This window comes from Pseudophryne corroboree, chromosome 2 (genome assembly GCF_028390025.1).
Source record: "Pseudophryne corroboree isolate aPseCor3 chromosome 2, aPseCor3.hap2, whole genome shotgun sequence".
In the NCBI taxonomy this organism is placed as follows: domain Eukaryota; kingdom Metazoa; phylum Chordata; class Amphibia; order Anura; family Myobatrachidae; genus Pseudophryne; species Pseudophryne corroboree.
The window spans coordinates 219,624,576-219,696,664 of NC_086445.1; positions in this window are offsets into that span (position 1 = coordinate 219,624,576).

Consider the following 72,089-nt stretch of genomic DNA (forward strand, 5'->3'; position numbering starts at 1 on the left):
ACTCTATACCCTCACAAATTAGTAAAGCTCCGTCTACTGTGCTCATCCCAACCTTAACGAAAATCTGTAATCTCTCCCTGTCTACTGGTATCTTTCCTTCTCTATACGAGCATGCAGTGATTACTCCCATTCTGAAAAAAACAAAACTCTGACCCAAACTCTCTCTCTAACTACCGTCCCATCTCTCAGCTCCCATGCCCCTCCAAGCTACTGGAGAGACTTGCCTACACTCGCCTCACACACTTTCTTAACTCACACAGCCTACTGGACCCACTTCAGTCAGGATTTTGTGCCCAACACTCCACAGAGACAGCACTGACTAAGGTAGTGAATGATTTGGTCACTGCTAAATCTAAAGGACATTACTCTCTACTTATTCTCCTTGATCTCTCTGCTGCTTTTGACACTGTTGACCACTCTCTTCTCATACAAACACTACAATCCCTAGGTATTCAGGACACAGCCCTTTCTTGGTTCTCATCCTACCTATCTAATCGCTCCTTCAGTGTTCGTTTCTCTGATTCCACCTCTCCTTCGCTACCTCTCTCAGTTGGAGTACCGCAAGGCTCATTCCTAGGTCCTCTGCTTTTCTCTATCTATACCACATCTCTTGGCAAACTAATCAACTCTTTCGGATTTCAGTACCATCTGTATGCGGATGATACTCAAATCTACCTATCCTCCCCTGATTTGTCACCATCTGTATTGGGCCGTATCACTGAATGCCTTTCTGCCATTTCATCTTGGATGACATCTCGCCACCTCAAACTTAATATTTCCAAAACAGAATTAATTATATTTCCACCGGCCAATAGTAGTTTCCAACCTGATATCTCTATCACTGTTGAGAACTCTGCAACCACCCCTACCCCACAAGCTCGCTGCCTAGGTGTCATTCTTGACTCTGAACTGTCCTTTGTTACCCACATTCAATCTGTCTCAAGATCATGTTACATACATCTAAGAAACATATCCAAAATACGCCCTTATCTTACACAAGACACAGCAAAAACTCTAATCCATGCTCTCATTATCTCCCGCATTGATTATTGTAATAGTCTCCTGACCGGTCTTCCCAAACATAGGCTCTCATCACTACAATCCATTTTGAATGCAGCTGCGAGGCTAATCTTCCTTGCCAGACGTTCATCGTCTGCAGATCCGCTCTGTCAGTCCCTCCATTGGTTACCGGTATTCTACCGTATTAAATATAAAATACTTTTACTCACATACAAGGCTATTAACCAAACTGCACCAACATACATCTCTTCACTCATCTCAAAATATCTCCCTACCCGACCTCTCCGCTCTGCACAAGATCTACGTCTCTCATCCACACGCATTACTTGTTCACACTCAAAATTACAGGACTTTATCCGGGCTTCACCCACTCTGTGGAATGCCCTCCCACGCACAGTAAGACTCGCCTCTAGTCTCCAAACCTTTAAATGTTCCCTGAAAACTCACCTCTTCAGACAAGCCTATCAAATTCCAGACCCACCCACATAACCTTCAGTGCTTCCCTATCTAATTACATCCTCTGTAGAATATTCATAACATCACATATCTTGTCTTTCTTTAGTCTCACACCCTCCTGACACTTGGATAACTTTGTGGGGTATCATCATACAACCCATTAAGAACCTAGCAATCTGGTGGACCATTATGCAATAGGTAGCATCTATCCTTGTGTATCTATGCCTATTTCCCTATAGATTCTAAGCTTGCGAGCAGGGCCTTCCTACCTCTGTCTGTCTGTTTTTACCCAGTTTTGTTCTATTACTGTTGTTCTAATTGTAAAGCGCAACGGAATATGCTGCGCTATATAAGAAACTGTTAATAAATAAATAAAATAAATAACATGGTAAAAAATAACATGTAAAAAACGAGACATTAAAGAGACATAAAAGTTCATGTGGTGGATGCTTATTTTTCAGAGAGAGGTAAGCCAACTCAGAGAGTGACCAACACGTTTCGGCCTGTGGAATATATATATATATATAGAGAGAGAGAGAGAGAGAGAGAGAGAGAGAGAGAGAGAGAGAGAGAGAGAGAGAGAGAGATAATGAACAAAGAACAAGAGCGCCTTCTAGTGCGTTTCGGCCTGTGGACTATGGCCCTCATTCTGAGTTGATCGCAGCAGCAAGAAAGTTAGCAATTGGGCAAAACCATGTGCACTGCAGGAGGGGTAGATATAACATGTGTAGAGAGAGTTAGATTTGGGTGGGGTGTGTTCAATCTGCAATCTAATTTGCAGTGTAAAAATAAAGCAGCCAGTATTTACCCTGCACAGAAACAAAATAACCCACCCAAATCTAACTCTCTCTGCACATGATATATCTGCTTCCCCTGCAGTGCACATGGTTTTGCCCAATTGCTAACTTTCTTGCTGCTGCGATCAACTCAGAATGAGGGCCTATATACATATATATAAACTAACAATGAACAAGGGCACCTCCTAGTGCAGCAATATAGGAAGTCAAATAGGGCTATAGGTGAACCCGTGCCATGTATAAAAGATTTATCATCTTATCTCGTGTCTTTGTGGGGATCCTTACAGGTCTCTGTCAGACAGTGTTTTTTCACAGGTTTTTAATGGTATCCAAAGTACAGTATATAGTGTAAAACAATTTACAGACTTAGGGCCTAGTTCAGACCTGATCGCAAAAGCAAAATCTTTCTTTAATGGGTAAAACCATGGTGGTCATTCCGAGTTGTTCGCTCGTTGCCGATTTTCGCTATATTGCGATTAGTCGCTTACTGCGCATGCGCAAGGTTCGCAGAGCGCATGCGTTTAGTTATTTTACACAAAAGTTAGGTATTTTACTCACGGCATAACGAGGAATTTTCATTGTTCTGGTGATCGTACTGTGATTGACAGGAAGTGGGTGTTTCTGGGTGGAAATTGGCCGTTTTCTGAGTGTGTGAAAAAACGCTGGCGTTTCTGGGAAAAACGCTGGAGTGTCTGAAGAAACGGGGGACTGTCTGGGCGAACGCTGGGTGTGTTTGTGACGTCAAACCAGGAACGAAACTGACTGAACTGATCGCAATGGCTGAGTAAGTCTGGAGCTACTCAGAAACTGCTAAGAAATTTCTATTTGCAATTGTGCTAATCTTTCGTTCGCAATTCTGCTAAGCTAAGATACACTCCCAGAGGGCGGCGCCTTAGCGTGTGCAATGCTGCTAAAAGCAGCTAGCGAGCGAACAACTCGGAATGAGGGCCCATGTGCACTGCAGGTGGGGCAAATATAACATATGCATGAGTTAGATTTGGGTGGGTTGTTTTGTTTCTGTGCAGGGTAAATACTGGCTGCTTTATTTTTACACTGCAATTTAGATTTCAGTTTAAACACACCCCACCCAAATCTAACTCTCTCTGCACGTGTTATATCTGCCCCACCTGCACTGCACATGGTTTTGCCCATTAGAAAAAGATTTTGCTTTTGTGATCAACCCTGAATTAGGCCCTTAGAGCTTCATAAAACAAGTGAATGCTCGTACATTAGAGAAGGAAATATACAGCTTATCTGAAAGTCAGCATGCCATGTGCACCCAATGCGTTTCGTCCAGGTGGAGCTATGTCATCTCCTTAGGACTTCCTCAGGGCACTCCCAACATAATACAGGTATAAATACTCCATTGCCCCCCTCAGTCGGGATGTAGTAGAGGTAGCCCTACAGAAGAGATAGGCGGCACTCGGGGACTTGTTAAAAGCACTTCATTGTTTCTACGTTTTAGGGGTCTCCGACCCTTTTGTCAGGAAATGACACATCAACATACACCTTATATGTCCTGCTTCCTCTATTGCTTAAGGATGTCTTGAAAAAGATCATTGTATTTTGTTCGAAACGTCAACTTGGTTGTAAGCTATGATATTGGTTCTTTATTGAATTAAATGACCCTCTGATGCTTTTTAAACCAAATTGGTGAGTGCCCTCTTTACCAAATCACTGTATTTTGGAATCTCTTCCTTGGAGTTCAGCACCACCTGGATGGATTTTGATGTGGTTTAGAGCAGATTTATATATATATATATATATATATATATATATATATATATGTACACACATATATATACTAGGTGATTCATTGCACCCTATGGGTGCTCTTCACACTGTCGTAAGGGGCTACACCCCCTTAACCCTCGCACACCCTTGTGGCGTGCAATATTTTTATTATATGGAGTATTACCTCCAATCATAATTGTGTGAGTGGTTAAATATTGTACGGACAAAGGGCGTGCGATGGTTAAGGGGTCGAAGCCCCTTCCAACAGTGTGAACAGCGCATGCAGGGCCTGATGAATCACCTAGTAGGTGATGTGGTTGGGGGAGTGGCAGGTGCGGGGGAGACATGGATGGGGTCCGGGGGTGCCGTGAGTGGAGGAGGGGCGGTTGCGGGGGTGCTGCGGGTGGGGGAGAGGGTGGTGCCGCGGGCGGGGGAGGGTGCATGGATGTCGCAGGTGGGGGTCCGGATCCACTGCGGGTGGGGGAGGAGCGGTTGCGGGGGGTGCCGCGGGTGGGGTGGGTGCGGGGATGCTGTGGGTGGGGTGGGGAAGGGGTCCGGAGCCACCGCGGGTGCTGGAGTGGGGATGCCGCAGATGGGGCCTGGAGGTACTGCAAGTGGGGGAGGGGCGGGTAATGCTTCTCCTCCTGGAAGCAGCTAAGCTGCTGTCCTCACTTTGGCAGTGGCTCTCCCGGAGACTCGCACAGCAGCCAAGCAGCCAGTCACTATTGTTAGCGCCGATGTCCCAATGCGCCGCATTACAGGGAAGAAGATGCACTAAATAAACTACAGCTCCCAACAGCCCTTAGGGCTGGAATGCTTCGGCACTAACGGCTGCTGGGAGCTGTAGTTTATTTAGTGCATCTACTTCCCTGTAATGCAATGCATTGGGACACCGGCGCTAACATTAGTGACTGGCTGGCAGAACTGACTGACTGGCTGAATCAGTGTAAAAGGTGAAAAGATTCAGCGTCCAGACATTACCCTCCGCGATATCAGCCACTCTATCCGTTACATTAGCCATCTCGGGGCTTTCAGGCCGGCAGCCCAGGTGCTGTGTTGTGGAGTCAGGGCCTATGGGGATCTGGGCGCGGCTGTGGCGGGGAGGCACTCCTGTGACATCACGTGCAGAGGAGTCTCCGGGGCTCAGGGAGTATGCGGCGCAGGGAGGGCTATGAAAGCCTTCCGCTGCGCCGCTATCATACACATCTATGCCGGTCACCGCAGCAGCTTTTGTTCCACCTGCGCCGCGGCTAGGGAGTGGGTATTGTTGATGCCGGATGGGGCAGGTGGACTGGCAGCAGGACATAGGATGCTGCAGTAAAAGGTATTTTTTTTCCTATCTACAGCACAGAGACTTGCTGCAGATGCAGTGGCATACCCTCCAACTGTACCTTTTTGGCAGGTACAGTACCTTTTGAAAGAATAGGCAAATGGGTTTGGCCACACCACTTTCCCCGTGGCCACGCCCTCTTTTTGGATTTGTAGCAATTTTTATGTGTAAAGTGTTGGATGGTATGTTGCTGCAGATGCAGTGGGCCTATTTTGGGGTGTGGACCTGGAGCTGCAGCTTCATGAGCCCCATTGTTAATCCTGCTCTGGGAACACAATCAGCAGTCAAAGGGCAGAGCCTCCCATTGGATGTAGGGAAAAATAAGAATTTACTCACCGGTAATTCTATTTCTCGTAGTCCGTAGTGGATGCTGGGAACTCCGTAAGGACCATGGGGAATAGACGGGCTCCGCAGGAGACTGGGCACTCTAAAGAAAGATTCAGTACTATCTGGTGTGCACTGGCTCCTCCCTCTATGCCCCTCCTCCAGACCTCAGTTAAGGAAACTGTGCCCGGAAGAGCTGACATTACAAGGAAAGGATTTTGGAATCCAGGGTAGGACTCATACCAGCCACACCAATCACACTGAACAACTTGTGATAAACTTACCCAGTTAACAGTATGAACAACAACTGAGCATCACTCAACCGATGCTACATAACCATAACCCTTTGTTAAGCAATAACTATATACACGTATTGCAGAAAGTCCGCACTTGGGACGGGCGCCCAGCATCCACTACGGACTACGAGAAATAGAATTACCGGTGAGTAAATTCTTATTTTCTCTAACGTCCTAGTGGATGCTGGGAACTCCGTAAGGACCATGGGGATTATACCAAAGCTCCCAAACGGGCGGGAGAGTGCGGATGACTCTGCAGCACCGAATGGGCAAACACCAGGTCCTCCTCAGCCAGGGTATCAAACTTGTAGAATTTTGCAAATGTGTTTGAACCCGACCAAGTAGCAGCTCGGCAAAGCTGTAATGCCGAGACCCCTCGGGCAGCCGCCCAAGAATAGCCCACCTTCCTTGTGGAATGGGCTTTCACTGATTTTGGATGCGGCAATCCAGCCGCAGAATGAGCCTGCTGAATCGTATTACAGATCCAGCGAGCAATGGTTTGCTTTGAAGCAGGAGCACACAGCTTGTTGGATGCATACAGGATAAACAGCGAGTCAGTTTTCCTGACTCCAGACGTCCTGGCAACATAGATCTTCAAAGCCCTGACTACATCAAGCAACTTGGAATCCTACAAGTCACGAGTAGCCGCAGGCACCACAATGGGTTGGTTCAAATGAATAGATGACACCACCTGTGGCAGAAACTGCGGACGAGTCCGCAATTCTGCCCTATCCATATGGAAAACCAGATAGGGGCTTTTACATGACAAAGCCGCCAATTCTGACACAAGCCTAGCTGAGGCTAAGGCCAACAGCATGACCACTTTCCACGTGAGATACTTTAGCTCCACTGTCTTAAGTGGCTCAAACCAGTGGGATTTCAGGAAACCCAAGACCACGTTAAGATCCCAAGGTGCCACTGGTGGCACAAAAGGATGCTGAATATGCAGCACTCCCTTAACAAACGTCTGAACCTCAGGCAGTGAAGCCAGTTGTTATTTTTGAAAGAAATGGATAGGGCCGTAATCTGGACCTTTATGGACCCTAATTTTAGGCCCATAGTCACACCTGACTGTAGGAAGTGCAGGAATCGACCCAGCTGGAATTCCTCTGTAGGGGCCTTCGTGGCCTCACACCAAGCAACATATTTTCGCCATATACGGTGATAATGTTTTGCTGTCACGTCCTTCCTAACCTTTATCAGCGTAGGAATAACTGCATCCGGAATGCCCTTTTCTGCTAGGATCCGGCGTTCAACCGCCATGCCATCAAACGCAGCCGCGGTAAGTCTTGGAACAGAGAGGGCCCCTGTTGCAACAGGTCCTGTCTGAGAGGCAGAGGCCATGGGTCCTCTGCGAGCATTTCTTGCAGTTCCGGGTACCAAGTCCTTCTTGGCCAATCCGGAACAATGAGTATTGTTCTCACTCCTCTTTTTCTTACGATTCTCAGTACCCTGGGTATGAGAGGAAGAGGAGGAAACACATAGACCGACTGGAATACCCACGGTGTCACCAGTGCGTCCACAGCTATCGCCTGAGGGTCCCTTAACCTGGCGCAATACCTCTTTAATTTTTTGTTGAGGCGGGACGCCATCATGTCCACCTGTGGCAGTTCCCATCAATTTATAATCTGCGTGAAGACTTCTTGATGAAGTCCCCACTCCCCCGGGTGGAGGTCGTGTCTGCTGAGGAAGTCTGCTTCCCAGTTGTCCACTCCTGGAATGAACACTGCTGACAGTGCTTGCACGTGATTCTCCGCCCAACGAAGAATCCTGGTGGCTTCCGCCATTGCCACCCTGCTTCTTGTGCCGCCCTGGCGGTTTACATGAGCGACTGCCGTGATGTTGTCTGACTGAATCAGCACTGGTTGGTCTCGAAGCAGAGGCTCCGCTTGACTCAGGGCGTTGTATATGGCCCGTAGCTCCAGGATATTTATGTGCAGACAAGTCCCCTGACTTGACCACAGCCCTTGGAAGTTTCTTCCTTGAGTGACTGCCCCCCACCCTCGGAGGCTTGCATCCGTGGTCACCAGGACCCAGTCCTGTATGCCGAATCTGCGGCCCTCGAGGAGGTGAGCACCTTGTAGCCACCACAGAAGAGACACCCTGGCCCTGGGGGACACGGTGATCATCCGATGCATCTGAAGATGCGATCCGGACCACTTGTCCAGCAGATCCCACTGAAAGATCCTCGCATGGAACCTGCCGAAGGGAATGGCTTCGTATGACGCCACCATCTTTCCCAGGACTCGTGTGCAGTGATGCACCGACACCTGTTTTGGCTTTAGGAGGTCTCTGACCAGAGTCACAAGCTCCTGAGCCTTCTCCTCCGGGAGAAACACCTTCTTCTGGTCTGTGTCCAGAATCATGCCCAGGAAGGGCAGACGCGTCACAGGAATCAGCTGCGACTTTGGAATGTTCAGAATCCAGCCGTGCTGACGCAACACTTCCTGAGAGTGTGCTACGCTGATCAGCAACTGCTCCCTGGACCTCGCCTTTATGAGGAGATCGTCCAAGTATGGGATAATTGTAACCCCTTGCTTCCGAAGGAGCACCATCATGTCCGCCATCACCTTGGTAAAAACTCTCGGTGCCGTAGACAGGCCAAACGGCAACGTCTGGAATTGGTAATGACAGTCCCGTACCACAAACCTGAGGTACTCCTGATGAGGCGGATAAATGGGGACATGCAAGTAAGCATCCTTGATGTCCAGAGACACCATAAAATCCCCCTCTTCCAGGCTTGCAATGACCGCTCTGAGCGATTCCATTTTGAACTTGAATTTCTTCAGATAAATGTTCAGGGATTTTAAATTTAAAATGGGTCTGACCGAACCGTCCGGTTTCGGTACCACAAACATAGTGGAATAGTAGCCCCTTCCCCGTTGAAGGGGGGGAACCTCTACCACCACCTGCTGGAGAAAAAGTTTGTGAATTGCCGCCAACACTATCTCCCTTTCCATGGGGGAAGTTGGTAAGGCCGATTTTAGGTAACGGTGAGGGGGCGTCACCTCGAATTCCAGCTTGTGTCCCTGAGACACAATTTGTATAGCCCAAGGATCCACCTGTGAGCGAACCCACTGGTGGCTGAAATGTCGGAGATGCGCCCCTACGGCTCCTGGCTCCGCCTGTGGAGCCCCAGCGTCATGCGGTGGATTTAGTGGAAGCCGGGGAAGACTTTTGTTCCTGGGAACTAGCTGCATGGTGCAGCTTTTTTCCTCAACCCTTGCCTCTGGCAAGAAAGGACGCACCTCTGACCTTCTTGCTCTTCTGAGAATGAAAGGACTGCATTTGGTAATACGGCGCTTTCTTAGGCTGTGGAGGGACATAAGGCAAGAAATTTGACTTCCCAGCCGTAGCTGTGGAAACTAGGTCCGAGAGACCGTCTATCCGTCCCTGCAGCTACCGCACTACACATCCAGGCCGAAGCAATTGCTGGCCTCAGCAGTGTGCCAGAATGTGTATAAACAGACTTCAGGATAGCTTCCTGTTTTCTATCCGCTGGATCCTTTAGGGCGGCCGTATCCTGAGACGGCAGGGCCACCTTCTTAGACAAGCGTGTCAACGCCTTGTCTACCCTAGGGGAGGATTCCCAGCGTAACCTGTCTGTTGGCGGGAAAGGATACGCCATAAGTAATCTCTTGGAAATTATCACCTTCCTGTCAGGGGAATCCCACGCTTTTTCACATAATTCATTTAATTCATGTGAAGGGGGAAAAGTCACTTCATGCTTTTTCTCCCCATACATATAAATCCTCTTGTCAGGGACAGGATTTTCCTCAGAAATGTGTAATACATCCTTCATTGCTACAATCATGTAGCAGATGGCTTTAGTCATTTTGGGCTGCAACTTTGCCTCATCGTCATCGACACTGGAGTCAGCTTCCGTGTTGACATCTGTGCCAACTATCTGGGATAGTGTGCGCTTTTGAGACCCTGACGGCCTCTGCGCTGTAGGATCAGGCATGGGTTGAGACCCTGACTGTCCCTAGGTTACAGTTTTATCCAATCTGTTATGCAAGGAGTTTACATTATCATTTAACACCTTCCACATATCCATCCAATCAGGTGTCGGCACCGTCGGCGGCGACACCACACTCAGCTGCACTTGTTCTGCCTCCACGTATCCTTCCTCATCAAACATGTCGACACAGGCGTACCGACACACAGCACACACACAGGGAATGCTCTGACTGAGGACAGGACCCCACAAAGGCTTTTGGGGAGACAGAGAGAGAGTATGCCAGCACACACCCCAGCGCTATATAACCCAGGGATTACACTGTACCTTAGTGTTTACCCCGTAGCTGCTGTTGAATATATCTCTGCGCCTAAATTTATGTGCCCCCCCTCTCTTTTTTACCCTCTATTGCACCTGTATACTGCAGGGGAGAGAGCCTGGGGAGCGTCCTTCCAGCGGAGCTGTGAAGAGAAAATGGCGCTGGTGTGCTGAGGAAGAAGGCCCCGCCCCCTCAGCGGCGGGCTTCTGTCCCGCTTTAATGTGTAAAAAATGGCGGGGGCTCGGGCATATATACAGTCACAGACTGTATATATGTCTATTTTTGCCAAAAAGGTAATTAATTGCTGCCCAGGGCGCCCCCCCCTGCGCCCTGCACCCTACAGTGACCGGAGTGTGCGGTGTGCTGTGGGAGCAATGGCGCACAGCTGCAGTGCTGTGCGCTACCTTAAGTGAAGACAGGAGTCTTCAGCCGCCGATTTCGATGTCTTCATGCTTCTGCTGCTTCTGTTCTTCTGGCTTTGCGAGGGGGACGGCGGCGCGGCTCCGGGAACGGACGATCAAGGTTAGGTACCTGTGTTCGATCCCTCTGGAGCTAATGGTGTCCAGTAGCCTAAGAAGCGCTACCTAGCTGCCGTGAGTAGGTTTGCTTCTCTCCCCTCAGTCCCTCGTAGTAGAGTCTGTTGCCAGCAGAAGCTCTCTGAAAATAAAAAACCTGACAAAATACTTTCTTTTCTAGCAAGCTCAGGAGAGCCCACTAGGAGCACCCAGCTCTGGCCGGGCACAGATTCTAACTGAGGTCTGGAGGAGGGGCATAGAGGGAGGAGCCAGTGCACACCAGATAGTACTGAATCTTTCTTTAGAGTGCCCAGTCTCCTGCGGAGCCCGTCTATTCCCCATGGTCCTTACGGAGTTCCCAGCATCCACTAGGACGTTAGAGAAAGGGACCTAATTTGCACACCTTAATTAGGTAGTGAGGTGCTACTCTGCTTGAGACTTAGTAAAGTGTACAGAGGGAAAAGGTAGCAGGTGCACTATCTCACACTCTGTTTAATATGGCAGTCCATAATGGGGGGAATTCTCTGGGGTGTGGGGCTCCCTGTGCCTGCCGTGGCTAGGTGTCCCTGGGGCATCGCAATTTAACACCATTTCATCACTCCATGACACTTATAGTTTGTTTTATATATATGTAACACCTTCACATAATTTTCCTTTACTCCTCACATTATTCACACATGCAGCAACAGCTGCTCCTACCTCTTTAACCCTATATTTTTTATCACTCCTGCGATGCCCTGGGGTTGTCTGGCTGGGTGGCTCTGGGGTGTCCTGCCCCCCGGACCTGAACCCCTATAGTTAGTGTTAGGGACTTATCCAATGAGAGGCTACCTTGATGCAGTGGGTAAACTCATAGCCCTGGCCAGGAATATGCTAAGTGCCTCTGGTTACTACAGGTTGAGCTAGTGTGAGATAGTGCACCTGCTACCTTTTCCCTCTGTACACTTCCCATTGGATGTAACCTGTGTGGGTAGGGTGTTTCTCGCCCAATCAGCTGCTGACTGGATGTGATAGACCTGCTGCTAACCCAAATAGAGCTCCTAGCCACGCCCAGTGTTAGACACAGACAGAGTCACATATCTGTGCTATTATATATAGGAGAGAGAGCGAGAGAGAGTGAGAGAACATGACCACTCAGGCACTCACACCTAGGATGAGGAGCTAGTTAAGCTCAAATTACAAAAGCCCGTAAGGCAATAAAAACAACTTTATATAAACATATACATTAAGCAAAAAGAAAATTACAATTAAAATGCACAGGGGAACTTGATGATAGCAATGTATACAGTAAAGATATATTATAAGTAACATTGCAAACCCAGATTTACATTCAAGCCGTTAGGTGGGACTGTGTCTAACAAAACAATCCATATAGATTCATGCTGTAGCAATAACCTATCATGGTTACCACCTCTAATAAGAGGTGGTACGTGATTAATAATCCTGTAACGAATAGCAGATACAGTAGGTTATGTTTTGATAGAACAGAGGATGGCAGCTCATATAGCAGAACGATGCTATGCCACAGCTAGGTTTGCACAGGATGAGTGCATACCTCCCAACTGTCCGCCAAAGGCGCATGCCCGAAAATAGGGGGCATAGCCTTGCGGGTAGGGGGCATGGCCTTGCTGAAGTGACGCGATCATGGGTTATGCCCCTCATTTTCACGGCTGTGGGGGGCATGCCAAGCACTCTGTGAGCTGCTGGCATACCCCCTATCCCTCCTTCCCAGTGAACAGACGCTGTGTGCATGCGCACAGCATCTATTCACCGATGCTCTGCTTAGCAGAGCAGTGAGTGAGAGAGGTTCTCCAAACTCCCCCCCCCACCACCACTGTGGGACAGCGAGACAGTCCCAGAAAAACAGGACTGTCCCAACAAAATCGGGACAGTTGGGAGGTATGCGAGCGCCAGGGCTGTAACTAGGTGTACTGTAGAAAGATTAGTATTTGTAGACTGCCGGTTTTGCCGGATGAAACGGAGGTTGAAGAACTGTGAATGGAGTGCAAATCCGGATAGAACGGAAAATGAAGCTGAATCAGACTAATGATGCTAGAGATCGATGAATAGAGACACAGATTACTTGGTAATGGAAATATCAGGAACACCAATGATGGAGCACCGATGAATTGAGACACAGATGACTTGGTACTGGAAATATCAGGAACGCTGATGATGAAGCACCAATGAGGGTAGGTAGCTGAAAACCACTGGAAGCCCAATCCTGGAAGCTGGTGTTCGTTAAATCACTGCCACTCGCAGAGAACACTGATGGTACAAGGAAGTCAGGCAGGCACCGCAGGATGGTGATCGGCGCTGGTCTCTGTAGAACTGGAGACTTCAGGAGCTGGAATACCTGGAACACAGAGTCACAGAGAGCAGAGGCAGGATACATATGGTGATGACAACCAAAGCACTGACGATTTCCTGGTCTAAAATCAGTCCCTTTATACCCTCAGCAGTGCAGGGATTGGATCAGCAATCAGGTTGATCTCAGTAGAACTGTGGATTGGTAGAAACAGTATCACATGATCAGAACCAACATGGCTGCACCCATACTGATTCTTGGAGGGGAACCTGGTTTGTTATTCTATACTAGGGGTGGGCAAAATACGGCCCGCGGGCCGGATGCGGCCCGCAAACCGATCCTGCCCGGCCCACTGCCTCCCACCAGCGAGCAATGACAATCGGCCCGAAGGGCTGAGCTGCTTGTCATTGCTCTGCACTGCAGTACCTCCAAGCTGCCAGCGGCGCCTCTCTTCCCTGCTGCGTTGTAGCAGACTCCTCCAGAGTCCCCAGTGACAACGGCTGTGTTCAGCAGAGAAGGGGGCGGGGTTTACGTGCCGATGAGGGGGTGGGGCTACACGGGACCTCAGGGGGCGGAGCTACACGGGACAAGAGCCAGACTGCTACAGATCCATCCTTCCTGCCACTGCCAGCCAGATCAGTAAGTTAATGGGAAAAGTGAAAGTGTGTGTGTGTGTGTGTGTGTGTGCATATATTTGTGTGTGCGGGCAGTGGCGTCAGACTGTTTTTAGGTTTGGGGGAGAGATCTTTAGCTCTCGCTGTAGCAACCCCTCCCGTGTTCTGTCACTATGTCACCCCCCCCGTGTTCTGTCACTGTGTCACCCCCCCCGTGCTCTGTCACTGTCACCCCCCCTCCCCGTGCTCTGTCACTGTGTCACACCCCCCGTGTTCTGTCACCGTGTCACACATCCGTGTTCTGTCACTGTGTCACCCCCCCCGTGTTCTGTCACTGTCACCCCCCTCCCCGTGTTCTTTCACTGTGTCACACCCCCCCGTGTTCTGTCACCGTGTCACACATCCGTGTTCTGTCACTATCACCCCCCCTCCCCGTGTTCTGTCACTGTGTCACCCCCACCGTTTTCTGTCACTGTGTCACACACCCGTGTTCTGTCACTGTCACCCCCCCCCTCCCCGTGTTCTGTCACCGTGTCACCCCCACCGTGTTCTGTCACCGTGTCACACACCCGTGTTCTGTCACTGTCACCCCCCCTCCCCGTGTTCTGTCACCGTGTCACACCCCCCATGTTCTGTCACCGTGTCACCCCCACCGTGTTCTGTCACTGTGTCACACCCCCGTGTTCTGTCACCGTGTCACCCCCACCGTGTTCTGTCACTGTGTCACACCTTTCCCCAGGGGCCATAAGACACTGGATAATTTGCTTGCTGCACAATAATTAATCTAAATAAAATGTTAATGTGTAAAAAGGCTCTCTACCTGCCGTAATGTGTGTAAAAGGGGGCTCTACCTGCCGTAATGTGTGTAAAAGGGGCTCTACCTGGTGTAATGTGTGTAAGTGGCGCTGTGTGGCGCAATTTGAATAATGGAGACTATTGTGCAGCCTAATATGAATCTGTATTATTTTTTGCCCACACTCCTTCCACATGAAGTCACGTCCCTATATTTTTGGCAAGTGGGGCGAGCTGCTATTTTGTATGTGGCCCTCGGATACTGACAGGAAATGTCAAGTGGCCCCTCAGCTGAAATAATTGCCCACCCCTGTTCTATATGGAACTTTCCCAGCAATTGCGGCAGCGGCCACAGGACCCAGAGAATGACAACACTACACAGCATTCCCCCAGCGCCAGCAAAAGAGGCTACGGCGGGTGAGAGGCGCTGCACAGCCCCGAAGTGCTTTAACATAATAATCGCGGCAAGCGGCCGCGGCTGACAGGAGACATCACTCGGATCCACCCACACGCTGGAAGCACAGTAAAGTCGGTGGAGGCCACGATGAACTAGAAACGCCATTCCATGTAAGAGTTTATGACAGCACCTGCAAGCTAACAGGGAAGGAATATGAAGTAAGGACATACCATCATGACTGAGACCTGGGCCCGGAATGCTGAGCCAGCCTCAGAAGACACCTGAAAGGTAAAAAATAATGTCCAGTAGTCCGGATCGTGACATATAAGTTGTGTTTCCTGCTCAGCACCCTCTGCTAGGAAGAGATGAGACTCTCCCTCTCCCATGGCTAGCAGGCGGCTATTCACGCTGTGCTGCTGGTTACTGCCCACCGTGCAGCCCCCTGCTACACTGCCACCACCAGACGCAGAGTGTCAGAATTCGTTTGGATCTCCCATTGTGAGAACATATTAGCAGGGACTGATGTTCACGGTATAATAGCAAGTTTATTAAAGCAATGTACAACTGTAAACAATAAATATAAAGCAGGAATAACTAGAGAACGCAAAGGGAAAACTGAGGGGACATGGGATGCCAGGAGACTGTGAGTACATGAAAATGATGTAGACTGTGGTAGAGTATGCACAGGATTGCAGGATTGCACTGTAGCTGGACTGCAGGATTGCACTGTAACAGGACTGCAGGATTGCACTGTAGCTGGATCACAGGATGGCACTGATGATTTGTAAACTTGTGAACGGTGACTAAAGGTGCTGATGAGTTAAGGAACTTGTGAATGATGATTTAAGACACTGGTGATTTGCAGACTTGTAAATGGTGACTGAAGATGCTGATGAGTTAAGGAACTTGTGAATGATGATTGAAAACACAGATGATTTGCAAAGTTGTAAGCAATGACTGAAGACGCTGATGATTCAAGGAACTTGAGAATAATGGTTAAAAACACTGGTGGTTTACAGAGTAGTAAATGGTGACTGAAGACGCTGATGATTCCAGGAACTTGAGAATGATAATTAAAGACACTGGTGGTTTGCAGAGTAGTAAACGGTGACTGAAGACACTGATGATTCTAGGAACTTGAAAATAATACTTAAAGACTCTGATGCAGACACTGACTCCCAGCACGCTGATGACCGAGACACATTAAAGTCCAGAAGCTACATGAGAACGCTGGAAGCTGTGCAGCAGTTAACGCTGGAAGCACCGGAGACATTGGGGTAGACTGCGGAGAAACTCGCCGGGAACAAGAGCACTGGCAGTTCTTTGGTCGATTTAGCAGCAGAGACCAGCATGACCAGGACCAGGAGCTGTAACAATCTTGACTTGATGAACTGGCAACAGGGAGCCTGTGTGGCTGGCCTAAGTAGTAAGTTCAGGTGCTTCTCACAGCTGTGGTAACAGCTACTAATCAAGCTGCAGATACAGAGCAGAACGCTGAGCACCAGAGCAGAGAGCGCCACCCCAGGCATGGAGGAGAAACTACATGGATTGTGACAGTACCCCCTCCCTAAGGAGCGGATTCCAGACGCTCAACACGTGTCAGAGTCTGAATCAAAAGGTAGAGGGCATATCAGGGTATCCTCATGCTGCCAAGGAAGTCCAACAGAGGCTTTCAACTTAGATTTTCCCTTTTTCTTCTTTCTCCTGTGGATTTCCCAGTAGGAACAGTAGACTGGAGCTGAAGAAAACCAACAGGTAAGCTAATTGCTGGAGTCTCTAAGCTGGCAACAGGATTCTCGGATGAACCAAGATAGATAGGAACCTTAGATGACCCCGGCTGGGCAGGAACCTCAATTGGGACTGAAGACTGGTAAGACCATGAATTGAATTTCTTAATTACCATTTCACTGAAGGCCACAAGATTGAGAAGAACTGGGTCATTGGTCTCAATTAGTGGACTAGCCCAAGCCGCGGCTTCTCCTCTGAAGGTCAGGAATAAAAATTTAACTATGTTGGATGGAGTAATTCCGAGGGAAGGATCTGTCTCCATCATAGAAACATATCGATTAACTCGTGCGAAGTATTGCGTTAAATCTCCATCAAAGTAATCCAAAGATGGAGCGTTGGATGAATTCTGTGAAGTGGAAACTTGATTTTCTGGAAACACTGGAGATGGATCATCAGGACATTGAGGAGGGGACAGACTTTCAGGAGACTGGTCAGAAATATATGATGATCCTAACCGAACTTTGACTAGAGACTTGGATGGTACTTTTTGGATTTGGTCCTTCCCGGAAGTCCTGGGGGACTGGGCTGTACCCAAATCGTGAGCCAACAAGTTAGTAGTAAAATTGGAACCCAGGACTACAACAGTGCCTATGTGTCTAGATATAAGGCCTGTGTTGTGAGAAACGAGAGTGCTAAATTCTTCTTCTGAGATTGACATAATGCTCAAAGCCCCCTCGTCACGGGGCTGAACTAAGGCAAAAGCCCCCTCTTCACGGGGCTGAACTGAGGCAGAAGCCCCCTCTTCACGGGGCTGAACTGAGGCAGAAGCCCCCTCTTCACGGGGCTGAACTGAGGCAGAAACCCCCTCTTCACGGGGCTGAACTGAGGCAGAAACCCCCTCTTCACGGGGCTGAACTGAGGCAAAAACCCCCTCTTCACGGGGCTGAACTGAGGCAAAAACCCCCTCTTCACGGGGCTGAACTGAGGCAAAAACCCCCTCTTCACGGGGCTGAACTGAGGCAGAAACCCCCTCTTCACGGGGCTGAACTGAGGCAGAAACCCCCTCTTCACGGGGCTGAACTGAGGCAGAAACCCCCTCTTCACGGGGCTGAACTGAGACAGAAACCCCCTCTTCACGGGGCTGAACTGAGGCAGAAACCCCCTCTTCACGGGGCTGAACTGAGGCAGGAGCCCCCTCTTCACGGGGCTGAACTGAGGCAGGAGCCCCCTCTTCACGGGGCTGAACTGAGGCAGGAGCCCCCTCTTCACGGGGCTGAACTGAGGCAGGAGCCCCCTCTTCACGGGGCTGAACTGAGGCAGGAGCCCCCTCTTCACGGGGCTGAACTGAGGCAGGAGTCCCCTCTTCACGGGGCTGAACTGAGGCAGGAGTCCCCTCTTCACGGGGCTGAACTGAGGCAGGAGCCCCCACTTCACGGGGCTGGCCTGAGGCAAGAGCCCCCACTTCACGGGGCTGGCCTGAGGCAAGAGCCCCCACTTCACGGGGCTGGCCTGAGGCAAGAGCCCCCACTTCACTGGGCTGGCCTGAGGCAAGAGCCCCCACTTCACTGGGCTGGCCTGAGGCAAGAGCCCCCACTTCACTGGGCTGGGCTGGGCAGCACTCTGTAGACTCTCGGGCTGGGCAGCACTCTGTAGACTCTCGGGCTGGGCAGCACTCTGTAGACTCTCGGGCTGGGCAGCACTCTGTAGACTCTCGGGCTGGGCAGCACTCTGTAGACTCTCGGGCTGGGCAGCACTCTGTAGACTCTCGGGCTGGGCAGCACTCTGTAGACTCTCGGGCTGGGCAGCACTCTGTAGACTCTCGGGCTGGGCAGCACTCTGTAGACTCTCGGGCTGGGCAGCACTCTGTAGACTCTCGGGCTGGGCAGCACTCTGTAGACTCTCGGGCTGGGCAGCACTCTGTAGACTCTCGGGCTGGGCAGCACTCTGTAGACTCCCTGTCTGGGCAGCGCTCTGTAGACTCCCTGGCTGGGCAGCGCTCTGTAGTCTCTCTGGCTGGGCAGCGCTCTGTAGTCTCTCTGGCTGGGCAGCGCTCTGTAGTCTCTCTGGCTGGGCAGCGCTCTGTAGTCTCTCTGGCTGGGCAGCGCTCTGTAGTCTCTCTGGCTGTGCTGCGCTCTGTAGTCTCTTTGTCTGGGCAGCGCTCTGTAGTCTCTCTGGCTGGGCAGCGCTCTGTAGTCTCTCTGGCTGGGCAGCGCTCTGTAGTCTCTCTGGCTGGGCAGCGCTCTGTAGTCTCTCTGGCTGGGCAGCGCTCTGTAGTCTCTCTGGCTGGGCAGCGCTCTGTAGTCTCTCTGGCTGGGCAGCGCTCTGTAGTCTCTTTGGCTGGGCAGCGCTCTGTAGTCTCTCTGGCTGGACCCTCTGAACCCCTCACTGGGGCTGGACACTCTGAACCCCTCACTGGGGCTGGACGCTCTGAAGAACCCCCTCTTGGGGCAAGATACTCTGAAGAACCCCTTCTTGAGGCTGGACACTCTGAAGAACCCCCTCCTGGGGCGACAGGCTTGGAAACTCTAGGTGGAAGACCAGTTTTGTGACAGATGGTATTTAAAGATTGGAGATACACTCTGCCCCCATTTCTTGGTTTTCGAATGGGACAGGTTAAAATAAAATGTCCTTGACCCCCACAATACAGGCAAAGTTTATAGTCTCTACGATACTGGCGTTCTGTTTCAGAGAGGCTAGGTCAAGGGAAACTTTGGAACTTGCCTCTTGTCTGAGGAGAGGTGCCCCTAGCATGCCTAGTCCATGGGTCAGAAGAAAACTCCTTTTCTGGAGCTATTTTACTGGGGTCCACCAGTCTCCCCAGGAATTCAGGAAGAACGCATAGAATACCGGATACTAAAGTCTGTAGCTGGTCTAACTTCTCCTTTAAAACCCCCAGTTGTAACAAAATCTAAAGAAGGTGATGTCCCGGGAGCTGAGGGGTTAACGAGCTGTGAGAAAACTCCCTCAGGCAGATTGCAATAATCTCCCCTGCTGTTTGTTTTTGGCCAGTTCATACTGTCAGAATTCGTTTGGATCTCCCATTGTGAGAACATATTAGCAGGGACTGATGTTCACGGTATAATAGCAAGTTTATTAAAGCAATGTACAACTGTAAACAATAAATATAAAGCAGGAATAACTAGAGAACACAAAGGGAAAACTGAGGGGACATGGGATGCCAGGAGACTGTGAGTACATGAAAATGATGTAGACTGTGGTAGAGTATGCACGTACCAGGGTTGCAGGATTGCACTGTAGCTGGACTGCAGGATTGCACTGTAGCTGGATCACAGGATGGCACTGATGATTTGTAAACTTGTGAACGGTGACTAAAGGTGCTGATGAGTTAAGGAACTTGTGAATGATGATTTAAGACACTGGTGATTTGCAGACTTGTAAATGGTCACTGAAGATGCTGATGAGTAAAGGTACTTGTGAATGATGATTGAAGACACTGGTGATTTGCAGACTTGTAAATGGTGACTGAAGATGCTGATGAGTTAAGGAACTTGTGAATGATGATTGAAAACACAGATGATTTGCAAAGTTGTAAGCGATGACTGAAGACGCTGATGATTCAAGGAACTTGAGAATAATGGTTAAAGACACTGGTGGTTTACAGAGTAGTAAATGGTGACTGGAGACGCTGATGATTCCAGGAACTTGAGAATGATAATTAAAGACACTGGTGGTTTGCAGAATAGTAAACGGTGACTGAAGACGCTGATGATTCCAGGAACTTGAGAATAATAATTAAAGACACTGGTGGTTTGCAGAGTAGTAAACGGTGACTGAAGACACTGATGATTCTAGGAACTTGAAAATAATACTTAAAGACTCTGATGCAGACACTGACTGCCAGCACGCTGATGACCGAGACACATTAAAGTCCAGAAGCTACTTGAGAACGCTGGAAGCTGTGCAGCAGTTAACGCTGGAAGCACCGGAGACACTGGGGTAGACTGCGGAGAAACTCGCCGGGAACAAGAGCACTGGCAGTTCTTTTGTCGATTTAGCAGCAGAGACCAGCATGACCAGGACCAGGAGCTGTAACAATCTTGACTTGATGAACTGGCAACAGGGAGCCTGTGTGGCTGGCCTAAGTAGTGAGTTCAGGTGCTTCTCACAGCTGTGGTAACAGCTACTAATCAAGCTGCAGATACAGAGCAGAACGCTGAGCACCAGAGCAGAGAGCGCCACCCCAGGCATGGAGGAGAAACTACATGGATTGTGACACAGAGGAGCCGCTGCTGCGGGTCCCGGGCAGACGCTAGTCACTCGCACAATGCAGTAGCATCTGCTGTTACTTTGTAGTGCTTAGACAAGTTATGAGAAAATGGTAGTGTTGTGTTGTCTGCTACACCTGTGATAATCCCTGGAGTAATCAGTGTACATTGTGAAGGTAACAGTGAAACTTTTTTTGGCGTATGTGTATTATCACACAGTGTAGTTAGATATACCACTTTTTTTTACCAAGCACTCTGCAGGTATAACTAGAGATGAGCGGGTTCGGTTCTCTGAGAACAAAACCCTACTGACCATCACGTCCCGAGCCTGGATCAGTGTCCAGCTCGGGACTTCCCTCCAGACTCAGAAACCAGAACAAGGCAAAACGTCATCATCCCGCTGTCAGATTCTTGCGGGTTTTGGATTCCATATAAGGAGCCGCGCATCACCACCATTTTCACTCCAGACCTGGAGAGTGTAGCGAGAAGACGTGTCTATCTCCTCAGTGTCTGTCTGTGTGGGAAAGTGGTGTGGCGACCTGCTCTGTCGTATGTGTGTCATTCCAGTGCTGTCTTGTGCTGCATCAGTTCAGTGGTGGTGTCTTGTGCTGCATCAGTCCAGTCACAGAGGTGGTGGCCTCTGCTGCCATATGTCCAGTGCTGCTGTATAAGTCCAGTCCAGTGGTGCTGTGTTGTGCTGCATCAGTCCAGTGGTGCTGTATTGTCCTGCATCAGTCCAGTGGTGGTGTCCCTGTGCTGCTGTATATAAGTCCAGTGGTACTGCCATATAAGTCCAGTGGTACTGCCATATAAGTCCAGTGGTACTACCGTATAAGTCCAGTGATACTGTCGTATAAGTCCAGTGATACTGCCATATAAGTCCAGTGATAATGCCGTATAAGTCCAGTGGTACTGCTGTATATGTCCAGTGGTACTGCTGTATATGTCCAGTGGTACAGCCATATAATTCCAGTCCAGTGGTACTATCGTATAAATACAGTGGTACTGCCGTATAAATCCAGTCCAGTGATACTGCCATTTAAGTCCAGTGGCACTGCCGTATAAGTCCAGTGGTACTGCCGTATAAATCCAGTCCAGTGGTACTGTCGTATAAAGCCAGTGGTACTGCCGTATAAATCCAGTCCAGTGAAACTGTGGTATAAGTCCAGTGATACTGCCCTGTATGTCCAGTGGTACTGCCGTATAAGTCCAGTGGTACTGCCGTATAAGTCCAGTGGTACTGCCGTATTAGTCCAGTGGTACTGCCGTTTAAGCACAGTGGTACTGCCGTATAAGTCCAGTGGTACTGCCGTATAAGTCCAGTGGTACTGCCGTATAAGTCCAGTGGTACTGCGGTATATGTCCAGTGGTACTGCCGTATATGTCCAGTAGTACTGCCGTATAAGTCCAGTGATACTGCCGTATATGTCCAGTAGTACTGCCGTATAAGTCCAGTGATACTGCCATATAAGTCCAGTGGTACTGCCATATAAGTCCAGTGGTACTGCCATATAAATCCAGTCCAGTGATACTGCCATATATGTCCAGGGATACTGTCGTATAAGTCCAGTGATACTGATGTATAAATCCAGTCCAGTGGTACTGCCGTATAAGACCAGTGATACTGCCATATAAATCCAGTCCAGTGGTACTGCCGTATATGTCCAGTGGTACTCCCGTATAAGAACAGTGATACTGCCGTATAAATCCAGTCCAGTGATACTGCCGTATAAGTCCAGTGATACTGCCGTATAAATCCAGTCCAGTGGTGCTGCCATATAAGTCCAGTGATACTGCCATGTAAATCCAGTCCAGTGATACTGCCATATATGTCCAGTGGTACTGCCGTGTAAGTCCAGAGATACTGCAGTATAAGTCCAGAGATACTGCCGTATAAGTCCAGAGATACTGCCGTATAAGTCCAGAGATACTGCCGTATAAGTCCAGTGGTACTGCTGTATATGTCCAGTAGTACTGCCGTATAAGTCCAGTGATACTGCCATATAAGTCCAGTGGTACTGCCATATAAGTCCAGTGGTACTGCCATATAAATCCAGTCCAGTGATACTGCCATATATGTCCAGGGATACTGTCGTATAAGTCCAGTGATACTGATGTATAAATCCAGTCCAGTGGTACTGCCGTATAAGACCAGTGATACTGCCATATAAATCCAGTCCAGTGGTACTGCCGTATATGTCCAGTGGTACTCCCGTATAAGACCAGTGATACTGCCGTATAAATCCAGTCCAGTGATACTGCCGTATAAGTCCAGTGATACTGCCGTATAAATCCAGTCCAGTGGTGCTGCCATATAAGTCCAGTGATATTGCCATGTAAATCCAGTCCAGTGATACTGCCATATATGTCCAGTGGTACTGCCGTGTAAGTCCAGAGATACTGCAGTATAAGTCCAGAGATACTGCCGTATAAGTCCAGAGATACTGCCGTATAAGTCCAGAGATACTGCCGTATAAGTCCAGTGGTACTGCTGTATAAATCCAGTGGTACTGCCATATAAATCCAGTACAGTGATACTGCCATATATGTCCAGGGATACTGCCGTATAAGACCAGTGATACTGCCATATAAATCCAGTCCAGTGGTACTGCCATATAAGTCCAGTGATACTGCCGTATATGTCCAGTGGTACTCCCGTATAAGACCAGTGATACTGCCATATAAATCCAGTCCAGTGGTACTGCCATATAAGTCCAGTGATACTGCCGTATATGTCCAGTGGTACTCCCGTATAAGACCAGTGATACTGCCGTATAAATCCAGTCCAGTGGTACGGCCGTATAAGTCCAGTGATACTGCCGTATAAATCCAGTCCAGTGATACTGCCGTATAAGTCCAGTGATACTGTCGTATAAATCCAGTCCAGTGGTGCTGCCATATAAGTCCAGTGATACTGCCATATAAATCCAGTCCAGTGATATTGCCATATATGTCCAGTGGTACTGCCGTGTAAGTCCAGTGGTACTGCCGTATAAGTCCAGTGGTACTACCGTATAAGTCCAGTGGTACTGCCGTATAAGTCCAGTGGTACTGCCGTATAAATCCAGTACAGTGGTACTGTTGTATAAAGCCAGTGGTACTGCCGTATAAATCCAGTCCAGTGAAACTGTGGTATAAGTCCAGTGATACTGCCCTATATGTCCAGTGGTACTACCGTATAAGTCCAGTGGTACTGCCGTATAAGTCCAATGGTACTGCCGTATTAGTCCAGTGGTACTGCCGTATTAGTCCAGTGGTACTTCCGTATTAGTCCAGTGGTACTGCCGTATAAGTCCAGTGGTACTGCCGTATAAGTCCAATGGTACTGCCGTATATGTCCAGTGGTACTGCCGTATATGTCCAGTGGTACTGCCGTATAAGTCCAGTGATACTGCCGTATATGTCCAGTAGTACTGCCGTATAAGTCCAGTGATACTGCCATATAAGTCCAGTGGTACTGCCATATAAATCCAGTCCAGTGATACTGCCATATATGTCCAGGGATACTGCCGTATAAGTCCAGTGATACTGATGTATAAATCCAGTCCAGTGGTACTGCCGTATAACACCAGTGATACTGCCATATAAATCCAGTCCAGTGGTACTGCCGTATATGTCCAGTGGTATTCCCGTATAAGACCAGTGATACTGCCGTATAAATCCAGTCCAGTGATACTGCCGTATAAGTCCAATGATACTGCCGTATAAATCCAGTCCAGTGGTGCTGCCATATAAGTCCAGTGATACTGCCATATAAATCCAGTCCAGTGATACTGCCATATATGTCCAGTGGTACTGCCGTGTAAGTCCAGAGATACTGCCGTATAAGTCCAGAGATACTGCCGTATAAGTCCAGAGATACTGCCGTATAAGTCCAGTGGTACTGCCGTATAAAAGTCCAGTGGTACTGCCGTATAAATCCAGTGGTACTGCCATATAAATCCAGTCCAGTGATACTGCCATATATGTCCAGGGATACTGCCGTATAAGACCAGTGATACTGCCATATAAATCCAGTCCATTGGTACTGCCGTATAAGTCCAGTGATACTGCCGTATATGTCCAGTGGTACTCCTGTATAAGACCAGTGATACTGCCATATAAATCCAGTCCAGTGGTACTGCCATATAAATCCAGTGATACTGCCGTATATGTCCAGTGGTACTCCCGTATAAGACCAGTGATACTGCCGTATAAATCCTGTCCAGTGGTACGGCCGTATAAGTCCAGTGATACTGCCGTATAAATCCAGTCCAGTGATACTGCCGTATAAGTCCAGTGATACTGCCGTATAAATCCAGTCCAGTGGTGCTGCCATATAAGTCCAGTGATACTGCCATATAAATCCAGTCCAGTGATACTGCCATATATGTCCAGTGGTACTGCCGTGTAAGTCCAGTGGTACTCCCGTATAAGACCAGTGATACTGCCGTATAAATCCAGTCCAGTGGTACTGTCGTATAAAGCCAGTGGTACTGCCGTATAAATCCAGTCCAGTGAAACTGTGGTATAAGTCCAGTGATACTGCCCTATATGTCCAGTGGTACTGCCGTATAAGTCCAGTGGTACTGCCGTATTAGTCCAGTGGTACTGCCGTATTAGTCCAGTGGTACTGCCGTATAAGTCCAGTGGTACTGCCGTATAAGTCCAATGGTACTGCCGTATATGTCCAGTGGTACTGCCGTATATGTCCAGTGGTACTGCCGTATATGTCCAGTGGTACTGCTGTATATGTCCAGTAGTACTGCCGTATAAGTCCAGTGATACTGCCATATAAGTCCAGTGGTACTGCCGTATAAATCCAGTGGTACTGCCATATAAATCCAGTCCAGTGATACTGCCATATATGTCCAGGGATACTGCCGTATAAGTCCAGTGATACTGATGTATAAATCCAGTCCAGTGGTACTGCCGTATAAGACCAGTGATACTGCCATATAAATCCAGTCCAGTGGTACTGCCGTATATGTCCAGTGGTACTCCCGTATAAGACCAGTGATACTGCCGTATAAATCCAGTCCAGTGGTGCTGCCATATAAGTCCAGTGATACTGCCATATAAATCCAGTCCAGTGATACTGCCATATATGTCCAGTGGTACTGCCGTGTAAGTCCAGAGATACTGCCGTATAAGTCCAGAGATACTGCCTTATAAGTCCAGAGATACTGCCTTATAAGTCCAGAGATACTGCCGTATAAGTCCAGAGATACTGCCGTATAAGTCCAGAGATACTGCCGTATAAGTCCAGTGGTACTGCCGTATAAGTCCAGTGGTACTGCCGTATAAATCCAGTGGTACTGCCATATAAATCCAGTCCTGTGATACTGCCATATATGTCCAGGGATACTGCCGTATAAGACCAGTGATACTGCCATATAAATCCAGTCCAGTGGTACTGCCGTATAAGTCCAGTGATACTGCCGTATATGTCCAGTGGTACTCCTGTATAAGACCAGTGATACTGCCATATAAATCCAGTCCAGTGGTACTGCCATATAAATCCAGTGATACTGCCGTATATGTCCAGTGTTACTGCCGTATAAATCCAGTGGTACTGCCGTATAAATCCAGTGGTACTGCCATATAAATCCAGTCCAGTGATACTGCCATATATGTCCAGGGATACTGCCGTATAAGACCAGTGATACTGCCATATAAATCCAGTCCAGTGGTACTGCCGTATAAGTCCAGTGATACTGCCGTATATGTCCAGTGGTACTCCTGTATAAGAACAGTGATACTGCCATATAAATCCAGTCCAGTGGTACTGCCATATAAATCCAGTGATACTGCCGTATATGTCCAGTGTTACTGCCGTATAAATCCAGTGGTACTGCCGTATAAATCCAGTGGTACTGCCATATAAATCCAGTCCAGTGATACTGCCATATATGTCCAGGGATACTGCCGTATAAGACCAGTGATACTGCCATATAAATCCAGTCCAGTGGTACTGCCGTATAAGTCCAGTGATACTGCCGTATATGTCCAGTGGTACTCCCGTATAAGACCAGTGATACTGCCGTATAAATCCAGTCCAGTGGTACGGCCGTATAAGTCCAGTGATACTGCCGTATAAATCCAGTCCAGTGATACTGCCGTATAAGTCCAGTGATACTGTCGTATAAATCCAGTCCAGTGGTGCTGCCATATAAGTCCAGTGATACTGCCATATAAATCCAGTCCAGTGATATTGCCATATATGTCCAGTGGTACTGCCGTGTAAGTCCAGTGGTACTGCCGTATAAGTCCAGTGGTACTGCCGTATAAGTCCAGTGGTACTGCCGTATAAGTCCAGTGGTACTGCCGTATAAATCCAGTACAGTGGTACTGTTGTATAAAGCCAGTGGTACTGCCGTATAAATCCAGTCCAGTGAAACTGTGGTATAAGTCCAGTGATACTGCCCTATATGTCCAGTGGTACTACCGTATAAGTCCAGTGGTACTGCCGTATAAGTCCAATGGTACTGCCGTATTAGTCCAGTGGTACTGCCGTATTAGTCCAGTGGTACTGCCGTATTAGTCCAGTGGTACTGCCGTATAAGTCCAGTGGTACTGCCGTATAAGTCCAATGGTACTGCCGTATATGTCCAGTGGTACTGCCGTATATGTCCAGTGGTACTGCCGTATAAGTCCAGTGGTACTGCCGTATAAGTCCAGTGATACTGCCGTATATGTCCAGTAGTACTGCCGTATAAGTCCAGTGATACTGCCATATAAGTCCAGTGGTACTGCCATATAAATCCAGTCCAGTGATACTGCCATATATGTCCAGGGATACTGCCGTATAAGTCCAGTGATACTGATGTATAAATCCAGTCCAGTGATACTGCCGTATAAGTCCAGTGATACTGCCGTATAAATCCAGTCCAGTGGTGCTGCCATATAAGTCCAGTGATATTGCCATGTAAATCCAGTCCAGTGATACTGCCATATATGTCCAGTGGTACTGCCGTGTAAGTCCAGAGATACTGCAGTATAAGTCCAGAGATACTGCCGTATAAGTCCAGAGATACTGCCGTATAAGTCCAGAGATACTGCCTTATAAGTCCAGTGGTACTGCTGTATAAATCCAGTGGTACTGCCATATAAATCCAGTACAGTGATACTGCCATATATGTCCAGGGATACTGCCGTATAAGACCAGTGATACTGCCATATAAATCCAGTCCAGTGGTACTGCCATATAAGTCCAGTGATACTGCCGTATATGTCCAGTGGTACTCCCGTATAAGACCAGTGATACTGCCATATAAATCCAGTCCAGTGGTACTGCCATATAAGTCCAGTGATACTGCCGTATATGTCCAGTGGTACTCCCGTATAAGACCAGTGATACTGCCGTATAAATCCAGTCCAGTGGTACGGCCGTATAAGTCCAGTGATACTGCCGTATAAATCCAGTCCAGTGATACTGCCGTATAAGTCCAGTGATACTGTCGTATAAATCCAGTCCAGTGGTGCTGCCATATAAGTCCAGTGATACTGCCATATAAATCCAGTCCAGTGATATTGCCATATATGTCCAGTGGTACTGCCGTGTAAGTCCAGTGGTACTGCCGTATAAGTCCAGTGGTACTACCGTATAAGTCCAGTGGTACTGCCGTATAAGTCCAGTGGTACTGCCGTATAAATCCAGTACAGTGGTACTGTTGTATAAAGCCAGTGGTACTGCCGTATAAATCCAGTCCAGTGAAACTGTGGTATAAGTCCAGTGATACTGCCCTATATGTCCAGTGGTACTACCGTATAAGTCCAGTGGTACTGCCGTATAAGTCCAATGGTACTGCCGTATTAGTCCAGTGGTACTGCCGTATTAGTCCAGTGGTACTTCCGTATTAGTCCAGTGGTACTGCCGTATAAGTCCAGTGGTACTGCCGTATAAGTCCAATGGTACTGCCGTATATGTCCAGTGGTACTGCCGTATATGTCCAGTGGTACTGCCGTATAAGTCCAGTGATACTGCCGTATATGTCCAGTAGTACTGCCGTATAAGTCCAGTGATACTGCCATATAAGTCCAGTGGTACTGCCATATAAATCCAGTCCAGTGATACTGCCATATATGTCCAGGGATACTGCCGTATAAGTCCAGTGATACTGATGTATAAATCCAGTCCAGTGGTACTGCCGTATAACACCAGTGATACTGCCATATAAATCCAGTCCAGTGGTACTGCCGTATATGTCCAGTGGTATTCCCGTATAAGACCAGTGATACTGCCGTATAAATCCAGTCCAGTGATACTGCCGTATAAGTCCAATGATACTGCCGTATAAATCCAGTCCAGTGGTGCTGCCATATAAGTCCAGTGATACTGCCATATAAATCCAGTCCAGTGATACTGCCATATATGTCCAGTGGTACTGCCGTGTAAGTCCAGAGATACTGCCGTATAAGTCCAGAGATACTGCCGTATAAGTCCAGAGATACTGCCGTATAAGTCCAGTGGTACTGCCGTATAAAAGTCCAGTGGTACTGCCGTATAAATCCAGTGGTACTGCCATATAAATCCAGTCCAGTGATACTGCCATATATGTCCAGGGATACTGCCGTATAAGACCAGTGATACTGCCATATAAATCCAGTCCATTGGTACTGCCGTATAAGTCCAGTGATACTGCCGTATATGTCCAGTGGTACTCCTGTATAAGACCAGTGATACTGCCATATAAATCCAGTCCAGTGGTACTGCCATATAAATCCAGTGATACTGCCGTATATGTCCAGTGGTACTCCCGTATAAGACCAGTGATACTGCCGTATAAATCCTGTCCAGTGGTACGGCCGTATAAGTCCAGTGATACTGCCGTATAAATCCAGTCCAGTGATACTGCCGTATAAGTCCAGTGATACTGCCGTATAAATCCAGTCCAGTGGTGCTGCCATATAAGTCCAGTGATACTGCCATATAAATCCAGTCCAGTGATACTGCCATATATGTCCAGTGGTACTGCCGTGTAAGTCCAGTGGTACTCCCGTATAAGACCAGTGATACTGCCGTATAAATCCAGTCCAGTGGTACTGTCGTATAAAGCCAGTGGTACTGCCGTATAAATCCAGTCCAGTGAAACTGTGGTATAAGTCCAGTGATACTGCCCTATATGTCCAGTGGTACTGCCGTATAAGTCCAGTGGTACTGCCGTATTAGTCCAGTGGTACTGCCGTATTAGTCCAGTGGTACTGCCGTATAAGTCCAGTGGTACTGCCGTATAAGTCCAATGGTACTGCCGTATATGTCCAGTGGTACTGCCGTATATGTCCAGTGGTACTGCCGTATATGTCCAGTGGTACTGCTGTATATGTCCAGTAGTACTGCCGTATAAGTCCAGTGATACTGCCATATAAGTCCAGTGGTACTGCCGTATAAATCCAGTGGTACTGCCATATAAATCCAGTCCAGTGATACTGCCATATATGTCCAGGGATACTGCCGTATAAGTCCAGTGATACTGATGTATAAATCCAGTCCAGTGGTACTGCCGTATAAGACCAGTGATACTGCCATATAAATCCAGTCCAGTGGTACTGCCGTATATGTCCAGTGGTACTCCCGTATAAGACCAGTGATACTGCCGTATAAATCCAGTCCAGTGGTGCTGCCATATAAGTCCAGTGATACTGCCATATAAATCCAGTCCAGTGATACTGCCATATATGTCCAGTGGTACTGCCGTGTAAGTCCAGAGATACTGCCGTATAAGTCCAGAGATATTGCCTTATAAGTCCAGAGATACTGCCTTATAAGTCCAGAGATACTGCCGTATAAGTCCAGAGATACTGCCGTATAAGTCCAGAGATACTGCCGTATAAGTCCAGTGGTACTGCCGTATAAGTCCAGTGGTACTGCCGTATAAATCCAGTGGTACTGCCATATAAATCCAGTCCTGTGATACTGCCATATATGTCCAGGGATACTGCCGTATAAGACCAGTGATACTGCCATATAAATCCAGTCCAGTGGTACTGCCGTATAAGTCCAGTGATACTGCCGTATATGTCCAGTGGTACTCCTGTATAAGACCAGTGATACTGCCATATAAATCCAGTCCAGTGGTACTGCCATATAAATCCAGTGATACTGCCGTATATGTCCAGTGTTACTGCCGTATAAATCCAGTGGTACTGCCGTATAAATCCAGTGGTACTGCCATATAAATCCAGTCCAGTGATACTGCCATATATGTCCAGGGATACTGCCGTATAAGACCAGTGATACTGCCATATAAATCCAGTCCAGTGGTACTGCCGTATAAGTCCAGTGATACTGCCGTATATGTCCAGTGGTACTCCTGTATAAGAACAGTGATACTGCCATATAAATCCAGTCCAGTGGTACTGCCATATAAATCCAGTGATACTGCCGTATATGTCCAGTGTTACTGCCGTATAAATCCAGTGGTACTGCCGTATAAATCCAGTGGTACTGCCATATAAATCCAGTCCAGTGATACTGCCATATATGTCCAGGGATACTGCCGTATAAGACCAGTGATACTGCCATATAAATCCAGTCCAGTGGTACTGCCGTATAAGTCCAGTGATACTGCCGTATATGTCCAGTGGTACTCCCGTATAAGACCAGTGATACTGCCGTATAAATCCAGTCCAGTGGTACGGCCGTATAAGTCCAGTGATACTGCCGTATAAATCCAGTCCAGTGATACTGCCGTATAAGTCCAGTGATACTGTCGTATAAATCCAGTCCAGTGGTGCTGCCATATAAGTCCAGTGATACTGCCATATAAATCCAGTCCAGTGATATTGCCATATATGTCCAGTGGTACTGCCGTGTAAGTCCAGTGGTACTGCCGTATAAGTCCAGTGGTACTGCCGTATAAGTCCAGTGGTACTGCCGTATAAGTCCAGTGGTACTGCCGTATAAATCCAGTACAGTGGTACTGTTGTATAAAGCCAGTGGTACTGCCGTATAAATCCAGTCCAGTGAAACTGTGGTATAAGTCCAGTGATACTGCCCTATATGTCCAGTGGTACTACCGTATAAGTCCAGTGGTACTGCCGTATAAGTCCAATGGTACTGCCGTATTAGTCCAGTGGTACTGCCGTATTAGTCCAGTGGTACTGCCGTATTAGTCCAGTGGTACTGCCGTATAAGTCCAGTGGTACTGCCGTATAAGTCCAATGGTACTGCCGTATATGTCCAGTGGTACTGCCGTATATGTCCAGTGGTACTGCCGTATAAGTCCAGTGGTACTGCCGTATAAGTCCAGTGATACTGCCGTATATGTCCAGTAGTACTGCCGTATAAGTCCAGTGATACTGCCATATAAGTCCAGTGGTACTGCCATATAAATCCAGTCCAGTGATACTGCCATATATGTCCAGGGATACTGCCGTATAAGTCCAGTGATACTGATGTATAAATCCAGTCCAGTGGTACTGCCGTATAACACCAGTGATACTGCCATATAAATCCAGTCCAGTGGTACTGCCGTATATGTCCAGTGGTATTCCCGTATAAGACCAGTGATACTGCCGTATAAATCCAGTCCAGTGATACTGCCGTATAAGTCCAATGATACTGCCGTATAAATCCAGTCCAGTGGTGCTGCCATATAAGTCCAGTGATACTGCCATATAAATCCAGTCCAGTGATACTGCCATATATGTCCAGTGGTACTGCCGTGTAAGTCCAGAGATACTGCCGTATAAGTCCAGAGATACTGCCGTATAAGTCCAGAGATACTGCCGTATAAGTCCAGTGGTACTGCCGTATAAAAGTCCAGTGGTACTGCCGTATAAATCCAGTGGTACTGCCATATAAATCCAGTCCAGTGATACTGCCATATATGTCCAGGGATACTGCCGTATAAGACCAGTGATACTGCCATATAAATCCAGTCCAGTGGTACTGCCGTATAAGTCCAGTGATACTGCCGTATATGTCCAGTGGTACTCCTGTATAAGACCAGTGATACTGCCATATAAATCCAGTCCAGTGGTACTGCCATATAAATCCAGTGATACTGCCGTATATGTCCAGTGGTACTCCCGTATAAGACCAGTGATACTGCCGTATAAATCCAGTCCAGTGGTACGGCCGTATAAGTCCAGTGATACTGCCGTATAAATCCAGTCCAGTGATACTGCCGTATAAGTCCAGTGATCCTGCCGTATAAATCCAGTCCAGTGGTGCTGCCATATAAGTCCAGTGATATTGCCATATAAATCCAGTCCAGTGATACTGCCATATATGTCCAGTGGTACTGCCGTGTAAGTCCAGTGGTACTCCCGTATAAGACCAGTGATACTGCCGTATAAATCCAGTCCAGTGGTACTGTCGTATAAAGCCAGTGGTACTGCCATATAAATCCAGTCCAGTGAAACTGTGGTATAAGTCCAGTGATACTGCCCTATATGTCCAGTGGTACTGCCGTATAAGTCCAGTGGTACTGCCGTATTAGTCCAGTGGTACTGCCGTATTAGTCCAGTGGTACTGCCGTATAAGTCCAGTGGTACTGCCGTATAAGTCCAATGGTACTGCCGTATATGTCCAGTGGTACTGCCGTATATGTCCAGTGGTACTGCCGTATATGTCCAGTGGTACTGCCGTATATGTCCAGTAGTACTGCCGTATAAGTCCAGTGATATTGCCATATAAGTCCAGTGGTACTGCCGTATAAATTCAGTGGTACTGCCATATAAATCCAGTCCAGTGATACTGCCATATATGTCCAGGGATACTGCCGTATAAGTCCAGTGATACTGATGTATAAATCCAGTCCAGTGGTACTGCCGTATAAGACCAGTGATACTGCCATATAAATCCAGTCCAGTGGTACTGCCGTATATGTCCAGTGGTACTCCCGTATAAGACCAGTGATACTGCCGTATAAATCCAGTCCAGTGGTGCTGCCATATAAGTCCAGTGATACTGCCATATAAATCCAGTCCAGTGATACTGCCATATATGTCCAGTGGTACTGCCGTGTAAGTCCAGAGATACTGCCGTATAAGTCCAGAGATACTGCCTTATAAGTCCAGAGATACTGCCTTATAAGTCCAGAGATACTGCCGTATAAGTCCAGAGATACTGCCGTATAAGTCCAGAGATACTGCCGTATAAGTCCAGTGGTACTGCCCTATAAGTCCAGTGGTACTGCCGTATAAATCCAGTGGTACTGCCATATAAATCCAGTCCTGTGATACTGCCATATATGTCCAGGGATACTGCCGTATAAGACCAGTGATACTGCCATATAAATCCAGTCCAGTGGTACTGCCGTATAAGTCCAGTGATACTGCCGTATATGTCCAGTGGTACTCCTGTATAAGACCAGTGATACTGCCATATAAATCCAGTCCAGTGGTACTGCCATATAAATCCAGTGATACTGCCGTATATGTCCAGTGTTACTGCCGTATAAATCCAGTGGTACTGCCGTATAAATCCAGTGGTACTGCCATATAAATCCAGTCCAGTGATACTGCCATATATGTCCAGGGATACTGCCGTATAAGACCAGTGATACTGCCATATAAATCCAGTCCAGTGGTACTGCCGTATATGTCCAGTGATACTGCCGTATATGTCCAGTGGTACTCCTGTATAAGACCAGTGATACTGCCATATAAATCCAGTCCAGTGGTACTGCCATATAAATCCAGTGATACTGCGGTATATGTCCAGTGTTACTGCCGTTAAATCCAGTGGTACTGCCGTATAAATCCAGTGGTACTGCCATATAAATCCAGTCCAGTGATACTGCCATATATGTCCAGGGATACTGCCGTATAAGACCAGTGATACTGCCATATAAATCCAGTCCAGTGGTACTGCCGTATAAGTCCAGTGATACTGCCGTATATGTCCAGTGGTACTCCTGTATAAGACCAGTGATACTGCCATATAAATCCAGTCCAGTGGTACTGCCATATAAATCCAGTGATACTGCCGTATATGTCCAGTGGTACTCCCGTATAAGACCAGTGATACTGCCGTATAAATCCAGTCCAGTGGTACGGCCGTATAAGTCCAGTGATACTGCCGTATAAATCCAGTCCAGTGATACTGCCGTATAAGTCCAGTGATACTGCCGTATAAATCCAGTCCAGTGGTGCTGCCATATAAGTCCAGTGATACTGCCATATAAATCCAGTCCAGTGATACTGCCATATATGTCCAGTGGTACTGCCGTGTAAGTCCAGTGGTACTCCCGTATAAGACTAGTGATACTGCCGTATAAATCCAGTCCAGTGGTACTGTCGTATAAAGCCAGTGGTACTGCCGTATAAATCCAGTCCAGTGAAACTGTGGTATAAGTCCAGTGATACTGCCCTATATGTCCAGTGGTACTGACGTATAAGTCCAGTGGTACTGCCGTATTAGTCCAGTGGTACTGCCGTATTAGTCCAGTGGTACTGCCGTATAAGTCCAGTGGTACTGCCGTATAAGTCCAATGGTACTGCCGTATATGTCCAGTGGTACTGCCGTATATGTCCAGTGGTACTGCCGTATATGTCCAGTGGTACTGCCGTATATGTCCAGTAGTACTGCCGTATAAGTCCAGTGATACTGCCATATAAGTCCAGTGGTACTGCCGTATAAATCCAGTGGTACTGCCATATAAATCCAGTCCAGTGATACTGCCATATATGTCCAGGGATACTGCCGTATAAGTCCAGTGATACTGGTGTATAAATCCAGTCCAGTGGTACTGCCGTATAAGACCAGTGATACTGCCATATAAATCCAGTCCAGTGGTACTGCCGTATATGTCCAGTGGTACTCCCGTATAAGACCAGTGATACTGCCGTATAAATCCAGTCCAGTGATACTGCCGTATAAGTCCAATGATACTGCCGTATAAATCCAGTCCAGTGGTGCTGCCATATAAGTCCAGTGATACTGCCATATAAATCCAGTCCAGTGATACTGCCATATATGTCCAGTGGTACTGCCGTGTAAGTCCAGAGATACTGCCATATAAGTCCAGAGATACTGCAGTATAAGTCCAGAGATACTGCCGTATAAGTCCAGTGGTACTGCCGTATAAGTCCAGTGGTACTGCCGTATAAATCCAGTGGTACTGCCATATAAATCCAGTCCAGTGATACTGCCATATATGTCCAGGGATACTGCCGTATAAGACCAGTGATACTGCCATATAAATCCAGTCCAGTGGTACTGCCGTATAAGTCCAGTGATACTGCCGTATATGTCCAGTGGTACTCCTGTATAAGACCAGTGATACTGCCATATAAATCCAGTCCAGTGGTACTGCCATATAAATCCAGTGATACTGCCGTATATGTCCAGTGGTACTCCCGTATAAGACCAGTGATACTGCCGTATAAATCCAGTCCAGTGGTACGGCCGTATAAGTCCAGTGATACTGCCGTATAAATCCAGTCCAGTGATACTGCCGTATAAATCCAGTCGAGTGGTGCTGCCATATAAGTCCAGTGATACTGCCATATAAATCCAGTCCAGTGATACTGCCATATATGTCCAGTGGTACTGCCGTGTAAGTCCAGTGGTACTCCCGTATAAGACCAGTGATACTGCCGTATAAATCCAGTCCAGTGGTACTGTCGTATAAAGCCAGTGGTACTGCCGTATAAATCCAGTCCAGTGAAACTGTGGTATAAGTCCAGTGATACTGCACTATATGTCCAGTGGTACTGCCGTATAAGTCCAGTGGTACTGCCGTATTAGTCCAGTGGTACTGCCGTATTAGTCCAGTGGTACTGCCGTATAAGTCCAGTGGTACTGCCGTATAAGTCCAATGGTACTGCCGTATATGTCCAGTGGTACTGCCGTATATGTCCAGTGGTACTGCCGTATATGTCCAGTGGTACTGCCGTATATGTCCAGTAGTACTGCCGTTTAAGTCCAGTGATACTGCCATATAAGTCCAGTGGTACTGCCGTATAAATCCAGTGGTACTGCCATATAAATCCAGTCCAGTGATACTGCCATATATGTCCAGGGATACTGCCGTATAAGTCCAGTGATACTGATGTATAAATCCAGTCCAGTGGTACTGCCGTATAAGACCAGTGATACTGCCATATAAATCCAGTCCAGTGGTACTGCCGTATATGTCCAGTGGTACTCCCGTATAAGACCAGTGATACTGCCGTATAAATCCAGTCCAGTGATACTGCCCTATAAGTCCAGTGATACTGCCGTATAAATCAAGTCTAGTCGTGCTGCCATATAAGTCCAGTGATACTGCCATATAAATCCAGTACAGTGATACTGCCATATATGTCCAGTGGTACTGCTGTGTAAGTCCAGAGATACTGCCGTATAAGTCCAGAGATACTGCCGTATAAGTCCAGAGATACTGCCGTATAAGTCCAGAGATACTGCCGTATAAGTCCAGTGGTACTGCCGTATAAGTCCAGTGTGTCAGGTTCGGTTTTACTTGTGTCCCCGGAGGGGGCGCTAGTGGGTCAGTGGAGGTAGGATGGAAGAAGTGAGGAGGCTGGATTGGGTTTCTGCGCATCAGCGCAATGGTGTTTTATTAACATAAAAGTTCACACAATAAGGCAGCAGAATAACGTGCAGGAATAAACAATAAAAAGTATGCAATGGAAATGGTGCAGCTTGGAAGCTGAGAGTCTATGGAGGAAATGGTAATGATGGATAAGTTCACTGGTGTGAGAACCAGAATGGTTTAAAACGTGGAGCCAGCAGAGATGGTAATAAATGTGTAGCAAACCTGGTAGCAGATGCAGGAGACTCAGGTGGAAGTCCACAGAGCAGTTCGTTAAGCACAGGCAGCTAGCAAGCTGCTTCACAGGTGAGGTGATGGAATGCACCTGGAGAGAGTCTCTACTGCAGAGGCTGAAGCACACTGCGGTTGTAGTTAGGTGTGGAGCCAAATACAGATGCAGGGGTTGCTGATGCTTGTAGTTCCACGGAGATGTAGCAAGGTAACCAGAAACACGGAGAAACAGGAAGGTAACCAGGAACACGGAGGATCCAGGCACATGGGTCGCAGGAGTGACACAAAGTTCAGGACAACCACAGGCTCACCCTGCAGCTCCTGATATACCCCCTGGTGTGCAGACATTGGTTGGAGTGGAAAAAAGGAGGTGCGGCCAAGCTCCGGATTGGCCGCCGTACTCTGACCGATGGAGACTGTCATGGTGGCGCCCATGCCGCGGCCCGGCGGGGACGCGGCGTGCTCACACGCCCGCTGTTACAGGAGCATTCCTAGGCCCAGGATGACGTCTGGCGGCAGAGGAGCGGACGACAGCAGAACGTAGGGACCCCGGACGGAGTCCGCACCGACGGACAGATGTGGCTGTGGTGAGTCGATTCCTGACAGTACCCCCTCCTTTATGGGTGGGCACTGAACACCCACGTGGCTTGGAAGGATGAGTTCTGTGGTAGACACGGACCAACCTTGGAGCATGGACATCTGACGAATTCACCCAACTTCTCTCCTCAGGACCATAACCGGACCAGTCGATAAGGTATTGTAGACGACCGTACCGGCAACGGGAATCCAGAATCTTCTCTATCTCGAACTCCACGCCCCGCTGAGTTCGCACTTTGGGGCCGACTGGAAGAGCTCTTTGGAAGCGATTCAGGACTAACGGTCTGAGGAGAGAGACATGAAAGGCATTAGGTATTCGTAGAGAAGGTGGTAACTTGAGTTTGTAGGCCACAGGACTGATGACTCTTTCGATGGAAAAGGGACCGTTGAAACGTGGTGCAAATTTCATCGACGGGACTCTAAGACGGAGGTTCCGGGTGGAAAGCCAAACCTTGTCACCAGGTTTCAGGCTAGGAACTGCACGTCTTTTGCGGTCAGCAAAGAACTTATACCGGCTAGAAGCCTTCTTGAGAGAAGCATGAATCTTCCTCCAGGTTGAAGAGAACTGACTCAAGACAGCAGTGGCAGCAAGAACATCAATGTGAGGAATTTCTTGAAAATCTGGAACACGGGGATGTTGTCCATATACAGCAAAGAACGGAGTTATTTCTGTAGCAGTATGGTAGCGGAAATTGTGGGCAAATTCAGCCCATGGGAGCAGGTCCAACCAGTCATCTTGAGAAGACGAAACATAAAGTCTTAAAAAGGTTTCTAACTCTTGGTTTACCCTCTCCGTCTGCCCATTCGTCTGAGGGTGGTAGGCTGACGAAAACTTGAGGTTGACTTGCATGGCAGAACAAAGGGCTCTCCAAAATCTTGCCACAAACTGAACTCCACGGTCAGATATAATTTCAGTGGGTAGTCCATGTAAGCGGAAAATCTCCCGTAGGAAGATTTGGGCAAGCTTTGGTGCGGAAGGAAGACCCTGGAGTGGTACAAAATGGGCCATTTTGGTAAACCTGTCAACCACAACCCAGATGGTATTGAATCCTTGAGAAGAGGGAAGGTCAGAGATGAAATCCATGGACAAGTGTGACCAGGGACGGCTGGGAACAGATAATGGTTGTAACTGACCTGCTGGAGATTGTCGAGGAGTCTTGTGCTGCGCACACTTCGGGCAGGATGCCACGAAATCTTTGATGTCAACTTTCATCTTCGGCCACCAGTATGTCTCAGAGAGGAACTTGAAAGTTTTCAGGACACCAGGATGCCCAGTGAATTTGGACTGATGAGCCCAAGACAGCAACTTGGAACGGAGTTCTGGGGAAACAAAAGTCTTACCAGGAGGTGGAGCAGGAGAAACTTGAGACGAAGCAAATACCACTGGACTCAGGATGGAATGCGGAACCGAGTCGGACGTCTCCTCTTCGGACTCCATAGATCGGGATAAAGCGTCTGCCTTGATATTCTGAGAACCTGGGCGGAAATGAAGCTTAAAGTTAAAACGAGAGAAGAACATAGTCCACCGGGACTGGCGAGGATTGAGGCACTGGGCTACCTTCAAATAAAGCAGATTTTTATGATCCGTATAGATGTTGAACGGAAATTTGGCCCCTTCCAGCAGATACCTCCATTCCTCAAGGGCCAGCTTGATCGCTAGTAGTTCTTGATCTCCAATGGAATAGTTAGCTTCTGCAGGGAGGAATTTACGAGAATAAAATCCACAAGGGTGAATCTTCCCATCAGTTCCCTTCTGGGAGAGAACAGCTCCAACTCCTACTGTGGAGGAATCCACCTCCAACTCGAATGGCTTGTTTACATCCGGTTGAGACAGAACTGGAGCAGACATAAAGGCCAGCTTGATCTTTTGAAATGCCGCTAAAGCTTCTTCTGACCAGTTGGAATGATCTGCCCCTTTCCGAGTTAAGTTGGTAATAGGAGCGATGAGAGTTGAAAATCCTCGGATAAACTTCCTATAATAATTGGCGAATCCCAGGAATCGCTGAATAGACTTGAGACTACTTGGAATGGACCAATTGGCAATGGCTTCCAACTTTGTCGGGTCCATCTGGAGATCCGATCCGGAAATTATATACCCCAGGAAGGGTATGGAGGGAACTTCGAAGGTACACTTGGATAATTTGCCATAGAGACGGTTCTCACGAAGACGTCGGAGGACCTCACGGACTTGCAGACGATGAGAAGAGAGATCTTGGGAGAAGATGAGGATATCATCCAGGTAAACTACGAGATATTTGTACAGAACGTCACGGAAGATTTCATTAACAAAGTGCTGGAACACTGCTGGGGCATTGCTCAACCCGAATGGCATTACCAGGTACTCGTAATGACCATCTCGAGTATTAAAAGCTGTCTTCCATTCGTCACCACTACGGATTCTGATGAGGTTGTAGGCACCGCGGAGATCTAACTTGGTGAAGATGCGGGCTCCCTTAACTCTATCAAACAATTCAGTGATGAGTGGTAATGGATAACTGTTTTTGATGGTAATGTCATTGAGACCCCGGTAGTCAATGCATGGACGTAATCCTCCATCCTTTTTTTTAACAAAGAAGAAGCCCGCACCAGCGGGTGAAGATGAGGGACGGATAAATCCTTTCTGTAAGTTCTCCCTGATGTAGTCGCTCATCGCCTCAGTTTCAGGAACGGATAACGGATAGGTACGCCCCCTTGGTGGTTTCTTGCCGGGAATGAGGTCAATGGGGCAATCCCACTCTCTATGGGGCGGCAGAACATCAGCGGCCTTTTCACTGAAGACGTCAGAGAAATCTTGGAAAGCCGCAGGAAGATTTGACTGGGTTTTGACTTCAGAAGACTTGATAGGACAAACTTGGGCTAAGCAGGACTGGCGACAATGCGAACCCCAGGAAGGGAGTTGTAACGTAGACCAATCAATCTGCGGATTATGTAGTTGGAGCCAGGGCATTCCCAACACGATCTCCTGGGTTGCCTGAGGAATAACTAAAAACTTTATTTTTTCAGAATGCAGGAACCCGACTCCCAGAACCACTGGTCTGGTTTGGTGAGAGATATTCCCCTTGGAGATTCGGCTACCATCTACTGCAGTGATGTAGATTGGATATGAGAGTTCGCAGATAGGCAAACGAAACTTATCTACCGCAGCTTGAGTTATGAAGTTTCCTGCGGCTCCACAGTCCACTAACGCAGATGCAGACTGAAGACCATCTGTAGTCTCTAAAGTCACACGAAGAATGAGGTCTTGGTTTGAAGGAGCTTGTCTAGAAGATCCCAACTTGACTCCTCCTTTACAAGTCAGGATCTGGCGTTTCCCGAACGCACTGTACAAGAATTGATATGGTGACCTGCAGCCGCACAATAAAGACACAATCTCTCACGGAGTCTTCTTGACCGCTCCTCAGGAGTTAGACGGGACCTATTGATTTGCATAGGCTCATCAGAAGGTGGAGACTGAAATTGTACTGAAGGTACCATTCTTGACTTGCGCGGCTCACTACGAGCACGCTCACTGTTGCGTTCGCGGATGCGAGAGTCCAACTTGATGCATAGAGAAATCAGTTCAGGCAATTGCTCAGGGACATCGCGGGTTGCCAGTTCATCCTTGATCCGATCTGAAAGTCCATGCCAGAAGGCTGCTACCAGGGCTTGATTATTCCACTGAATCTCTGCGGCTAACGTCTGGAACTGGATGACATATTGTCCCATACTCCGGGTACCTTGACGAAGCTGAATAAGGTCTGCAGAGGCTGATGTTGCACGACCTGGCTCGTCAAAGATACGTCTGAAGGTTGACACGAATTCAGCGTAGTTGTTCATCAGAGGGTCAGCACGTTCCCACAGAGGAGACACCCAACTCAAGGCAGAACCAGAGAGCAGTGAGATAATGTAGGAAACCTTGGATCTTGACGTGGAGAAATTGTGTGATAATAATTCAAACTGGATTTCACATTGGTTAAGGAACCCGCGACATAACTTCGGACTGCCATCATATTTGCTAGGCACGGGCAGGTGCAAGCGTGACACTGGAGCTGATGCAGCCGGCGTAGAAGAACTCACAGCACTTGCAGGTGCTGGGGTAACTGGAACTGGAGTAGCAAGTACACTAGGCAGGGTTTGCTGTAGTGTATCAATCCGGGAGGACATCCCTTGCAGAAACTGGAACATCTGCTGCTGCACAGCCTCTTGACCATCCAAGCGGGAGACCAGATTTTGTAAGGCCCCTGACCCCACACTCTGACCACCGTCCGAGTCCATCGGTCCTGAACTTACTGTCAGGTTTGGTTTTACTTGTGTCCCCGGAGGGGGCGCTAGTGGGTCAGTGGAGGTAGGATGGAAGAAGTGAGGAGGCTGGATTGGGTTTCTGCGCATCAGCGCAATGGTGTTTTATTAACATAAAAGTTCACACAATAAGGCAGCAGAATAACGTGCAGGAATAAACAATAAAAAGTATGCAATGGAAATGGTGCAGCTTGGAAGCTGAGAGTCTATGGAGGAAATGGTAATGATGGATAAGTTCACTGGTGTGAGAACCAGAATGGTTTAAAACGTGGAGCCAGCAGAGATGGTAATAAATGTGTAGCAAACCTGGTAGCAGATGCAGGAGACTCAGGTGGAAGTCCACAGAGCAGTTCGTTAAGCACAGGCAGCTAGCAAGCTGCTTCACAGGTGAGGTGATGGAATGCACCTGGAGAGAGTCTCTACTGCAGAGGCTGAAGCACACTGCGGTTGTAGTTAGGTGTGGAGCCAAATACAGATGCAGGGGTTGCTGATGCTTGTAGTTCCACGGAGATGTAGCAAGGTAACCAGAAACACGGAGAAACAGGAAGGTAACCAGGATCACGGAGGATCCAGGCACATGGGTCGCAGGAGTGACACAAAGTTCAGGACAACCACAGGCTCACCCTGCAGCTCCTGATATACCCCCTGGTGTGCAGACATTGGTTGGAGTGGGAAAAGGAGGTGCGGCCAAGCTCCGGATTGGCCGCCGTACTCTGACCGATGGAGACTGTCATGGCGGCATGCTCACACGCCCGCTGTTACATGAGCGTTCCTAGGCCCAGGATGACGTCTGGTGGCAGAGGAGCGGACGACAGCAGAACGTAGGGACCCCGGACGGAGTCCGCACCGACGGACAGATGTGGCTGTGGTGAGTCGATTCCTGACACAGTGGTACTGCCGTATAAATCCAGTGGTACTGCCATATAAATCCAGTCCAGTGATACTGCCATATATGTCCAGGGATACTGCCGTATAAGACCAGTGATACTGCCATATAAATCCAGTCCAGTGGTACTGCCATATAAGTCCAGTGATACTGCCGTATATATGTCCAGTGGTACTCCCGTATAAGACCAGTGATACTGCCATATAAATCCAGTCCAGTGGTACTGCCATATAAGTCCAGTGATACTGCCGTATATGTCCAGTGGTACTCCCGTATTGTTAGGATTCCAGTACTTCTGACCAGAGGAGATCGTATGGCTGAGGTCAGAGTACTGGGAAGATATGCTGGTTGTGGGAGCAGGATAGCCTAGTAACCCCTGGCACCCTAACTCCGTTGTCTCGCCCGTGTTATCAGAAATCCCCTGCGAGACTATGGTTGCTTGAGCCCATGGCAGCCGCGTTCGAAGGGCGGATTATGTCTGCCCAACCCCGATGCCCCCGCAGGTCTTAATGGGAGACAAGGGGAAGTCCGAGACAGGGTGATAACAAGGGGCCCTCTGACTAAGCAACCAGGCCAGGGGTTACAAGCTAACTAACTAAATCAAAAGGTATGTGCGGACTAGCCGCCAGGGAAAAGGACAACCAAAGATCCACTGATCCGACACTCCCATCCGGCACCGCTGGATACCAGAGTGGATCAGGGAGAGCGGAATCCTCCGCAAAAGCTCCAGGACACAAATATACTAAATAATAAACAGTAAGCGGACAAGCCGCAACACACGGCTGCGCCGCGACTCACGAACACCACAGGATGTTAAAGGTGCTCAGTCAGACTCCAGGAAAAGATGACAAATCTCTGAGTACAGGACCACTGAGGACAGGAACAACCGGCTTGAGCAGGACTGGACACTTTCTGCAACTGACATAGGCAAACAGGAAGCTGCCGACACCGACTTTCAGAACTGGAGGACAGGCAGAATCCACTGGAACTCAGAGTAGGACACGGGATCAGACACAGGGACTGACACAGGAATCAACACAGGGACTGACACAGGAATCCACACAGGGACTGACACAGGAATCCACACAGGGACTGACAGGAACCAGCTCAAACTTAAAGCAGACTGCAAACCAAGGAATATCATCAGCATCTGCTAACTGCAGTGAGCCAGCATATATCAGAGAGGCCTAACTAATTATCTCTTGCAGCTGGCCTGCTGCACGACTAAGCTGACAAGATGCAATCAGCAGCCAGATGAGGCTGAACACATGGGAACAAGCTGCAATTGCACAGACTCACCAGCGGCAGCAGACAAGAGTAATCCAAAACAGAGCAATGGGAAATCCTGGCATGCAAGACAACTAAATAAACATAAAATAGGAATGAACCACTACCTGTGGTTCATAACAGTATCCCCTCCTTAAGGGTGAGCTCCGAGCACCCCATGACACCCACGGGGAACATAAACAAAAGTATAACATGAAATACAGAACAAAACTGCAAAACAGGAATGAGCCACAGCCGTGGCTCATAACAGTACCCCCCCCTTGAGGAGGGGTCAAAAGACCCCAAAATTCAGACTATCCAGAACAAGGGATACAAAAAAAAAAACCTGACACATTGGTCTAACAGACACGAAAACAGAAACAAGCTGCAACCACAGCTTGTAACAGTGCCCTCCCCTTGATGGTGGCCACTGGACACAAGACAAGGGAAAAAAAATCTTTTTTTTTTTTTTTTAATCAAGGCAAGAGTCAAAAAATTATTTCTTTTTCTTCTTCTTCTTTTTACAAAGCTCTTTAGGTCTGACCAAGGTAATTCCCCAAACATTGTCTGAACTGATGGTACCACCCAGCAAGGCTGCGTTCAAATCAGAGACAGGTCTCTTACCCTTGGGAGCTGAACTTTCTGGTAAAGTACTATTGTTAGAAGAAGTAGTCAGAAAAGCACATCCTGCAGTCACAACAACGGGCTGAGACTCCTGTGCCGAGTTTACAGTATTTTGTGGACTCTCAGCAGACAAGACGGGTGATTTAGAGGAACTTGAACCAATTTCTTTGGAACCATATCTTTTAATAATTGCATCACTGAATGCTGGGGGATCCTGAAGAATGGGATCTTCAGCTTTCATTAGGCTGGTCGCCCACTCAAAAGGCTCTCCTCTAAAAGAATAAATAAGATAGAGCACAAGGTTCTCTGGAGTGATGCCCAGAAATGGTCTAGACAACATAATAATGTAATAGTGTTTGTAAAGCGCCAGAAATTGGGCTAAGTCCCCATCAAAGATTATGGATGTTGAGATATCAGAGTCAGGATCTGTTTCCTTCTCATCTGACTGACTGGAGTGCTTTGCTAGGACCTGGTCACTATTGACCTTACTCGAGGCTGAGACTCTCTGAACCCCACCCGGGGCTGAGACTTTCTGAACCCCACCCGGGGCAGTGACTTTCTGAACCCCACCCGGGGCAGTGACTTTCTGAACCCCACCCGGGGCAGTGACTTTCTGAACCCCACCCGGGGCAGTGACTTTCTGAACCCCACCCGGGGCAGTGACTTTCTGAACCCCACCCGGGGCAATGACTTTCTGAACCCCACCCGGGGCAGTGACTTTCTGAACCCCACCCGGGGCAGTGACTTTCTGGAACCCCGCTGGGGCAGTGGCCTCCGGGAACCCCGCTGGGGCAGTGGCCTCCGGGAACCCCGCTGGGGCAGTGGCCTCCGGGAACCCCGCTGGGGCAGTGGCCTCCGGGAACCCCGCTGGGGCCAGCACCTCGGATTCTTTTACTGGGACCGGGTCGTTGGCCTCCCTGACTGGGATCGGGCCATCGGCCTCCCTCTCTGAGTCGATAATAATCGAAAGTTCTCCCGGGACTATGACTTCCGGGACTTTTGCTGAAGCAATAACGTTCAGATCCTCCACTAATGCTATGCTTCTTAAGTTCTTTCCTGGGGAAGCGACTTCTAGACCCTTCTTTGGGGCTGCGTCTCTCGAGACCCCACTTGGGGATATTACTTCAAAGATCCCTTCTGGGGTTTTGCTTCTCGAGTTCCCTTCAAGAACTATGGTTTTAGATACCCTTTCTGAGGTTGCGCTCCCCAAGTCCCTACCTGGGGTAACAGCTTCTGAGACCCCTTCTGGTATGGAAACCTGAGCTACAATATTTGATGTCCCTCTATAAGCTTGGGCATCGGGTACCGCTCCAGCACTCTGGGCATCGGGTACCGCTCCAGCACTCTGGGCATCGGGTACCGCTCCAGCACTCTGGGCATCGGGTACCGCTCCAGCACTCTGGGCATCGGGTACCGCTCCAGCACTCTGGGCATCGGGTACCGCTCCAGCACTCTGGGCATCGGGTACCGCTCCAGGACCCTGGGCTACGGGCACCACTCCAGGACCCTGGGCTACGGGCACCACTCCAGGACCCTGGGCTACGGGCACCACTCCAGGACCCTGGGCTACGGGCACCACTCCAGGACCCTGGGCTACGGGCACCACTCCAGGACCCTGGGCTACGGGCACCACTCCAGAACCCTGGGCTACGGGCACCACTCCAGGACCCTGGGCTACGGGCACCACTCCAGGACCCTGGGCTACGGGCACCACTCCAGGACCCTGGGCTACGGGCACCACTCCAGGGACTTGCAACTCCGCTTCCACAGGAACCTCAAGAGAGGAGAGAAACATTCTCCTTTGATTCCTGAATCTATAATGGGGCTCCCTTGCCCAAGGACCCCAATTATAGGACAGAGAGCTTTTTTGTGTGGGTTGTGTGACAAGTACCTCTGCCACAGTAGAGACAGGAGTAGGTCTTGTATCATGACTCAACTTGGCCAGAGGGCAAGACTCGTCACCACACTTTGGCTTGCGCAACTCACAGGTCTGCAGATAATGGCCTAAACCCCCACAATATAGGCATAAGTTTAAGTTTCTGCGACGCAGACGCTCCTCTTCTGAGAGCCTGGGCCGCAGAAAACTTTTAAACTTTTTCTCTTCAATTAAACCAGAGGATTCTCTTGTCACCATACTGTGAACAAGAGTCTCTTTAGAGATAGATGTACTCTCAACGACTTCTGGCAAAATAAGCAAGATTTTAGTCAGAAGGTTTTGCAGTTGCTTTAGGGATTGCTGCAAAACTTCTAGTCGCTCTGGTCTCAAAGCACTGAATACAGAGTTCAGGGCTGCGAGAGATGCCTGCAGGGCTTGCATAGTAGACATAGGAGGATTTAAAACTAGATAAGACAAGACAAGGCAAGACAAGGCAAGGCAAGGCAAGACAAGGCAAGGCAAGACAAGGCAAGGCAAGGCAAGACAAGGCAAGACTAAATTTTGCTAAACAAAACAAGACTTTTTTTTTATTTTATTTTTTAAACACCGGACTGGATTCTAAACACCGGACTGGATTCTAACACCGGACTGGATTCTAACACCGGACTGGATTCTAACACCGGACTGGATTCTAACACCGGATTCTAGACAAGACTGGATTCTAACACCGGACTGGATTCTAACACCGGACTGGATTCTAACACCGGACTGGATTCTAACACACTGAAATCTAGACAGGACTGGATTCTAGACTAGACACTGGACTGGGCCAAAAAAGAAAAAAAAAGTTTTATTTCTTTTTTGTGGTATGGCTGATGATAATGTTAGGATTCCAGTACTTCTGACCAGAGGAGATCGTATGGCTGAGGTCAGAGTACTGGGAAGATATGCTGGTTGTGGGAGCAGGATAGCCTAGTAACCCCTGGCACCCTAACTCCGTTGTCTCGCCCGTGTTATCAGAAATCCCCTGCGAGACTATGGTTGCTTGAGCCCATGGCAGCCGCGTTCGAAGGGCGGATTATGTCTGCCCAACCCCGATGCCCCCGCAGGTCTTAATGGGAGACAAGGGGAAGTCCGAGACAGGGTGATAACAAGGGGCCCTCTGACTAAGCAACCAGGCCAGGGGTTACAAGCTAACTAACTAAATCAAAAGGTATGTGCGGACTAGCCGCCAGGGAAAAGGACAACCAAAGATCCACTGATCCGACACTCCCATCCGGCACCGCTGGATACCAGAGTGGATCAGGGAGAGCGGAATCCTCCGCAAAAGCTCCAGGACACAAATATACTAAATAATAAACAGTAAGCGGACAAGCCGCAACACACGGCTGCGCCGCGACTCACGAACACCACAGGATGTTAAAGGTGCTCAGTCAGACTCCAGGAAAAGATGACAAATCTCTGAGTACAGGACCACTGAGGACAGGAACAACCGGCTTGAGCAGGACTGGACACTTTCTGCAACTGACATAGGCAAACAGGAAGCTGCCGACACCGACTTTCAGAACTGGAGGACAGGCAGAATCCACTGGAACTCAGAGTAGGACACGGGATCAGACACAGGGACTGACACAGGAATCAACACAGGGACTGACACAGGAATCCACACAGGGACTGACACAGGAATCCACACAGGGACTGACAGGAACCAGCTCAAACTTAAAGCAGACTGCAAACCAAGGAATATCATCAGCATCTGCTAACTGCAGTGAGCCAGCATATATCAGAGAGGCCTAACTAATTATCTCTTGCAGCTGGCCTGCTGCACGACTAAGCTGACAAGATGCAATCAGCAGCCAGATGAGGCTGAACACATGGGAACAAGCTGCAATTGCACAGACTCACCAGCGGCAGCAGACAAGAGTAATCCAAAACAGAGCAATGGGAAATCCTGGCAATATGTCCATTGGTACTGCCGTATTAGTCCAGTGACACTGCTGTATAAATCCAGTACAGTGGTACTGCCGTATATGTCCAGTGGTACTGCCGTATAAATCCAGTCCAGTGATACTGTCATATAAGTCCAGTGATACTGTCGTATAAGTCCAGTGATACTGTCGTATAAGTCCAGTGATACTGCCGTATAAGTCCAGTGGTACTGCCGTATAAGTCCAGTGGTACTGCTATATAAATCCAGTCCAGTGATACTGCCATATATGTCCAGGGATACTGCCGTATATGTCCAGTGGTACTGCCGTATAAGACCAGTGATACTGCCATATAAATCCGGTCCAGTGATACTGCCGTATATATATCCAGTGGTACTCCCGTATAAGACCAGTGATACTGCCATATAAATCCAGTCCAGTGGTACTGCCATATAAGTTTAGTGATACTGCCGTATATGTCCAGTGATACTCCCGTATAAGACCAGTGATACTTCCGTATAAATCCAGTCCAGTGGTACGGCCGTATAAGTCCAGTGATACTGCCGTATAAATCCAGTCCGGTGATACTGCCGTATAAGTCCAGTGATACTGCCGTATAAGTCCAGTGGTACTGCCGCATAAGTCCAGTGGTACTGCCGCATAAGTCCAGTGGTACTGCCGTATAAGTCCAGTGGTACTGACGTATAAGTCCAGTGGTACTGCCATATAAGTCCAGTGGTACTGCCGTATAAGTCCCGTGGTACTGCCGTATAAATCCAGTGGTACTGCCATATAAATCCAGTCCAGTGATACTGCCCTATATGTCCAGTGATACTGATGTATATGTCCAGTGGTACTGCCGTATAAGACCAGTGATACCGCCATATAAATCCAGTACAGTGATACTGCCGTATATGTCCAGTGGTACTGCCGTATAAGACCAGTGATACTGCCATATAAATCAAGTCCAGTGGTACTGCCATATAAGTCCAGTGATACTGCCGTATATATGTCCAGTGGAACTCCCGTATAAGACCAGTGATACTGCCATATAAATCCAGTCCAGTGGTACTGCCATATAAGTCCAGTGATACTGCCGTATATGTCCAGTGGTACTCCCGTATAAGACCAGTGATACTGCCATATAATTCCAGTCCAGTGATACTGCCGTATAAGTCCAGTGATACTGCCGTATAAGTCCAGTGGTACTGCCGTATAAGTCCAGTGATACCGCCGTATAAATCCAGTCCAGTGGTACTGCTGTATAGGTCCAGTGATACTGCTGTATATGTCCATTGGTACTGCCGTATTAGTCCAGTGATACTGCTGTACAAATCCAGTACAGTGGTACTGCCGTATAAGTCCAGTGGTACTGCCGTATAAGTCCAGTGGTACTGCCGTATAAGTCCAGTGGTACTGCCGTATAAGTCCAGTGGTACTGCCGTATATTTCCAGTGGTACTGCCGTATAAGTCCAGTGGTACTGCCGTATAAGTCCAGTGGTACAGCTGTTTATGTCCAGTGGTACTGCCGTATAAGTCCAGTGATACCGCCGTATAAATCCAGTCCAGTGGTACTGCTGTATAAGTCCAGTGATACTGCTGTATATGTCCATTGGTACTGCCGTATTAGTCCAGTGATACTGCTGTATAAATCCAGTACAGTGGTACTGCCGTATAAGTCCAGTGGTACTGCCGTATAAGTCCAGTGGTACTGCCGTATAAGTCCAGTGGTACTGCAGTATATTTCCAGTGGTACTGCCGTATAAGTCCAGTGGTACTGCCGTATAAGTCCAGTGGTACTGCTGTATATGTCCAGTGGTACTGCCGTATAAGTCCAGTGATACCGCCGTATAAATCCAGTCCAGTGGTACTGCTGTATAAGTCCAATGATACTGCTGTATATGTCCATTGATACTGCCGTATTAGTCCAGTGATACTGCTGTATAAATCCAGTACAGTGGTACTGCCGTATAAGTCCAGTGATACCGCCGTATAAATCCAGTCCAGTGGTACTGCTGTATAGGTCCAGTGATACTGCTGTATATGTCCATTGATACTGCCGTATTAGTCCAGTGATACTGCTGTATAACTCCAGTACAGTAGTACTGCCGTATATGTCCAGTGGTACTGCCGTATAAGTCCAGTGATACTGCCGTATAAATCCAGTCCAGTGATACTGCCGTATAAGTCCAGTGATACTGCCGTATAAGTCCAGTGGTACTGCCGTATAAGTCCAGTGATACTGCCGTATAAGTCCAGTGGTACTGCCGTATAAGTCCAGTGATACCGCCGTATAAATCCAGTCCAGTGGTACTGCTGTATAGGTCCAGTGATACTGCTGTATATGTCCATTGGTACTGCCGTATTAGTCCAGTGATACTGCTGTACAAATCCAGTACAGTGGTACTGCCGTATAAGTCCAGTGGTACTGCCGTATAAGTCCAGTGGTACTGCCGTATAAGTCCAGTGGTACTGCCGTATAAGTCCAGTGGTACTGCCGTATATTTCCAGTGGTACTGCCGTATAAGTCCAGTGGTACTGCCGTATAAGTCCAGTGGTACAGCTGTTTATGTCCAGTGGTACTGCCGTATAAGTCCAGTGATACCGCCGTATAAATCCAGTCCAGTGGTACTGCTGTATAAGTCCAGTGATACTGCTGTATATGTCCATTGGTACTGCCGTATTAGTCCAGTGATACTGCTGTATAAATCCAGTACAGTGGTACTGCCGTATAAGTCCAGTGGTACTGCCGTATAAGTCCAGTGGTACTGCCGTATAAGTCCAGTGGTACTGCAGTATATTTCCAGTGGTACTGCCGTATAAGTCCAGTGGTACTGCCGTATAAGTCCAGTGGTACTGCTGTATATGTCCAGTGGTACTGCCGTATAAGTCCAGTGATACCGCCGTATAAATCCAGTCCAGTGGTACTGCTGTATAAGTCCAATGATACTGCTGTATATGTCCATTGATACTGCCGTATTAGTCCAGTGATACTGCTGTATAAATCCAGTACAGTGGTACTGCCGTATAAGTCCAGTGATACCGCCGTATAAATCCAGTCCAGTGGTACTGCTGTATAGGTCCAGTGATACTGCTGTATATGTCCATTGATACTGCCGTATTAGTCCAGTGATACTGCTGTATAACTCCAGTACAGTAGTACTGCCGTATATGTCCAGTGGTACTGCCGTATAAGTCCAGTGATACTGCCGTATAAATCCAGTCCAGTGATACTGCCGCATAAGTCCAGTGATACTGCCGTATAAGTCCAGTGATACTGCCGTATAAGTCCAGTGGTACTGCCGTATAAGTCCAGTGGTACTGCCGTATTAGTCCAGTGGTACTGCCGTATATATCCAGTGGTACTGCCATATAAGTCCAGTGGTACTGCCGTATAAATCCAGTCCAGCGGTACTGCCAAATTAGTCCAGTGATACTGCCGTATAAGTCCAGTGGTACTGCCGTATAAGTCCAGTCCAGTGGTGCTGCCATATAAGTTCAGTGGTGCTGTCCTGTATATTATTTACTCCAAATAAAGTTGTTATTAATAATATTTAATCCAAATAATTTTTACACTGTTTGTCTTGTGTGGTATAGAGGTATGCTCTCCTGTGCTGCATATTATTATATAACACCAGAAAAATAATGGAGAACAAAAATTTGGGGCATAAAATAGGGAAAGATCAAGAACCACTTCCTCCTCCTGCTGCTTCTGCCACTGCTGTTGTTGCTGCTGGGAGTCGATCGTCATCCCAGAGGGGAATTCGGAAGACCACCTGTACTACTTCAACTAAGCAATTGGCTGTCCAACAGCCCTTTGCGAGGAAGATGAAATATGACAGCAGTCATCCTGTTGCAAAGTTGGTGTTAGACGTGCTTCCGGTATCCGCAATTAGTGCAGTGGGATTTAAACAATTGATGGAGGTAGTGTGTCCCCGGTACCAAATCCCAGCTAGATTCCACTTCATTAGGAATGCGATTCCCAGACTGTACAAGGACATTAAGAAAAGTGTCCTCAGTGTCCTGAAAAATGCGGTTGTACCCACTGACCACTTAACCATGGACATGTGGACAAGTGGAGCAGGGCAAACTAAGGACTACATGACTGTGACAGCTCACTGGGAAGATGTATTCCCTCCCGCAGCAACAACAGCAGCGGCACCAGTAGCAGTATCTCACAAATGCCAGTTGTTCCAAGGCAGGCTACGCTGTGTATCACCGGTTTCCGTAAGAGGCACACCGCTGACAACCTCTTACGGAAACTGAGGGACATCATCGCACAATGGCTTACCCCACTTAGACTCTCCTGGGGATTTGTGATATCGGACAACACCACCAATATTGTGCGTGCATTACATCTGGGCAAATTCCAGCACATCCCATTTTTTGCACATACAATTAATTTGGTGGTGAAGAATTTTTGGAGAAATGACAGGGGCGTGCAGGAGATGCTGTCGGTGGCCTGAAAAATTGCGGCCCACTTTCAACATTCAGCCACTGCGTGCCACTCCTAGATGGGCCAGGTGTTTGTACCGCACACTTGTGTCACTTAGCTTAGTCATACAGCTACCTCATTGCACCTCTTTTACTTCTTTGAATGATGTGCAGTTTGGGGCCTAGTTTTTTTAAGTGCCATCCTGTCTGCCACTTCAGTGTCACTCCTAGATGGGACAGGTGTTTGTGTCGCACACTTGTGTCGCTTAGCTTAGTCATACAACTTTTGGGCAACTTTTAGGCCTAAAAACAATATTGTGAGGTGTTCAGAATAGACTGGAAATTAATAATTTTTAGGTTAATAATACCGTAGGATAAAAATTACCCCCAAATTCAGTGATTTTAGCTGTTTTTATGTTTTTTTCAAAAATCATCCAGATCCAAAACCAAAACTCAAAAGGGTGGTTTTGGCATAACCTATCCTGATCCAAAACAAGAGCGGGGATCCAGATCTAAAACCAAAACACGAAGTGCCCGCCGCACATCTTTAGGTACTACAAGTTGTAGTACATGCACAATACTGCACAGCAGCTATAGTAATTGCTTTTCTCGTATGCAGTAGCAGGTTTCTGCAACCAGCTCCAAGGGCAGGGTTAAGGGGCACAAATACTGTGGGCATTAATATGTATGTAAGCGGTACAACTACAGTGGTCATTAAGGGGTATATGCAATTGCGGTCGAATTCCCGAAATTGTCGAATTTCGGGTCATTTTCGACCAAAAAAAAAAATCGCCTATGCAATTCAGTGCTTTCCGACCAAAAAACTGACTTTCAAAATTCGACTTTTTGAAATTCGAATTTTTGCAAATTCGACTTTTCTGCAATGATACAAGTGCTGCAATTCGACCAAAGCATATTCAATTCAAGTTTGGAAATTCGACAGCAGTGCTTTTAGACAGCAAATTCGTCATTTTCAATCCGCCACACTTTGGAGGGTGAAAACAAATAAAAAAATTTTAAACATGTTTTTTTTTGTGTTTTTTTGGGGGGGAATAGCAGATCTATTTATATTAGAAGGGATTAGGTACTTTTTTTTTTTTTTTTTGGAGGCACAAATATTATTTATATATTTTTTAAAATATTATTTATTTATTTATTTATTTTTTTTATGCTGGAACGGTGAAATCATAAAAAAAAATGGCGTGGGGTCCCCCCTCCAAAGCATAACCAGCCTCGGGCTCTTCGAGCTGGTCCTGGTTCTAAAAATGCGGGGAAAAAATTGACAGGGGATCCCCCGTATTTTTAAAACCAGCACCGGGCTCTGCGCCTGGTGCTGGTGCCAAAAATACGGGGGACAAAAAGAGTAGGGGTCCCCCGTATTTTTAACACCAGCATCGGGCTCCACTAGCTGGACAGATAATGCCACAGCCGGGGGTCACTTTTATGCCGTGCCCTGCGGCCGTGGCATTAAATATCCAACTAGTCACCCCTGGCCGGGGTACCCTGGGGGAGTGGGGACCCCTTCAATCAAGGGGTCCCCCCCCCAGCCACCCAAGGGCCAGGGGTGAAGCCCGAGGCTGTCCCCCCCCCATCCAATGGGCTGCGGATGGGGGGGCTGATAGCCTTTTGTGATAATAAAAAGATATTGTTTTTTTCCAGTAGTACTACAAGTCCCAGCAAGCCTCCCCCGCAAGCTGGTACTTGGAGAACCACAAGTACCAGCATGCGGGAGAAAAACGGGCCCGCTGGTACCTGTAGTACTACTGGGGAAAAAATACCCAAATAAAAACAGGACACACACACCGTCGACAGTAAAACTTTATTTCATACATCGACACACACATACTTACCTATGTTCACACGCCGACATCGGTCCTCTTCTCCATGTAGAATCCACGGATACCTGAAAAGAAAAGATCAATATACTCACCTCAGCCATGGTCCAGAGATAAATCCACGTACTTGGCAAAAAAACAAACCGAACACCCGCTCCATGCCGGACTGAAAGGGGTCCCATGCTGACACATGGGACACCTTTCCACGAATGAGACCTGTCAGTGACAGCTGTCACAGAAAGGTCTCTAAGCCAATCAGGAAGCGCAACTTCGTTGCGCTCACCTGATTGGCTGTGCGCTGTCTGTACTGTGACAGCACATCGCAAAGCCGCTCCATTACTTTCAATGGTGGGAACTTAGCGGCTAGCGGTAAGGTCACCCGCCGGTCAGCGGCTGACCGGCGGGTGACCCCACCGCTACCCGCAAAGTTCCCACCATTGAAAGTAATGGAGCGGCTTTGCGATGTGCTGTCACAGTACAGACAGCGCACAGCCAATCAGGTGAGCGCCACGGAAGTAGCGCTTCCTGATTGGCTGAAGGGACTTCAGTGACAGGAGTCACGTGATGTCCCGGCATTCGGGAGAAAGGGGTCTGATGTGAAAGCATTGGACCCCTTTCTAGTCCGGTATGGAGCGGGTATTTGCGTTTTCTTTTTTTTTTACAAGTACGTGGATTTATCTCTCTGGACGTGCATTTATCTCTGGACGCTGGAAGGTGAGTATCATTTTTTCACAGGTACCCTCGGATCATCGGAGACCGTGGCAGTCGGCGTGTCAACATAGGTAAGTATGTGTGTGTCGGTAGTGTGTAATAAAGTTTTACTGTCACGGTGTGTGTGTCCTGTTTTTTTTGGGGTATTTTTTTCCCAGTAGTACTACAGGTACCAGCGGGCCCGTTTTTCTCCCGCATGCTGGTACTTGTGGTTCTCCAAGTACCAGCTTGCGGGGGAGGCTTGCTGGGACTTGTAGTACTACTGGAAAAAACAATATCTTTTTATTATCACAAAAGGCTATCAGCCCCCCCATCCGCAGCCCATTGGATGGGGGGGGACAGCCTCGGGCTTCACCCCTGGCCCTTGGGTGGCTGGGGGGGGGGCCCTTGATTGAAGGGGTCCCCACTCCCCCAGGGTACCCCGGCCAGGGGTGACTAGTTGGATATTTAATGCCACGGCCGCAGGGCACGGCATAAAAGTGACCCCCGGCTGTGGCATTATCTGTCCAGCTAGTGGAGCCCGATGCTGGTGTTAAAAATACGGGGGACCCCTACTCTTTTTGTCCCCCGTATTTTTGGCACCAGCACCAGGCGCAGAGCCCGGTGCTGGTTTTAAAAATACGGGGGATCCCTGGCCAATTTTTCCCCGGATTTTTAGAACCAGGACCAGCTCGATGAGCCCGAGGCTGGTTATGCTTTGGAGGGGGGACCCCACGCCATTTTTTTTTTTGGGGTTTTTCCCGTTTTTTACCGTTTTTTAAAATCGCGGCAAAATCCGCCAAATCGGCCGATTTTCGCCCGCGACTCTGGCGAATCCGTTTTTCATTGAATATGGTGAATTCCGGAAGCCACCTTCCGGAATTCACCTGGCGAATTTAGTCGAATTAAAAAACGGCGAAAAATTGCCGCGATTCGCCGTGAATTGCATATACCCCTATGTGTGCAAGTGGCACAAGTACAGTGGTCATTATGTGTGCAAGCGACACAATTACAGTGGTCATTATGTGTGTAAGCGGCACAACAACAGTGGGCATTATGTGTATGGAATACCCCCACATACATTTTTGTTTTAGATTATTATTTACTTTGACCACCATTTAGGGGTCCCCCTGGTTTTGGCCTAGTTTCATCTCTTGTCCTCCCCACATTTAGGGCAGTCCCTATAGCCCATAAAATATCTAGGCTGATCTCCAGGTGACCCTGTCAGCCTGCACAGGAATGTTTGGCGCCACTTACTTAGGCGTTTCTTCCCCCTGGCCAGCAATAGCTTTAGCCCGGAAAAATCCCTGGAACACCATTGGGATCCCCTGGTTGCAGGGCAGAAAGTTCCTGGGGTGGTCTGTTGCCGGGGCCCCAGGAGCCAGTGACCGTCAAGTACGGGGGTGGTGCTGGTGAGCAGGGATCCATAAAAGTAGGACCAGAGAGCGAGACGAGGACAGCTGCCCTGCGGAGAGAAAAAGGACTACTGACCTGCGGGGACTAGTCCGAGGATGGAAGCCTTGAAGGAGCCTGGGAAGAGTGAGGAGACGTGTGCCTGGACGAGCCCGAATCCCCTGCTTGACTCATCGGAGAAGAACAAATCCTCTGCAGAGTCTGAGATGGTACCTCCCATGTGAAGAACCGCGCTGAGAAGTGCCGGACCGGCAGTGGAGATTCGCATCGTGGCGGAAGGGCCAGTGAAGGACGAGAGGAGCTGCCGGCGATGGGCATGCAGGCACCGCAGAGGACACAGGGCCGTAACTAGGGGGGGGGGCTAAGAGGGCATGCGCCCCGGGTGCAGGATTGGAGGGGGCACCATGGAGTCACAGAGGAGCAGGTTTTTTTTTTTTACCGGCAGTGCTGTGCTGCTCCAGTGAGACAGTATACAGCTCCTAGGGCAATGTATCTAACCACCTGTCTGCCGCAGATGGCTCCAAAGCTGTGCGGGTGAGCTCCAGTACCTGGGATCTCTCCTATGTCGGCTTCTGTCTTAAATGCTCTTCTTTGCCATGCAGTGCTGCGACTAACGTGCAATGCACCGTACAAGCTGTAGAAGCGCACTGTGCTCGCAGTTAGCAGTATCAACCTCCACTTTGCCTCCCAGATGTGGGGATTTGGTATAGCTTATAGGGGGGTGTAGTGCAGTGATGTAGTGTACCATATAGGTTATGTATTGTAGTAATGTATTTCAGTATATAGGGGCATGTAGTGCACTGATGTGGTGTAGCATATAAGGGGATGTAGCGTAGTGATGTAGTGTAGCATATAGGGTATGTAGTGCAGTGCATAGGGGCATGTAGTGTAGTGATGTAGTCCAGCGTGTAGGACAGGGGTGGGCAAAGTACAGCCCGCGGGCCAGATGCAGCCCGGGAACTGAACCTGCCCGGCCCCCTACCTCCCATCCGTGTGTAATGACAAGCGGCCCGACTGGCTGAGCTGCTTGTCATTGCACTGCATTGCCTCCCGGCGCCACTGAGGAAGCTTGGTCATGTTGGGTACCGCTGGCCCGATTACCGTGACCTCAGGCACTGTTGGGGGTGAAGCCAAAGGTAGAACCTCAGCGTGGATGTGGGTGGCGTGCGGCGGGCAGTTTGAATACATGCAGCAGCACAGGCACAGCACCTTCTGTGCTCGGGAAAGTGCACCTAAGTAAGGTACATGCTTGGAGGGAGGGGACAGACGGGAGGGAAGATGATAGCTGTTATTTAGCCCATACACTTGTGTGATATCAGGTACAATCCTTCGATTTCGACCACATCTGTGAGATAAATCGAAGGATTGTATGCACATTTTAGGTACCATGCGACGCGATGCGTGGTCACGATATTTTCTGTGCGGCCCTCGAGTATTCGCTGGAAAGTGTAAGTGGCCCCTCAGCTGAAATAATTGCCCACCCCTGGTGTAGGAGATGTAGTATATAGTGATGTAGTGCAGTGGATAGAGGAATGTAGTGCAGTGATGAAGTGTTATGATATAGTGCAGTGTATGAAGACACACAGAGGAGCATGTAGTTGAACACTTTCGTGGGGTATGTAACACATAGAGGATTTGAGGAACATAGGGGAATATTGTCCAGTAGTATCCCCTTTTTTCCAAAGTTTTGATAATCTGATAATTTTAGTCTGATAGTTTTTTTTTTTGTTTTTTTGTGCTTTGTTTTTTTGGGGGGAGGGCGCCAAATTACTGCCTTGCCCCGGGTGACGAAAATCCTAGTTTCGGCCCTGGAGGACACACTTTCTCCCAAATGCCCGAACTCCTGGAAAAAGAGAGGACGGCGCGGACCGTAGGCGGGGACGCTGACAGAGGAACCTGAACAGTGGGGAGAAGTGTGTCCACCAGTGGCTGGAGAGAAGATCCTAGGACCACTCTGGACCTTGGGACAAGGGTGCATCCCGGGTGGAGCCAAAGACGCGGAGTGTCGGAGGTGGCAGAAGCGCCACAACAAGGGTGAGACCATTGCAAAGCCCTTTATTGTTTAAAAAGGGGGTAGGCTCCCCTTGTTAGTCGCCCCCCTTATGCCCCTGCTAATATTAACTAAATTAAGGTTGTAGGCTCCCCTCACCTTTGTGCACCGCAGGACTTGTAAATTAAGGGGGTAGGCTCCGTTCAACTCAGTAACCCTATCTGTTCATGTAAAAGGGGTATGCTCGCCTTGTTACTGGCACCGATTGCGTAATGTTTAAAAAAGGAGTAGGCTGCACTTTGTCCCCTTTGTGACAGGAGGTCATCCAAGGGGTAGATACTCGGCCTCTCAAGTATTCTTAGGGTGTCCCTACCTTTCTTGATAATGCTAATGTAGAATGCTAAGGGATGTCTGATTATACTTACGGGCTGCTAGTAAAAATGTTCCTCTAAATGCTAAATGTGATGTTGAAAATGGATGCTATTCTCTGTTAAAGTGGTGCTGCTAAATGTAAAATCGTAGGTGAATAGCTAATTGGTTGATATCAGAGATGAGCGGGTTCGGTTCTCAGAGAACCGAACCCTACCAGACTTCACGTCACGAGCCTGGATCTGAGTCAGGCTTGGGATTTCCCGCCTGACTCAGAAACCAGAATGAGGCAAAACGTCATCATCCCACTATCGGATTCTCGTGGGGTTTGGATTCCATATAAGGACTCGCGTGTCGCCGACATTTTTTTACTCCAGTCTCGGAGAGTGTAGTGAGAGGACGTGTCTCCGTCCTCAGTGTCTGTGTGGACGGGAAAGTGGGGTGGCGATTCCAGTGCTGCCTTGTGCTGCTCAGTCCAGTGTCTTATGTTGCATCAGTCCAGCCAGTGACAGTGGTGGTGTTCTCTACTGCTATATGTCCCTAGTGCTGCTGTTTAAGTCCCTTGCAGTTTTGTTGTGTTGCCCAAATGCCACATGGCCAATGAAAATGGGGGCATGATACACATATGGGGGGCCAGATACACTTATGACACCAATAGTGCCAGATATGCTCCTACAGTGCCAGATGCATAAATATCCCATGGTGCCAGATGCACAAATGCCCCACGGTGCCAGATGCACAAATGCCCCCAGTAGTGCCATATATGCCCCCACAGTGCCAGATACACATTGCCCCAGAGTGTCAGATACACATTGCCCCAGTGTGTCAGATACACATATGCCCCCACAGTGCCAGATATGCCCCACAGTGCCAGATATACATGCCCCCACAGTGCCAGGTATGCCCCCACAGTGCCAGATACACATATGCCCCCAGAGTGCCAGATATGCCCCACAGTGCCAGATATGCTCCTTCAGTGTCAGATATGCCCCTGCAATGCCAGATACACATGCCCCCACAGTGCCAGATATGCCCCCACAGTGCCAGATATGCCCCCACAGTGCCAGATATAAATGCCCCCACAGTGCCAGATATACATGCCCCCAAAGTGCAGATACACATGCCCCCAGTGTCAGATACACATATGCCCCACAGTGCCAGATATGCTCCTTCAGTGTCAGATATGCCCCTGCAGTGCCAGATACACATGCCCCACAGTGCCAGATATGCCCCCACAGTGCCAGATACACATGTCCCCACAGTGCCAGATATGCCCCAAATTGCCAGATATGCCCCCACAGTGCCAGATACACATGCCCCCAAAGTGCCAGATACACATGACCCCACAGTGCCAGATACACATGACCCCACAGTGGCAGATAGACATGCCCTCAGAGTGCCAGATATGCCTCCACAGTGCCAGATATGCCTCCACAGTACCAGATATTACTTACCATTGTTGCTGCTGCCTGGGGACGGCACTATCTTCTGCTGGGGAGAGGAGAGCGCAGCACGCGCTCCTCCTGTCCCTCTCCTTCCCTCAGTCCGGTCTCCTGAACTGGCGCCGGTCCGCGAGACAATCAGGGCTCCTGATTGGCTGCCGGTCCGCGAGCTCTGATTGGCTCATGAACCAGCTCAGTGCATTCCGCCGCTGCCAGACTCAGTGGGGACTCGCAGGCAGGTGAGGAGAGACGCGAGCTGCGCTCTCCTCTCTCCAAGACCCGGTGTCTGCAAGGTAGTGGCATGGCGGTACGGCATACCTGCTGGGATTTTCATACAGGTACGCCGTACCGCCCCGTACCACCATACTTGCAGCCAGAGCTGGATTAAGGGGGGAGCCCAGGGGATACATTACCCTGGGCCCCACAAATCTAAGGGCCCACCGTGTCTGCCGTCAAACACTGGCAGGTTTGCATTTATTTTTATTTTTTTACGAAGTTCAGCTAACTTTCCCCCCTGCAGACAAAATGTGTTTCAGAGAAGAGACAGCCTGGTCTCCGTCTCTGCACCCGACGGGGCCACCCACAGGCACTAACGAGCTGCCGTGAATGCTCCTCTGATCAGCAGAGCTCTCTGTACTGGAGACACAACTCACCATGGAAGGAGCTGCTGAGCCAGGTGCAGCCGCAGCTCCTGTGCTTAACTCACATCTCCTCCTCTTCTCTTAAATTGGTTAGTGCTGTGTGTGTTTGTTTTTGTAGGTATGCTGTTTGTAGGTGTGTAGTGTGTGTGTGTGTATCTTATGTATACATGCTGTTTGTTTGTTTGTTTGTTTGTGTGTGTGTGTGTGTGTGTGTGTGTGTGTGTGTGTATGCTGTATGTATGTATACTAGCTATCATACCCTTCAGCTGTACCTTTTTTATGGTCTCTACCTGCCAAAAAGGGCTCTGTACTGATTTTTGACTCTTTAAATTTACATTAAAAGTATTGGAAACTGGGTGTGGCCACACCCTTTTACCTGTGACCATGCCCACTTTCCTAATTTGTACCGGTTTTTATGAGTAAAATGATGGAGGGTATGTGTGTGTATGTATGTATGTATGTATGTATGTATGTATGTATGTGTGTGTGTGTGTGTGTGTGTGTATGTATGCTGTGTGGATGTAGGTTTGCTGTGCAGGGGCAAACACATGTTTTGTAAAGGGGAGTTTCCAAAGAGGGGGTGGAGACAAGCATAAGGGGGCAGATATATATATATATATATATATATATATATAGTAAAAGTCTGGGGAGGCGATAGATAGCCAGCAGCGGTATCCCGGTGGCGGTGGTAAGAGGGGGACGTTTGAGACTCGGGAGGAAGACAGTGTGTCACCCAGCCAGCTATCCAGCCCCATAGAAACTACCGGATGATCTGTGCGCTACCGCTGCAGCTACCCCCCTAGCCCCAGCCAGCTCTCCTCATCGGAAGGGGGGCGATCGCATTGTATCCTAGCATTAATAATAATTATAGCATATAATAAATGCCTACACTCTGATTCACCTGAATACCTACCCATGGCCTAAGACAGTTCCTGATAGTATTTATTATTTATTGTACAACTTTGAAGAAGCTATAAAAATATTATTATTATTATTATTATTATTATTATTATTATTATTATAAAGGGGCAAACATAATTAAATACAAGAGCTCCTGTTATTATAATCCTGCCAGCACAGTGCAGTAGGGATGCATGTAATTTTTGCATCTATAGATAACCAGACACATCCATACATGTAAAGCCTACACATATGCTCACTGCTGTAAGCAACGGGCTACTGCTGTCTGTGGCACTACAAGTGTCAGAATGCTGAGACTTGCAGTTCCACTCCATTTGCCAGGTACCGGCACCAAGGGGTGAGACTTACCGATGTCGCACCCACTGTTCCCGGGTCATATGCATCCTCTACATCGTCCTGATCAGCAGCTCCTGCTCCCTCCCACCCGCTGCCACGTAGCTCTCAAGCAACTGAAAATCCTGCGCCACTTGTGGGACCACCCCGGACATTGACTCCGGGCCGCACTGCTTGGTTAGGGCCTGTAGTTCGGAACCCAGGCTCTTTGCTATGCTGAACACATTGTCCAGGGACAGGAAGGCCGGGACCCGCAGCCACACCATCTCCTGCTGCTCCTCCATCACCGAGACAGTGTGTCTCATCACACTGAAAAGCAGCAGTGTGCTGGGGTAGGCGAGTGCCCTGATCGTTCCCCTCTTTAAATCCGTGCCTGTCACCTACTGCGATGTATCGGCAGCAGGGGGTTTCTACAGTGTATACATATGCTAATTTTCTATTCAATAATATGTGCTATATTTCGTTACTGCCTCCAACAGCTTTCTGCTTATACTTGTATCTATCTTAGATATATAGATATATATATACACACATGTAAGGAACCTCCCCTTCCTATATACACCATATTTAGTCCTCCGGGACCCCCTTGTCTAAAGTACCCCGGGCCCTCTGGAGCCTTAATCCGGCCCTGCTTGCAGCACTGGGCCCAGGTCCGCTGCTTGCCTCCCACCCCCCTTCCCTGTCAGCAGCAGCTTCTTTCCCCAGCCAGCTGCTGTGTGTTGGCTGGGCCGTGGTAGATTCAGGGTAGCTGCTACTCTTCTTCCTGTGCGGGGGTTTTACGGTGGAGCAATCACACTGGCGCCCCTGTTCTGCGCTCAAATTTGTTCAGAAATTTGTATAAGGGGTTTGGCCATGATGCCACAATTAGGCAACTCTCCCAAAAAAATACCTGGGCCCGCCATAGCGGTCTACGCCCCTGGCTTTGGCCATTAAGAATTAGTTTGGTTCTTATTGCTTATTGCTGTTACACATGACAGCCGACACAAACTGTTGCAGTTTCAGCGCAGCAAGTCAGTAACAATCAGCCTGGGTCTTATTGGCTGCTGCTGTCGAGTGTCCATGATCGACCGGTAGACCGCGATCGACACCCCTGCTCTATGCCGAGGTTCTCCCCATAAGTTAAAGTGCCTGATGCCATCATCAGAAGGCGTTATTTATCAGGGCCAAGCTAAGAAAAGATATGGGTTTCAGATCTTAAAAAACAAATGCAGACCTCAGTTCCTACTGAGAACTATAGACACTGTGGGCCGGATGTAGGGGGTAATTCCAAGTTGATCGCAGCAGCAATTTTGTTAGCAGTTGGGCAAAACCATGTGCACTGCAGGGGAGGCAGATATAACATTTGCAGAAAGAGTTAGATTTGGGTGTGTTATTTTATTTCTGTGCAGCGTAAATACTGGCTGCTTTATTTTTACACTGCAAATTAGATTGCAGATTCAACACACCACACCCAAATCTAACTCTCTCTGCACATATTATATCTGCCTCCCCTGCAGTGCACATGGTTTTGCCCAACTGCTAACAAAATTCCTGCTGCGATCAACTTGGAATTACCCCCGTAATGTCATCTGAGTTGTCCGGAGATGCGGGTACCGGCTGAACTCTGACTTTTTTTTTAAGCAGCAATCATTTACAAGGCAAAACCATGCCTTGTTACTGATTGGCGCTTAAAAAAAAGTTTGAGTTCGGCCAGCTACCCGCACCGCCGGCCAACTCGGACAGAATTACATCTGGCTCTGAAAATCTATATCATTAGTGCAGGAGATAGCTCTGTAATTGCCCCAGTTCCAAAACATGCCTAAACCAAGCAGACACAGCTGTTCCTGTATAGTTTAGGCTTCAGAAATAAAGTCCTTCAATATCAGTAGAGTCTGTAAATGTAAAGATATTCAGTTCATGATAAAAATAAACACCTTCAACAATTTTATATTCCACTTTTACTAATCACAACTTGTATTTATGAACAGTTTCTTATATAGCGCAGCAAATTCCATTGCGCTTTACAAATGGAAACAACAGTGATAAAACATAACTAGGTAATAACAGTCATAGAGGTGGGAGGGCCCTGCTGGGATCTCTCTACTTAGCTTCAACAAACCGGAGTAATACTATTAATTGTTTTAGCACTGTCACGTGTTCCACAATTTCTGGGGAATGTCATAATCTAAGATTGTAGCTAGTTTATTAGAATTAATAAATAGAGCAACAGCCACAACATAGCAACAAAATCAATGTATCTGTCAACATGATAACCATTATAAACACACAAAGCACTTTTCCATTGTAAAATTGTGACGGTTAATGCCTTATCACCAGGGCTATATTTAGAGACAAAGATGCATTAGATGTAAGATAAGGATATTTGCAAAACTCAGTCCAGTAGGAATAACTGGGATGGGAGACAGGATTTCACAAGCAGAGGAAAAGGTCAATAAACAAATGTGTTTTAGTATCAAGCAGTAAAAAAAAGCGGAGAAGAGGACCAGTGGAGAAATTGCCCATAGCAACCAATCAGCTTTGAGGAAGCATTTCTCAAGAACACCCTATAAAATGAAAGGTAGATGCTGATAGTTGCTAACGGCAACTTCTTCACTTGGTCACTATTTTCGTTGCTTAATACATCAACCCCCAAGTCAGAGGTCCATATCATGAAATTAGAACTGGAGTGTTGTGTACAGAGACTGGGCAAAAAGTGTAAAACCTTCAAGAGAGAAAAAGTAGAAAAAGCAGCATCTGCCATCCAATCCCATTCCATTCCCGAGGTCAGAGGCATCGCTAGAGAAAATAGGATTTTAATACCTACTGGTAAATCCTTTTCTCCTAGTCCATAGAGGATGCTGGGGACTCCAAAAGGACCATGGGGTATAGACGGGATCCGCAGGAGACATGGGCACACTATAAGACTTTGAATGGGTGTGAACTGGCTACACCCTCTATGCCCCTCCTCCAGACCTCAGTTATAGGAAATGTGCCCAGAGAGACGGACATTTCGAGGAAAAGGATTTTTGTTACACTAAGGGTAAGATACTGTCAAAGTTAAAAATATTATATAAAGAGAACATACAAACTACACACATTATGAGTCGCTATACTTGCAAATATGCGCAGCGAGCACAGCAATATATGGTAACACACGCATTTACACGGACATGCCACAGAGATGGATTCGACACTTATTTCATACAGTACATAATTATAATAATATCAAGCGCCAGACATCATGATGATTTAAAATGATCTAATGAATTAATGTCATGAATGTGTATTATTTGAAAAAACAAGATAGACCTGTCATATTTACTATTGAAACGATCAGATTAATGTGTGGATTCATTTGATACTTGTTATCAAGTTGTAGGACATTGCAACACGGAATTATGATTAAATGTATAAAAGCTAAAATCACTTTTATTAGAACAATAGATATTCCAAAACAGGTAATGAACAGGAATCTCAGGCCAGCCCCTTTGGACATCCCCTAGGCTGAACCTGTTCAGCATATACAAAGAAACTAGTGACTCAATCATGAATGAGAGAGAGTCCCCTCCCCCAGAAACTAGTTAACACATTTTGCTGATCACACAGGAAGGTAGTTCCTGTTTTGGTCTCAGAGTTGCTGTAAGGTCTCAGAGGAAGATGGAGTCCCAGCATTACATTACAGAGAGAGAGAGTGATATGGAAAGACGAATTTATATAACTTAAGGATAATGGTATTGAATCGCTGGCATGTAACTGTATGTAATTGTATGTAACTATGTTTTAACTGCTTACTGTGTGAGTTGTATTTATGTAACTATAGGTATACTGTACTTTGTAATATATATTGAATCCATATCCTTTAATAGCAAATATATACTTCAATGAGCTTTGGAACTCAGATAATGTGTGGGTGTATTGTTTTCTCTTATGGGATACAGTGTTTTGCGATGTACAGCGCACTTTTATTGTATATGGTAATAAGATGTGCCTGGCGTCTGCAATATATATTAGAGCGGGCATTTTAAATATGTGTGAGAAATCAATTTGGCATTCTTAGATGGGGCTGGTCCGCGATATCACGTTCTTAATGATGCACTGTACATTATAAACGCGACGCTGTGGTCGATCAGCTTGTGATGGACGCATCATAAAAGCTGAGAAAATCATCATATCCATGTGTATTGTTGTGTTATTAGTAAGACGCTGATATGAAATTCAAGGGACAATGCGTTTCTTATAATATTTAAGATGCAAAAAATTTATTTTTATTGTTGCAAAACAAGGTTCAAATAAGTCATATTGTGTTTGATTCAGATTGGATTGCTTATCTGTTACGTAGGGTTAAAAGTACATTTAAAAGTTGCTGCATAGCCTTGATATAGTTTTTATTTTTAACTCAGGCCTAAAATAACTTCTAGTGCTTGTATGATGTGTGATTTCTTTGTGATAAAGGAAGCCGCATGGTCTGTCCTCCATTTTGGACTAACCACATGGCCTGTCCACCATTTTGTGTAACCCTCATGGATGTGGAAGGGGAGGAGCAGCGGCCATTTTGGGAAGGTCATTTTCTAAATGGCTGATTTTCACTGCTCAGAATAATCAGCTCTCCTTGGTCACATCAAACACCATTTATGAGTTACCAATGCATTTATTTAACCCATGCCATAGTCAATTACAAATAGTTTCAGCTGGGCCTAGTGAGAGTTAAGAGATGAATACTTGATGTAAGAATTACACACAGATATAAAAAAAAGTTTTTTTCTTTTTTTTTCTTTTACCTCTAGGATTTAGTTAAAATCTGCTTGCTAGTTTAGGATAGCCATTGAAATGTTAATTAACCTGTCCCACTACCCTCTTGAACAGGCATATGAACCTCTGTTGATATGCAAATTAGAAGCACTGAATGGGTAAATAAGTCTCATAGGAGACCAGTGAATGGTACATATATATAATTATTATAACTATGTGTATAGTTATATCAGTGTATGTTCTGCAAGATAGCTATCCAATCTGAATCATATCATTTAAATTATTGATTATTGCTAGTCATTATAGATCTGTGTGAAATAGGATACATTTGTTGCTATATAGTTAAAACTAAAATAACAGTGTTTAAGGAAGTAAGTATAAAGACACAAACGCAGGTCTGTATAAACGTTTATACAGAACAAGTTGTGTTTAGTGGGCAATAGTAGTTAGTATTGCTCACATTTATAGAAGCTGTGTGATTTTGTTTTATTGCGGACGCAGGGTTTTGTACACGTGTCTCGGGCAAAGTAAAGGACTGCGCACGCAGCGTAAGAGACACGCACAGTCGCGTGTTTGCGCAAAGTGCGTAAGAATGCGGGCGCTAAGTACAAATTATACAATAGTGTCGTTTAGTTCAAAGGTGGGATAGTAGACATTTAATACAATAGCACATAACTATCAGATTTCAAAAGCAGGTTATTCTAAATTTAGTTTAAAAACTGTAATGCCTCTGGGGTAAAGCTGCTTATCTGAATGAATCAAAATTTTCTGTACAGAAAAGACAAAGTGTACGTGAGAGAGCAAACATAGGAGTGAGTGGAACTGATCCCCGGAAGTCGGGTCCCGTGGTACATCAAGTAAGAGGAGGCTTGGTGGAGTGAAGTGGCTGACTCACGTTAATATAGATTGAAATACGCAAATCGTGAGGTGATTTGCAAAGGAGCGTGATAGTGCATTGTATTCTGAAGAATTGAAGTAAAAAGTTTTTTTTTGGTATTACGCTCAGGACTGAGGGTCCCAGTTTGTACAACGACCCGTGGTTGTACGGCAGATAGGTAACAAGTACCTATATGCTGTGCGATTGGACCGCGCATTTGTGGGTGCGATATATATAGCGCAACTGGATACCCCTTTACGAGCTTTTGCGCAAAATCGCGGTATCATTAGCGCTGTATAGAGCATACGCAAGTGTGATTTGTGTATAAGGTTATAGGGAGTTTTCACTGGTCTCTCTCAGGAAAATCTCCAGCGGTGTATATTTACTGGAATAGGTAAGTCACTCCTAAACACTTCCAGTAAATAGAAACCAGATAGGGCCTCGCTGGGTTCGCGGTGTTCACTATTGCAGTGAGTCGTGGTACTCAGTGGAGAAGGAGCGAGTGAAAGCGCTAGGTGTCTTTCACCGTCTATCTGCGGTGTGCATTGGGGATTGCGTTTATTGTCAAAAAGTCCACGTTGGGATCCAATTACACAAGCAGTGGGCGTTCAGTAGCTAGGGTTCAGGCTGAAGAAGTGGGACCGAAAAGGTCAGATTTGCGACCGAGAGGGTCAGCAAGGTTTATTATGTGTGAAAAGTCTGGTTCACACACGGAGGCTTTTTGCAATGAATGGGTATGTATGACTAACAAAGATAGGGAACCATTCCCTAAGGTGAGCAGCTTTGAACCAGAGGTATTGCAGAACTTAAGGATAAGAATATGTCTGATAAAATCCCGAAAACAAAAGGTCAGACATACAAATTGTTTAAACCTGTGACAGCAAGAGGGGTTGGTGAGTTTGATCCTAAGGTATTGCAGGTGGTATGTTTAACCAAAGTCATATAAGACAAGAATGGAAATATAAGAACTGTTTGAACTTGTAGCAACAATAAGTAGAAAAAAAAAAAAGAGAGAGAGAGAATGCAAGTACACCACCTTATGTAGATGTGGAAGCAGTTACGGCCAGCATACAAACTATAGAAAATAATAAAAATATGAAAAATATGACTGTAACCTATATATGTACTAATGAATGTTGAAGTTTTATTTAGGAGGAGAAGGTGACCTGATCGTTTTCAGCCATTTCTCATGCACCCAGAGGAGTATCCAACCGGTAAAAGAAGAGCAGTAGCCTGTGGGGGAAGTGGCTGAGACCAGTGGAACAGGTAAGTATGGTATCATTCGTTTACATATATAGTAAAACCCCAAAATAAAACAAAAAAATCAAGAAAGTAACGTCAGAAATGGAGAAAAACCTGTCCGCACATTAGTATTTGCCAGTAGGAAAGCAGACAGAGACATGGTAACCCCAGGGTATTTCTTTCAGTTACCATATAAGAAGTATTCATTCCTAGTAATGCCCCTAGTAAAGATGAGCTTGGAAATGTTTGTTGGACCATGTACAGACCCTTAATACGGGATGAGAAGGATTGAATGAAATACTTCGCATGACCTAGAAGTTTGTTAAACTTTTTTTTTGTTTTTGTCTTTTGCAGTAATAGAAAACTCTCCATCTGGATAAGACCACTGGTAAACACTAATTTGGCAAATGGGAGGTGGCTGTCTCTGTGCAAATGGATGGGCTCAATAAAGCATTGAGTGTCAGGGTGCAGACTTCTTTGCAAAATTGGAAAGGTCACAGTAGCTAATCTTAGATAGTGTGCTATTGAACATCACAAGAATAGTGTTAGGCGCAGAAAACAACAGGTGGAGAGGTTGAGGACGGTAAGTATACTGGCACATACAGGAAAGACCCATCAGTCCAAACCCCAGATCTCTAATGGTCAATAATATGTTACACATGTAGGAAGGAAGGGCATTTTGCCAGAGATTGTAGGAGTAGTAGGACACATAGTCAATATAGATCCCCTAGACAGAAAACACAAGCCACATTATTAAACACATAGACGGGACCAAGGGACATATAGTAAGGAATCATAAGCCATATAGAAAACACAGATTCGGTTAATGGGAAGAACAGAATAAAGGCAACTTACTAATGTTACATTTCGCTGTTCTAGATGCATGACCATCACAGGTAGAGGAAATTAACTCACAGATACCGGGTTCCCTATGAACTTAGGATGGACAGGACACTGGATTGATGGTTGGGATAGTCCCAGTAGAGATAAGACACACACACATTTTTTTAAGGGGAGTAGACCAAGTAGAGAATCACTTCCCCAGTTGTCAAATCCAGTTGTCAAAATTTTCATAAAATCTTCTTCACCTCTACAAACTCATCTGTCACCAACCTCTATTCTGTTTCTCTACAGTTTCCTCTTCATCTTTTGCGTTCACACAGGGTGGTACAATACATGGACCCAAGTACAGTTCAAACTCCACATGCCTAGGTCCTTCAGAGTTCTGCCCGAACCCAGTATATCTCAACAGCACGATGACGCCAGTATTACTGCAGTGTGCCTTGTCATGCACAAAGGGTGGAGAATGGGAATACTGGTGTAGGGAAATTTTGTATAGACACTGATATGCCTGTTGGTGAATGGCAAACCTGACATTTTCTTTTTCATTTTCTTCTTCTTTCTCTCCTCTAGAGATGTTTCTTTTTTCTTTTTTTGAGTTATGCTCATGGTACTCTACATTGCAAACACACGATAGTTGAATTAAGATACCAAATAATTGTGCTCCCTTACAGGAAAAGGCAGTCTGTAGGACAAAGGGGTATGGCCAGGAGTCCTCAGGACTGTGGGCAGGTGGACACGGTAAGCCAGTAGCCCCCAGAGCATACCTTCCAAGTCTAGCTGAGGTGGCACACGGTCTGACTCATGTAGGCAAAGAGGGTAGGTGCAGGCTGATGAGAGTCTACTGGTGTGCGCCAGGATTCTATTCTCATGCAGGTAAAGAGAGCAATGACCTGTCTTACTTGCTTGAGGAAGAATATTGGTAAAGCAACAACAGAGCCATCCCATATCCCTCCTGCAGACGGATCTTTTCAGGAAATACAAATCGACTTCGTACAGTTAACACCCTTTAGGAATTATTGTTATGTATTGGTGTGCACTGATGTTTTCTCAAACTGGGTAGAGGCATTTCCTGCCGCCACGGATGCTGCTGTGTTTACCGCAAAAAAAATTGCGCAGAAATTTGTGTGTAGATAATGGTACCCCTAGAAGTAGGAGCAAAGCTTGAAATTGTACTATTGTGATCATAGATACTGCCACTAGTATTATGTAGCTTCGGAACCACTCCCAGATCTTCACTCGACGAATCACCCTCTTCGAAATTTGTTTTTGTTTTGGTATTTGTGTCTTTTTGGGTTGTTTTTGGAAGACAACCTCATGTCATGATTGATCCGCACAATGATCAGAAATACACTAATGAGGTGACA